Genomic DNA, 53,985 nt, shown 5'->3' on the forward strand with positions numbered 1-53,985 from the left:
TCCATGCATTTAAAAAAAAAAAGGAAGTTGACTTGAAAGGAATCACATCTAAATTGCCCATCTGACTGCTAAAAATTACTTTGTTGCCTGTTTTCCTGCTAAGTCTATTACATTTACACAAAACAGCACCAACTTTTAGGACCCACGGGCTCTCCCCAAGCCTGTGAAAAAAGATATATTGCAAAATAAGTTGATGTTCTTATGCTCCATTTACCAGAACAGAACTCATTAACTAGATTTCAGGGTAGAGAGGTTTATGCCATGAAATTATTTATTTTGAAACTGGAAAAATCAAATCAGTGCACAACAAAATCCAAGATGAGACTACAACAGATCAAGTGATGCCCAAATTCAACTTTCTATCTTTGTGATATATATATATTTTTTTTTTTTGCTGTCCAGTGTATTTTTACTACAGTAGTGAATACTTATTTCCTAATTAAAAGGTTAAAAAAGACATTCAAGTAGATCTCTATCATTAAGTCAATTGTTTTGTAGGCAAGAGAGCCAACAAGGCTTGAACTCCTATTGTTTTATGTCATATATCCCTACCTGTTTCTCATTTCAACAATCACCCAACTCAGAAATTTGTCACGACCCTCCTGTGCAAAATTCCACTGTCATCTCAACATCCACATTTTGTTTCTGTACTCAAAGTCTAACAAAATCTCCTGAATACTTCTCATACTCTAAAAGTATTCCCCCAAGTTACCAGAGCCCTACCACGTCTCCTGCATGACCTAAGAAAGACTGACAGTAAGCACAGAGTTACTGTCAGGACACCTAGTGGCTGAGGTTGCTCAACAGCAGGTGACTCAAGATAATCCCTTTTTACTACTGACAGTTTTCACTAAGTTTAGAGAAGCTAACTAGCTTACTAGGTAAACAATCTAGAAAAAACATAATTTGCATATAGCAATACACAAACTGAAATTACCAGAGGAAAAAACAGGTATAACAAAATTACTGTTTTAGAAATGTAGTAACATGTCCATGTTCAGATGTAATATATTTACTTTACACATAGAGGAATGAAAACAACCCAAGCATACACACCTCTGTAAGTGATAGAGGCACTATTCAAAAATGTTTTAAATTAAGGGAGGAACATCTTCATTATTTTCAAAATCAACATAAGTATGCTTAGTCTCAAGAATCTTCTCTGGCTGTAGCTTAATAGGCCCCTGTCCACTTTGTTCCTTTTCTCGGATTATCTTTGTCACATCAGGGAATGAATATTTACTAGGATCCACTTCTAATTTCTCAACTTGTCCACTCCTGAAACAAGAGAGAAACAAATGGAACAAACTTAATTTCAGTGTATAACAGAATTATTTTGGGTGCCCGTTTATAAACCTATTGACATCAATGTGAGAGTTGCTACTGAGTCTGATTAAACCAAGATTAAAAGCTTTTACAACCTGAAAACCAATTGTTATAAAAACTCTCAAGGTAAATACAGAGAAGTACTACAAAATCTCTAAGGTTTTGTACAAAAGAATCCTTAGCCTACAAACCTCACACTTCAATTTTTTACATCTATAATTTTCTTTATATCAGAATAAGGTGATCACTGGTATCACATTGCAAATGGTTGGCTTTTGATTCAAGACAGGGTTCTCTTTATCTGATTGGTCTTTTGTTCTTCTTTCTTTCTGTTTGTTTTTATCACAGTTCCTTCATGCTACATGTCTACTAATTTCTATGTGACAGACTCATCTTTATAAAGCAGAAATGATTTTATTTAGAGAGAAAATGTAATTGTATGCATTTATTTGCTCCTGTCAGCTAGTTTTATGTTTTGTATTCTAAAATAAAAATTGAAATGAAAGTATATGACAGGTCAGAGTTAAAACAGATTTTCTATCACTAGTAAGGTCATTCTTTTAGATTACACTTAGAAATGATACAGGCCACTCACTAAGACAATATCATGATAATCACATGATGATCAAAGATTTGAAATATTCTTATCTTTTCTTCTTGGGGCATTTAAAGCCACTTTTTTTTCCTAATAAAAGAGTTCAATGATTAAATGAAAAAAAAAAAATCTAGCCTGTTTTTCAAGTAATTTGTAACTGTTTATATGAAAAATGGCAATGTGGACATTTAACTGCACAATGACGTTTTAATTTCTGAAAATTCCAACATAATTTTACATCTTCATACTAATTTTCATATTATACTGGGTGTTACTTTGAGTCAAAGTTCCAAGCTTAGCAATACAAAAGATAGTGCATCACTCTTAATGGATGTGAGAAAACTCCCTGTTAACCCAGAAGATTGGAAGAGCTCATTAGAACTGGAACCAGTCAATAAGCAGGAGTCACTAGATGAAAGAATGTATTTCACTGATGACAAAGGTCATGCAAATATGCAAATAAAGTAGATTAAAAGATTTTTAACTGAAAATGTATCATCTTTAGTTGTTAAAACAGGGCGTTCTGCAAAGCAGCTTCCAAATTCTGCCAGTGATTCCCCATCAAGTCTGCATGAGATCTGACAGGACATCCAGCCCACACCTGTGTGTGAGATCTCTGTCCCAGTGAAAGAGAAATGCTGAAAGATTTATGAGCAATTTTCTCCTCTCCTCCCAAGCTATGCTGAGGAAAGCATGACTAACACAAGTCATCAGCTAGCCACCTCTTTCAGCTTTATGCCACTAGATGTTTCTTGTGATAGAGGAATTATTTGAAGAGTTTGCTAAGCAGAAAATGCCCAGAGAAGCAACCCATTTTAATAATGTGGATAATCATTTCCAAGAAGTGTCACAAACAGATACTGCTCAGACGAGAAATTTCATGGGTAATAAAGACAGATACATGAAAACTCTTATTTCTTGTTTTTCAGTTTCAAAAGCCAGATTTTTTTTCATGTACTATGAAGTTTAATAAAATAAATGTGGATTCACTTGGTGGTAACGTCCCCAAAAGGTAAGAGGAATTTTTGTTTGCAGTGTAAATTATGGAATGTGTTGTGACCCACACAGCAAGTGTTATGAAGATCCCAAAGACAGAACACTCTTCAGAATCTTCATCTAATCACTAACCTGAATCACCTGAGAAAAAGATAAAAAAGCATAACTATGAAAATGAATTAGCCTCAATCTGCCATACCAACACACAAAAAAATATTTTCCTTGATTTGAAGTATGCAATTATTAGTAGACTCTGTGGAGTTGGAATAGCTTATTAGTAGCAGAATAAACTCCAGTACACCAAAATGAATTAACAGCGAGCGATGTAAAATTCACATAACAATCTATGACAGGATTATACACATTAATCATTCTCAAAACATAATTAGCACACACTATCTTGAAGCATCTATTAGCAATAGACAGTAGAAAAGACTAAGAGTCAAGCACAAGTGATTTTTTTTTTCCAGAAAATAAGTGAATTTTAGGTACATGATCAAGAATTTTGTACTTCTTTAGTAAAGCTTCATAGTGCTGTTCCCACTACCAAGATGCAAATATTTGTTTGACAAGACAACTTGGTTATGCTGAATTCAGCGCAGCTATGATGCATTCATCTGCTGAGAATCTGCTCCTCTCATTGCATAATCTACACAAAAAGAGGTATAACCTAACTACCTGAAAATGTTTGGAAGAATGAGGTTTAGGTCACCTACACATTTTTTCCATTAATTCTACCTAGCAGAAGATCTTATTGCTGAAGCTCATCCACAAACAACAATGACAGTGAGGAAAAGAATAATAGCAGTTGGCAGCCAGTCACTAGGGGTGTCCCCCAAGGATCAGTGCTGGGCCCAGTCCTGTTCAATATTTTTATCAATGATCTGGACCAGGGGATTGAGTCCAGCATCAGTAAGTTTGTGGCTGACACCATGATAGGAGCGGTGTCAATCTGTTGGAGGGTAGGAGAGCCCTTGACAGGCTGGATGGGTGGGCAGAGGCCAATGGGATGAGATTTAACAAGGCCAAGTGCAGGGTTCTACACTTTGGCCACAACAGCCCCAAGCAGCGCTGCAGGCTGGGGACAGAGGGGCTGGAGAGCAGCCAGGAAGAAAGGGACCTGGGGGTACTGGTAAATAGTAGACTGGAGATGAGCCAGCAGTGTGCCCAGATGGCCAGAAGAGCAAATGGCATCCTGGCCTGGATCAGGAACAGTGTGGCCAGTAGGACAGGGGAGTTTATGCTTCCCCTGTACTCAGCACTGGTCAGGCCACACCTTGAGTACAGTATCCAGTTCTGGGCTCCTCAGTTCAAGAGAAATGTTGAGGTACTGGAACATGTCCAGAGAAGGGCAATGAATCTGGTGAGGGGCCTGGAACACAGCCCTGTGAGGAGAGGCTGAGGGAGCTGGGGGTGTTTAGCCTGGAAAAGAGGAGGCTCAGGGGTGACCTCATTGCTGTCTACAACTACCTGAAGGGAGGTTGTAGCCAGGTGGGGGTTGGCCTCTTCTCCCAGACAACCAGCAACAGAACAAGGGGACACAGTAGTCTGAAGTTGTGCCATGGGAGGTATAGGCTGGATGTTAGGAGGAAGTTCTTCTCAGAGAGAGTGATTTGCCATTGGAATGGGCTGCCCAGGGAGGTGGAGGAGTCGCCATCCCTGGAGGTGTTCAAGAAAAGACTAGATAAGGCACTTAGTGCCATGGTCTAGTTGACTGGATAGGGCTGGGTGATAGGCTGGACCAGATGACCTTGGATGTCTCTTCCAACCTGGTTGATTCTATGATGATCCAATACATATGAAGACTACTTAGATTGTAGTGAACAAGAGTTCACTGAACAGTACTCTTGAGAAAGTTTTCTCCAGAAGGACACATTTCTCAAGTCTTCTTGTCCTTATTACAGTTATGGCTTACTAGATGCCTGTGTGTACAAATTAATTTTCAAATCACTTCTGAGGCATCCCACCTTTTGTTCTCATTAGTCAAATGATACCCTCTGCTTTGATTAGCTCCAGAGCTCAATGAGAATGCAAATGAACCTGTACTTTAAGATTAACTTAAGTAAAAGGCTTTTTGATATGTGGCTTAGTCATACCAGTCTCCACTTTGTGGTTAAGTGAATTGAATGACAATTTCTATGATTCTTCTTTCCCAGTCAGGGCAACTTGCACTGTAAAAATTCTCAGTGTCTTCATGACAGCTAACAAGCTATGTAGCCTGAAAATATTATTTTTGTGATCCACTCACAGGCACTTACAGAAGGCAAATAGTGCATCTCAATAGAATTGATAACTGATTTGCCATTTTAATTTTTCCACACATTTATTCATCTTTTGTGCTGACCACACTTTGGATGCACTTGCTTCCTTCAGCTCATGCTTGGTTTAGACAGAAATGAATACAAGTTTTGAAAGATCACATAAATTTTCTTTCAGCTCTTTCAGGCTTAGTCTGCCTACAGCTCAGTTCAATTTCTGACCTCATTTTAGCTCTCATTTCCAGTAATGAGAAAATTGCTGATTTTGTTCTACTGTATTTCTCTTTACAACATGAAGTTCTCTGCTTTCCAGCTTGTCACATCTCTATATGCCTATGTGTAAACTCGGGGGGGGGGGGGGGGGGGGGGAGTCAGAGAACATTCTCATCACTAACTTTGTGAAATGGGTACATTCCCATGTCACAAGGATTCATTTTTTGAAAGGTCCAAATTAAAACTCCTCACTACCTCCCCCCCACCAAAAAAAAAAGCTCTTTGTATCTTCTCCACCAAAATGAACCAAGCTAAATGAAGAACATCACTTAGATCAGAGCTTTGCAGTATGTCTCAGATTCAGCAACTGTTACATCTCAAGTGAGACAACTATAAAGAGGTTTTGAAATAATCATCTTTCATTATTTGCTTCTTAATAAATAAATTTTAAAAAACCAACTACAAATAAAAAGTTCTAAAGAAAGCAAATTAGTGCCTGTTCACCACTGTGAAACTGTGAACTAAAAAAGGAGTTCTGTTAATGAGTCTGGTGGTGACACATTTGCTAGAAAAAGGTTGGGATTAAAATCCAGTACAGAGATAAAAAACACTCAGCCCTCACATTCAATATAACTTACAAGCAATTTTACATATAGATTTTAATATATCTGTCTGAAACTGGATAACCTGTTAAAAAGTATTCATGGCTATAACAGCAGACAGTGATGGACATTCTAGCAGCATATATTTTTCTTTTGTGTTCCCATTTAGAATCCAGACGAAATAAGCAAAACGAACAATCCCTACAGAAAAAAAAACACCCTCCCCAGAAAACATCTCCAGAAATTACATTCTGTCACTAAGAACTGATTCCAGTAGACTTTTAACCAGATTTCTAACCTAATACTTTATACTATTTTCTACAGCACCTGATGGCTTAGGTTACCACTCCAATCTCACTTAGACAAGAGGAGAAAGACACTTCTTGCAGTCAGATTTGCAGTGCTCAAACTACTCAAATAGAAACCACCTCCACATTACATTCCTTAGTTCACTATAAAAGATGTGTAAAAAGCAGAAATTGCTGATTTATTCTTAATGCTGCTTTGTGAAGTACTATAGAAGGTGCTAATCCAGTCCTATGCCTCTTCAAATTAATTATTTCTCTGTATCTCTCAACTTCTCTACATAAAAATCTACAGTAAGAAGTCACTCTCATATATTGCTGTGTTGCTCTTTACTGGAGTTATTCCAGTTTCATCTAATTATTTTGTTTTAATTTTCCAACATGTTAAAGGAAGATTAGTCTGCAACTGAGGGTGAGATAAAGATTATTGAATTTATGTAAATGTAACTCTTAAAAATTCCAGTATGACTTCAGAAAAGTCAGTTCCTACCTACATAATTTCACCTATGCAAAGGTGGTGAACTCAGATTCTATACCTCACTGATTAGGCTAGTAAAGAATACCATACTCAGCTACTACATTAATGGAGGGTTTGTAAGTATAATCAGTCTGTCAAATTCCTCCCATAGAAACTTGTCTCTTTGAAAATTTGAAATAGAGATTTGTAGACAGCCACAGAAGAAATCTTTCTTACTTAGTAAAAGTAAAGATAGTATCATCATGTAATCTAGCTAACAAGCATTAAAGACATTTAAAGCACTACATTTTATTTTAGCAGATTATACGTCTGACAGCATTTAGCCAAGACATCTGTAGCTGTCAAGTGTAATCACTGTGATGAATATTCTTCTGTAATCTAAGAGACATCTTTTCAGCAAATTTTTAACATCTGGCAAGTCAGCAACTTCTCAACTAAGGAGGTCAAAGCTTACTATTTTTACCAAGAACTGCAATTCAAAAGCCTTTTCCTACTCCTTTTGTGATGCATATTCATGTAATATTTTAACAGTGCATTTTGTGGTTTTCCTTCAAAATTTGAAGTATATTCATAATTCCTTTAAACTGCTTCGAAATCTGACACAGCCTTGGGATTTCTCTATGCCATGGGCTATCTTTAGTTCATTAGCCAGCAGGAAAGGCTATCACTTCATGTTACTGGTTCCATTAATTCCATGTTCCCATTATCACTCCTATTTAGACATCCCAAAATGAAAGGCATACCAAGAAAAAAGCCAAGACATCTATTTAAATAAATTCATCTTACCAATTCTAAATTTTCAGCTGTACTTCTGTGGTAAAGAACTACTCCTTTTGCAGAGAGTCATAGAATAGTTTGAGTTGGAATGGTTCTTTTAAGGTCATCTAATCCAATCCCCCTGCAGTAAGCAGGCACACCTTCAATTAGATCAGATTGCTCAAAGCTGCATCTAACCTGGCCTTGAACCACCAGCAATAAAAAATTTCTTTTACCTAGTCTAAAACTACCCTGTTTTAGTTTAAAACTATTACTTCTTCTCCTGTCACAACAGGCCCTGGTGGGCATTATCTGCAAATCTGCTGAGGGTGCAGACAGTCCTACTGTCTATCTCACTGATGAAAGTACTAAGTAGTACTGGTCCCAGTAAGGACCTCTGAGGGACACCACTTGTCACTAATCTCAGGACACGGAGTCATTGACCACTACCCTCTGGATGTGACCATGAATGCAGTTCCTCATTCAATGGACAATCCATCAATCAAATCTGTATCTTTCCAGTTTAGAGAGAAGGATGTTGTATGGGGCTCTGTCAAAAATTGTGTCCAGACAGATGATATCTATAGTTTTTCCCTTGTCTACTGATGTAGTCACTCCATCAGAGAAGGCCACTAGGTTGATCATTGATCAGGCAGGACTTGCCCTTAGTGAAGCCATGCTGGCTGCCTTGAATCACCACCTTATCCTCCACGTGCCTTAGCATACCTTCTAGGAGAATCAGTTCCATGATCTTCCAAAGCACAGAAGTGAGGCTGACAGTTTCTCTTTTTAAAGTTCCTTTTTTTTTCCCTTTCCAGCCACCAGGGATTTCACATGACTGCCATGACTTTTCAAATATCATGGGGAGGAAGTATGCACCATTTGGCTTGGACCTTCTAAAAATCTCTGCAGTAATCACTACTGCCTAAGGAAAGGGTGCAGTCCATGTGGAATATCAACACATCCTTTCAGTTGCCCTACCATCTCACCAAGTAGATCATTCAAGAAAAGAAGTCATGACTCATTTTTATTAAATCCAGGAAATAAAAAGCATCATGAATGATACTGAACTCTTGCAGTGGTATTTTGCCAGTGTCCTATATACTGAAATGAAGAAGAGTGCCCATGATCCTTAATGCTATTTTCTTGCTAACTGCTTGACTCTTCCATCAACATTCACCACAACAAAATTAAACAGGGAAACAAATGCAAACCTCCAAATATAAACAGATAGATGGCTTAAACTTTGTTGTTATTGTCTCTTATTCTGCTATGGATACTACTGCCTATTGAAAAAATAAAAGATTAACATTTATATAACAGTATTTGTACTTAAACTAAGTGTCCAGCAACCCCAGTGTCCATCCAAAGCAATGGCTAAAAAAGATAGAAGACAGTGCATCACTGATATTTGCTTGCTTCTGATGGTCATTAAGTTCAAGGCTTCCAGAGCTGGAGTCTATACCACACTGAATAGGATTAATCTATATTATAAACTTTCAGAAACATTTTTAAAAACCATTTATTCATTCAGCATCTAAACCTCTATACCAGCAAGCACATATATTCATGAGAGACATTCAAAATCATCGCATTTCAAATGGCTTTCAGAATTGGGTTACCTAGCAAGGAGCTCTGCAGAGGCAATTCTTAGTAGATTATTTAATTTTGGAATATACCATTTTAGTAATCTGAATGATCTGACAGAACAAAAGTGATCAGCAGAAATAAGTGCTCTTCTGGCTTTCCTATTGGAACAGATTATTTTGTAAATAACACCAAAGAGGCTACTAGTCTAAAGCTTTTAGATATAGTTTTACTCTATACAAATCAGTATTTTCATAGTTTTGACAATAATCTAAGAATCATATATTCTGGCATGTGATGAACACATGGATAAACAATAAAACTAATGCAGAAAAAAAAACAGATTACCTTCTTGCAATTTTTTGTAATGTATTGCAGTCAGAACGTTTAACTGAAGTTGATACTTTTTGCTTAGCCAGGATTATTTCTTTAACCTAAAATAAAAATAGAAACAGAAATAATTCTCCTAGCAACTGAAGCATTTAAATAATATCTCAAAAGTAGAAAAAATTAAAAGCTTCTTAATATTTTTTCTCAGGACATCTTTCTGTTAGATTTTAATAGGTTTTGCACAGTATGAAATACATATATAAGGCAATTTTAACCAAATTATTGCTAAATATTTGCATTAATATTAATTAAAAAAATAAACAAAAAACTAAAGCCCAGAAAGGAAAGACCTCTTAAAGGTGTTATCAGAGAATTCTAGAAATGGATGTCCTAAATCTAAAACATATTTAAGAAAACAGAGGCAAAAACTGAAAACAATATTTGTAACTTGAGCCATCTTTTCAGTCCACATTTTTCCCTACAATGGGATTTCCACTAGCTAACAGTTTAACTGAAATACTTCTGAACAATGAAAGGATTTATAGGGTTCCACAGCTATATACCTCCACAAGCCTTTGACAGTGATCAAATATTACTGCATTTACCATACCTAGATAAGTGAGAACTATATAATGAAATGCAATCAAATAACCTTTACACTGACATCCATCATATACATCACTCCTATTTTTAAATTAATTACGGAATCTATCTCCTTTGATCTTTAAATGTCTGTTTTTGAAGGCTGAGGCAATAAAAAGCTGTCAGAATTTATCAGGGAATGTTTATATAATTAAGAATTAATCAGAAAGTCCAGATTTTAGTCTCTGATTCACTAAGGAAAGTGAGGTTTTAAAACATGAGACAGAATGTCTCAAAATTATCAGTAAAACTGCTAATAACACTGGGGTCTGGTGCTTTCTCTCAGACATTAATTAAAATGCTATTGGTGTAATTAACTGATGACATCTTGCAAAAATCACTGATTTAATATGCCAGTTTGGGTCAAATTCTATTAAAGAAGCTCTCCGTTCCTGTATGATTGGCAAAGATGACTCAGCTAGATCATAGGTGTTCAAAGTCTGAAAAGCTTCATGTCACAAATATTTCTTGTAGGAAAATGAAGCATGTACAATGCAGTCACTATCATCTCCTCAGTCTTGCAAAATCTCTGTGCAGATGATGGTTACTTTATGAACACCACACTTTAAAAGTGTCACTGTATCATTTCATGGAATGTTGTGTCCCTTCAGTTTGTTTTGATGACCTTCCAAAACAATGTTGGTGGACGCTGTCACACCCTTTCTGCAGTGATTGCTGTGCAGTAAATAGCACGTTTAAGAAAATAGTTTGATTTCTTTCACTTCATATGGATACACTATCTCCAACATCTCCAACATCTGTAATATGACAAGGAAAAAGTTTGGGTTTTCATTTTAAAGGCTAGGAAACTATGAATAGGTCAGAAGATGAATGGTGGAAGGTTTAGTAACTGGATTAGAATATCACGAAAGCAAATGGGAAACAGTGGGTTCAATTATCATTCTATTCTGTTACTGAGAAGAAAGAGATCTTTTAAGGACACTGTTGCAAGAAGCATGTCACAGTACACCATTTTTACGTTAATAGCATTTTAAACAATCCAGTTACCAAAGGAATGTGCTAGATCATTTACCTAATTGCAAGTATTTTTATTTCTATATTAATTGTTTATCATGAACAAAAGTGCAATAGAGTTATTAGGCTTATTAGGCTTATCACTGATATAATCTGAATAAAAATGCATTAACTCTCTTCTTTCCATTATCTCATTAAAAGAAATACATGTTGAGTTGATCTCAAATCAGTGTTCTCAGTCATAATGATCTGAAAGAAAATTATGTTTTGGCCTTGCTGATCTTCATTCATTATACTTTGCTTCCTAGATTACATCACATTAATACCAATAAATTTTGTAAGGAAACTTGTTTAGGAAACTGTAAATTCTCACAAGCGAATTTTGAACATTAACAAAATATGGAGCTTAAGAAAATGTGTACAATTTTCAGCCTTCTTCAGCAGTTCCTGGTGAAATTGGACGCTTGATGCTAGAGTGACAGTCTGTGATTTAATGAGAGGCTGTCCATGTAGGAAAAAACACTATTTCTGAAAGCAAAAAACACATGATGTAGTCTTAAAATCTGTCCAACTTTTGAAAGGCATAATGGCAAAAGAGCAAGATGCTGAAGTTGATTACTGTCTCCTGCAGCTCTCAGAACCCCACCATATAATCCATTCTCACCTCCAGAACTCTACCTTCTTAAAACTTCCACTCCCAAATCAAAATACCACTTATATATCCAAGGTACAAGCTAGATTTACTGAAGACATACAGTGGAGATGAAATGGAGATACCTATTGGTTTGCTCTTATTTATACTGCAAGAACTGGGCTAGGCAGGGAAGAGAGTACAAAAACACTTCACGACAATCAGCTTTTATTTGCCAGCAGAATTCTCAATTGACTTGAATCTTGATCAGCATGATCATATGGTGATACAGGCAAACATCAGAGCACAGGTGAGATAGGAGAGCACAGTTAGCAATATTAGGGGAATATGACTTTGACACAGGCTTCTTATGTCCTAGGGGCTACTGTGCAGCATTTTGCAGCTGAAACACCATGTTGACACAATCATTTTGATTACATATACTCTGTACAGCTGCTCAGTGGATCCTTTCCAGACAGAGAGAGCAGGAACTGAAAATTAGTTAAGCAACTCTTCTTCTGATGACTTGAGACATGAGAGTTGTACATCATCCCTGCCTGAAGTTGGGCTTTAAGATTGAGTTCTTTTTCTGAAATGTTCTGCCTTTGATAAGTGTGTCCTGATAGAAAGAGCTAGATTGAATAACTTTAGCTAGCCAGATATTACCTGTATCTGAGAAACATTCCCAAAGTACTTAAAACAATTAAGTATCTTCATATGTTTAGAATTTATGTATATATTTGTACTTTAATTTACATACCTTCGGCATACTGACAACTAAATGACCAGTTGTTTGTGATCTTTTAGCAGAGCTGCTGTCTGGCTTCACTTCCTCAGGGAGTACAATCTGAAATGGCTGTAAGAAAATCAGGAATTAAAGTACATCATGACAAAACATCTCTTCTTTGGTCTTTTTTTTGAGCTAGACAGAACACATGCAAAAATCTCACTATCACATGCTTTGATCTTAAGGATAGTATAGGTCTAAATCCTCCCACTTTATATGTAGTACTACTAATCCTAACAAATCACTAACATGCTAAACAGCTTTTACTTATAAGTATAGTCATATGTATATTCCTGAACTGCTGTCATTCCTGAAGTGACATTTCTAAAGAAGGTTAGAAAATGATGCTTGACTTACATTAGCAATTAAATGAGAAAGATTAGATGTGAAGTAATTCTGAAGTTTTATTTAGGCAGTTGGTATAGTCAAAAATAGGGATTTTGCTTGGTCTTTAAGTACTTGGATTTTTTTAAAATTCTAATAGAATTAAAATCTCTGAGAAGAAAGAAAACTGTAACAACATTTTAAATGCCCTTTAAAAATAATATATATCCATTTGTTTTTGTCAGCTACAAATTTCCAGATTGTGAAATTGCTAAGTTCTAGCCTAGGGCAACTAGCAAGCTCCCTTCTTAAGTGAAATGTGCGGGGGGAATATGAAGAGAGGAGTGAAAAAGAGTGAAATTTCATTTCAGGCTTACACGTCTTCTGGTTAGCACTTCTACAGTTCATGTGCGCTCCAAAATAATGCAAGTATGAAAGAAGATTTGTTCTGCACAGGTGCATGCAGTTGGTAACTCATAAAAGTCAAGTAAATATAGTAAAAACCCACTAACCTTTCCCTTCACCAGTACACGTATATAAGTTGGCTGGACATCAACCTCAAGCAGAGAAGTATCCAAATGTCTTCAGAATGAAATATACATAAGTGAATTAATTGAAAGTCCAGTCCAGTAAATAAGCAGTGCAGATCATATCACTCTTTAATGACGATTTCTCAGTTTATAAATTACAAACTCAATTTCTGTCATATGAAATATTACTAGTATTTCATGTCATTGGAAGAAAAATATGATCTTCCTACCACAGAATGTCTAAATTCTGTCAAATCCATCACCATGACTGTTGTATAACTGCAAGAATTCAAAATCTTTGTGGAAAATAAGAAGGTCTTTCTTCTATTAGTTCAGTGCTTTACATTAACATGAAAATGAATCTACTTGCTATCTAAAATTGCCAAATTATTCTGCTACTTTTCTTTCTAAAAGCTTGGCTAGTAAATAGGTAATAAAAGTTCCTTTTTTTTCAAGGATTTTGCTGGAAAACAATGAACAGAAATACTTCATAGTCCTGGAAAACACCATACTTCTAAATTTCAAACTTGTTAAACAACTTCTGTGACCCATAAAAGCTCCACTATGTGCAGAAGTAAGTATTCTCTATTTTCTTCCTCTTATGACATTATTTCTCAGTTGAATTTTCCAGGATAGTCTTCATTTCTTACAAGAGAGCACAAAATACTGAAACATATCCAACACCTTATTGCATCTGGACAGGCTTTCTGAGGCTTCAAATAAATGCATTTCTTATAATTCAGAAACATAGACCAGGTCTCTTTTGAGGCAAATTAATGAGCTTTAGTTGAAAAAATACCTGGCATTAATAGTGTTTCTGTGTTGTAAAACTAGTTCAAGCTTTATTCTAACAAGTTTCTGTTATGGATAAATAAGTCTGTGCATATCAAATCCCTTCCTGAAGCATAGTTAAGGCCACTCTACTCCTTAGTAGCATATACTATCAAATAGTTATAAAGTTTCCTTGTCATATTTTGGCCTGGTTCAACCAAATTTCTTCCAGGCAATGCCTTGGCACAATTCAGAAAATGGGTCATGGGCTCTTTCCAGTAAGTAAGGGAAGTAGGACAAGGCTATGCTATTTTGTCTGGCAGAGAAGAAGAATTAAACTAGAAGAACATGAACTGTACTGGAGCACTTTTAGGGCCAGAGAATGAGAGAAAATTCCATTCCCTGGAGCCTTAATTTGCATAGGAAAACCTTCTGTGTAGGTATAAAAGGACAGATACGGAGGCAACCTGCCTGTGGACTGCACAAAATAGCAATTAAAGAAATAGACTATTAGACACGGTCTCATACAGGAGTAACAGGCAGTCTAAAGGGTCTCTGTTTTAAAGACCTTCACTGCTTTGGCACAGGCTTACAGACTGAGTCTATTACTTGCTGTTATTTGTTTCCCTCTTGAAAAATCCCCATTAGAGAGAGAAGTATAATTGAAGCACTGTGTAGTAGAACTTAGGAACACCAAAAATTAAAAGAAAAATAATCTCCAACCTGTAAACAGCAAGATCCAAGACAATCTGGTTGTTTTCTTCATCATCTTTCAAAGTGAAATGAAGCCTAATAATAATGACAAGAAACACCTCCAGGATAAGTACAGTTGGAGTGAATAAGAGAACATTGCAATGTATTTCAAATTTAACTGCTAGCAATTTTAGGTGAATGCAAATACCATTTAGACAATGTCACGTGAGCATTCAGAAGAAATCTGCCATTTGAGCCAAAGTCATTCTAACATTTATTTTCAATTCTCCCCACCCAATCCACAAGAAAAAAAAAAAAAAGTCCTGCTGAAGGTCAACTAAAATTAGTTTGTCCATGTCCATGAAGAGAGAGAGAGAGAGAGAGAGAGAGAGAGAGAGAGAGAGAGAGAGAGAGAGAGAGAGAGAGAGAGAGAGAGACATCTGCTGGTGAAACCTGCCTGCTCTAGTAACAGCTTTAGAGGAAAAACAGCTCATGAAACGCATGAAAAGCTTGGAACTTGAGTCCTAACCTTATCATATGGATTTGTTGTATTTGGGTTTGGTTTTTTTTAATTGCATCGTTGTTCATAGCACTTCATTTGCTTGAAGTACAAAATATCTGCCTATGCATTTCCAAAACGAAACATGACTTGCATAAGGTCCTTGATTCCACAGGCTTTGTAATACTTGTTGAAAACGAGACTGTAGCATTAGTTGTATTAGCTGCCTTTTTGTGATCTAATGCCTGAGTTCTTGAAATTGTGAAAGAATCTTATCAGTTATAAATGGAAAACAACATTTATTACTACAACTGTAAGGAGACCTATTCTAGATTTGCAAGTTCTGCTTATATACTCTGACATTTCTCAAGTATTTAAGTAGATTAACAAAAAAAAAGAAACAAAACCCAAAAGCAGAATAAAACCCATCAATAAAAGAGAAAATTTTTATAAATTAGTTAGTAGCATAAAATTAGAGAAGTTTGCTTAATGTAATTTACCTGGAATATTTTAGTGACATTAAAATATTTAGATACTTTGAGCTCAGATAACAAAAAGAAGCTCAAGTCTTAATGCTGATATATATTTTCCAGCAAGAAAAATGTACTTCTTACTCTTTGCTCTCCTGTATTATGATACAGTCAGTTTGTATGAAAGCTTGCAGAGGTTTCAGTTCATGTTTTGTAAAGGAAAACTGGAAAGAATACAAACCAGCTTTGCTCCACATTTGTGCTTTTTCCTCTTACTGCATCACAGATTTTGAGAATTCACTAAAACATGCAGGGTGAAAGAAATAAAAGAACTGTAACATTTTCTAGAAGGAAGCCTGATCAGAACTGAGGAAATAGTTTGCTGTCAGCAGCATGCAGCCATTCCTTTTGCTAACCTTCCAAAAGAACATCAGAGAAGCTTAGGCATTGCAATGGACATGAAATTTCTGCACTGAAGTAAAAACTTTAGAGAACACCATCTGTCTAATTGTATCTCTTTATTTATGTCTATCCAATGCACTGCCAGATTGCACTGAAAAGCTTGTGATATTCTTGTTGAAGCCGTGACAAAAACTGCTCGCTGCTCTGGCCTTACGTGGGCACATCCAGACTAAATTCAAATCCAGAAAATGTGGGTGACACAAACAGGACTGCTACTAACAGGGAACCCCAGGAGACTGCATTTCTTCTGAGAAGATAGCTAGAGCTTTATTTTAAATCTATCTGCTTTTTAGAGGCATAACCAAATTCCATTAATACAAACTATTCAGAATTATTTCCTTGAATTAATTTTTTTGAGTCGACAGATCTCTATGAACAAAGTACATCAATACATCACTACTTTCTAATATGGACAGAACAAATGTGAGCTCTTCTGCCACTACCTTTAATTTTCCCTTGCCACTGAAAATTATGCGCTGGCACTATAATGCAGGCTTTCAAGTACCTGGAATTTGCATGGATTAATGAATTTCCAATATTTAGAAGGCATTCTTCATGCTTACAGCAGCATGATCTTAGCTTTGATTTTGCAGCTAAACCAGTCTCAACATGGAAAAACTTGTTCAGAGGACAGCAGACAGGTGGGTAGCCCATTGTGTGCCACTTTTTTATCAGTCTCCTGTAGGAGGCTCTTTGGGAAGCCATTTCTGAGGAAACAATGCTTGCACTGTCTCCTGTTCCCTTAGAAAACGAAGGCTTGGTTCAAGTGAAATCAATGGCAATGCATTGTTGATATCCCTTGAAACTGATTCCACAACACTGGAATGCCTTCGTCAATGATAAAATACAAGACACTTCCCTGTATTACCAGCCTCTGTTGCTGGAGACTTCACCTCACTCAGTACCAGAGGACCGCACGCCATAGAATTTAATAACATATCTTTCCCAATTCTGCAAATTTTACATCTGCCATCAGAGGACAGAATGATTTAGTCCAGAAATATTACTTGAACATATTTTTCCACATTTACACTGGCTACTCACAGATATCTATCTTTAACAGTCAAAATGGCTAACACTTTTTTCCAGTATTACCAAGGTGCTCCAAGAAAGACAGCCTTATAATAGATGAGAAGAGAGTAAAACATACAATATCTTTTACAGAAACACAAGTTGTTTGAAGATCAAGATGCTAAACTAAACAACCTTCAACACTTTATTTACTAAAAAAATAATTATTTTTACAGCATTGGAATTTAGAAGCTTGCCCACCAGGAATACAACACTGCAAAGAGAATTGGTCAGCCCTCTTATTTTTATATTTTTACATATCTTGAATTATTTGCCCAAATCAATTGTAAAGAATTCACTCTGTCTAACCTCTCACCCTTACGTACTTTGGCACATTCACATTCAGAACTTTTCCTTCTGCTGTGACCAATTGTCGGAGAGGTTTCTCTCTCCTTTTGGATTCCCTTAGCAAAACAGAAAGAAAAGTGGTTTAGAATGTCACATTCTGGTATTTTATGTTTAATACCAAAAAGGAAAGAAGACAATGGCAAGAGACATGGTACCTCATGTAAAGGCTACATCTTATTTCAAGAGCAAAGGAGGTTAAATCAGAAGTCCTGTTGCACATTAAAGGCATCATCTACAGGTGAAAAAATGCTTTGTAACATCATGTCTCACATTGATAATAGCTTCTTCTGTGTATTACAATATCCATTATCAAACAGTAATATATTAAGGAGTGACAGGACTAGGGGGAATGGAGCAGAGCTGGATATGGGTAGGTTCAGGATGGACGTGAGGAAGAAGTTGTTCAGCATGAGAGTGGTGAGAGCCTGGAATGGGCTGCCCAGGGAGGTGGTTGAGGCCCCGTCCCTAGAGATGTTTAAGGCCAGGTTGGATGGGGCTCTGGCCAGCCTGATCTAGGGTAGGGTGTCCCTGCCCATGGCAGGGGGGTTGGAACTAGATGATCTTTGTGGTCCCTTCCAACTCTGGCTGATTCTATGGTTCTAGATTTACCAGGTAAATCTTAATAAATCACAAATGAAACATCATAAAAGGGTTTGAATTTAGCATTGGTCTGTTTGAGTTCATGTCAATCCTAAACTAAAACATCCTTATTTGCTGAGTAACTTACACTGATATTAGATTCAGCTTCTTTTTACCAGCAAAGATGATGTGAAGCTGTGAGGAGCACTTTTCTGTTCTTGTCTTTCTCATGCTAACTAAGGAAAATCTCATCACCAAAACTAAACCATGAAAGAATTTTTAACTTCTTTAAATGCTTTCAGAAAGCCCAGAAATTAATTATTCTATTTTTATTATGGAAACATTTGGAACACATTTTTCTCTTGACTAGTGCAAGGCATCTCCAAACATACCAAAATTCTATCTAGCTGGAACCCAGTGTATCTTCTGGGAAAATGCCAGACTTTGAATTAATGATAGCAGCAAGTTATGCAAATTCCCATACCTAGTAGACTTCTTTAGGACTGACTTTTCAATACTTAGTTAGGCCTGCTAAATCTCTTTAAAAGCATGCCCTTAAAAAGAACAGCTGAAAAAAATCTCTGTCACAAGTGCTGTTACATAAGGAAGGAAAAAAAAACAAACAAACAAACAAACATACATAAAAAGGGGAATAAAAAAGGAAAATAAAAGACATTGTTTACAGTGTTTGTGAAGCTGATCAGCCAGAAGCAATGAAGTAATTCTTTTTGCTAGTGTCTGCATTATTTCTGCATGTTCAGCAAAAACAGTGACAATTTTAGAAAGTTTTAAAGGCTTTTCAAGTGCCAGACATCTTCAGACTCACCATGCCAAACAGCATAGATAACAAGAAGAATTTTATTACTTGGGATAAGTATCTTTGATAAACTATGTGAAAAAAAAATCTAAGTCACATAGGCAAAGCCCTTGAAATGTCACTTGTGCAGAAATGTTGTATCATGGCCTGTAGGGCACTTATATAATTCAATTTGCACTCTGGCTAAACGGTTTAGGCAAGAATATTACATAAAATGTATTAGTTAGATGACAGAAATGTGAAACTCTCAAAGTCCATAAAATGGAATTGAAAAGAAAAATTGTATTTAAAACTCTCTTTGGAAAGAAAAACAAAATTGTAAATATAGTGGAGTAAATGAGATCAAACAAAAGGAACAATTTGATTTTATAAGCAGATTTTGATTTTATAAGCATATTTGCACATGCAACAGACATTTAAGCTTCTAGCTCTTAATAATATTTAATGTAAGGCAGTCAGTTACCTCACCTATGTACCTTTGAAAATTTCCAATGTACAGAATCTATTAAACCAAAATCATACCTTACATTCTCTTTAGCTCTCCGCTTTTCTTCAATGTATCTGTGAGTTTCTAATCTAGATTCTGGAGTATATGGTGTGGGCTCCTCCCAAAATCTTCGGTCTTCTTCATTATCTTCAACTGTTCTAAACATTTCTTGTTTTTCACCTCCTGCTTCGTGACTTTTTTTCTCCTGTAGGGAGTGTGGGCTACACAAGATCACATGGAACATTATCCCAGTGAAATGAAGAAAGAGTGTCAGCACTTGCTAATGAATTCTTGCAAGGGTATTTTTTTAACCCAATACTAATATTTCTATAATTCCTATGAAGAACAGTATCTTATACATTTGGATAACATTCTCTGCTCTCTTTCCCTCATCAATCAACAAAACTTATTTCAACATAACTGTTTTCATTAACTAAGATACTGTGGTTTTGCCCAATCATCTGAAAATCCTAAGAGATAGTGCAAGACATTAAATTTCAGAAGCAGAATTTTCAGGTACCCTCACAACTTCCAGGTGCTGTAATGATGTAATGGTGTAATATTCACATATTCCAAATATCAGGCTGAAGCAAAACAGAAATGTATAGGGCAGTGATATTTTACTTAGCCATTTCCTCAAGTGCCATCTTAGACCTCGAATCATTCTCTCCCCCTTGCCCTAAGCCTCCGTAATGTCCAGAAACTCAGTTTGTGATAGAGCTGTGACCTGTAAGGACAAAGTTCTATAGCTAGTTCCATGGAACTTAGTATTTATTAGAAATAAAGTAAAATGGATGGCAAGTGCAGTGGAAGATGACCACAGACAAAAAATTCTTCTGTGTCCAGGCAACCTCAATGGTATTGGAGGGAGGAAGCATAAAAATTAATATTTCATAGCCTTTCACATCTCAAAAGATCTGAAATATTCAGTTTTGGTCTTCATAAGTAGTAACTCTACAGCAAAATAAATGATACGTGAACAGCTGCTTTCTTTGGAACCCCTGCATTGTCTTAAATAACAATTTCCACCTGCTCTCCTGGAAGAAATTATCAATTACACTATTTTGGCACCCATACAATTTAACCTGGAGTTTTGGGACAAAAATTACATTGCACTGTCAGTGATTAATTATGCTTGTAAATAACTACACTTTTCATTAGAGATAACACTCATGAAAAGAAATCATTTGATAGAATCAACGATAATAAAAAAAATACTTGGAGTTACATGAAGGATTCCACAAAGAAAGACAAAACTCTTAATGAGGAAGGAATGACATTTACTCACAAACTATTGCTGCTTACTGTTACCTGTCAAATCCAAGCTTAGATTCCTTTCGGTTTTCTTCCTTGACCTTTCTTTCTTGCATCCTAATTTGAGCCTCTTCTTTTTCTCTGTCCCTTTGGAGAAGGTAAGCTTTTTCTTGTTCCCTGATTTTCTGTTTAACTTCTGGGTAGCTCTGAAGTGCTTGAATCCTCTCTGACCGTTCTATTTCTTTACCATCCAGACACTTCCCAAAGGGGAAAAAAATCAGTATCAATATGTGAGAAATTTAAAACATATTCAAATCAATAAACCAATTAAACTGTAGGCTAATTTTTACAGATTGCCTTCTGTAAAAAATCAAAACCCTACCTTAAAAACCTCCACAAAACTAAGTTATACTATATCAAAAAGAATTAACAATAAGTTGCTATTCAGGTCTGAAAGTGGGTTTGCATGTCTGAGAGCTACTTCTGCATTTTCCAGGAATTGCAATTGAGTTTATTAGACTATGCAGTAGAGTCCTTTCAGATATTTCTGGTATTTATCTGACCTTAATTCAACTAATGAAGCTACTGTAAAATTACATCTTTTGATGTGTTAGCTCACTGCCAACTAAGTTAGTTGAGTCTATCCTTAATTAGTTAAGCAAGTGCCTGTGTTTCTCCAAGGGAAACGGTGGGAGCATATTTCAGGACTCTGCCTGTTTCAATGACAGAAAATCATTACATCAGTTCAGTCACTGCACAAACCCACAATCTCAAAGTATTTATTTACAGCCAATGCAACACAGTGTATTTTTACATCAATTCTATAATTATACTGCCATAAACTACTGATTTAGTACATATGGTTGGTATGGTAGCAATAACCTGGTAAATTCTTGCAATCATGAAAATAATCTTAAAATGTGTTTTGTATGTAAAAAACAGATGAGAAAAAAAAGACAGAGCTGTAATTTTTTTTTCTTTGAAATTTTAAGGATCTCCAATAAAGATTACAGAAAAGGTAACAAATACAAGTGGGTTAGTCAAAACTGAACCAACTTATTATCACATTATTTAATGTAGTCACTTATATGCTTCAGAATAGAATTCAATTTCCTGTGTACAGTAATAAAAATGCTACTGCTTTCCTATCAGAGATGATTATTTTGTTTGGGATTAGTATGTTCTCTCAACAATGTTCATTACTTATTTGGATATAAATGATTTTTCTTAATCTTACTTTTAATTGTTGAAGAGTTGCCACTACAAATTGTCTATAACTTTCAAATTGAGTACATGGGTTACCAACTAGAAACAGTTCCTTCAGGTGTACATTGTATTTTAGGGCTTCAATGCTGGAGAGTTCACCAATGAAATTTGCTGTCAGGTCAAGCTTCCTCAGTTCTTCACAGCCTGTTTGAAAAAAAATGTTAATTCAATCTGACCACAGCATAAATGTACACATGGCACACACAGATGTACACACACTTGAGTATAAAACTGCCTCCGTTTGCTCTCTATATACTAATTTCTTCCTATTAGAAGACATCTTTTCCAAGCAACAAGATGAAGAGTAACTCATAGCCTAAGTTTATGAGGTCACAATACTTACAGAAAAGAAAAAAAAAAAGTCAAAATTAATGGTTTCATTGTTAGCAAAACTTGTGTTCAGCGCTAGTATACTAGATGATAGTTTCATTTTTGGATAAGCTGGACTTTTAATGGTCTGATTTCCCTGGTACTTCTCCTCAACTGAGTCTTCACCATACAGCTACAAGTGTGTCCAATTGCTTCATGAAAACAAGGTAAGTTCTGAGTTTAATCTCTGTGTACTGTTAATCTTAGCTAACATTAGTCAAGTATAAAGATAAAAGTTTTCTAAAAGTTCATTCCAAGTCAAGGTTTTCCATTCTGTGGCCTCAGCTGTAATGAATTCTTTATCACTGATTAAATTGCAAATATCAGTGAGAAAATGTTGCTTGTTAACCCAAACAAATACTTAGAAACACTAAATTATCTAACAAAATGGAAATCTATGCCCAAAATTTATCAGTCTTTGTCCATGAATTGTAACTTTGACACTAGGAGTAAAAAAAGTTTAGCTCAGAGCAAGCTCCACTTCGATGTTCATCATTGCAACCATTTATTTCCCTTTGCAGGTCTATTTGGTATTTTATGCATAGTAAAGCTGAAAGAAAATAAACAACTCAAAATGATTTATTAAGGGATTTAAATAACCCAAATTTTTGCAAGGCTCATTCCCAAAGGTTCTGATTCCTCAGTAAATGACAAGTCACAGTAATAAATAATGCAGCCCGATAGAGGAACCTAAAATTTACTGGCATGAGAACAGATGCAAGTTTCCCAACAAACTGCCAGATTACATAACCTACTACCTATTTCTTCAAGTTGTACAAAGTTGTGTTTAGCCTATTTGCTTTTTATTTTAATTTAAGCCATCCTCTTGAATCTCCCTGTAAACTTAAAGGATGAACCAAATCAAACCAAAACAACTAAACCCCACTAAAATAAACAAATAACCAAACCCAACTTTTTTTTGTTTTCTTATCAAGGTGGACCTTTTAAAGATTTAGCAAGTGGCCTAATCTCAATCAAGAAAGAGAAAACGAATTAAAAAATATACAGTTACTATGTAATATGTTTATGAGTATCTCCAAGTCTTTGCTTTGGATCTTGGAAAATGATAGATCTTTGTGCATGCAATTATAATGACAGAATAAAGAATTACACACAAACAGGACCTCATGCAATGAAAAGTCATCTGAAAAACTCTTAAAAATACCCTAGACTGCTAATGCCACCTGTGTACAGAGTAGAACTATCTTGCTGATATTGCTGAATTGAAGATGACTGCTGAAACATTAAACAAAAGAGTCTGCACATGCTGCAATGTATTTCAATTTAAAAGAACCAAATCCAACCAAATAAAAACAACAAAAAACCAAAACAACAAAAAAAAATCCCAACCAAGAGAAACCCACCAAAAAAACCCCCCATAGTTCCAAGCTGTACGACAAATTATCTTTTCTTTATCCAATGGGGAAATACTAATTTCATGCAAAATTTGAATTCTCACATTGTAGAGTATTAAATAGAGCTGTCACAGCTGGCAATGCTGATAAGAGTATGCAAAAAGCAAGTTAAGACACATGTAAAAAAGCTGACTGAGAAAACTCCAGCTGTCAGAAGCAGCTCTTTCTGAGTACCTTTACTGGTGGACATACTTAATGGCTTCCACCCTCTTTTACAGTAAGTCACAGCTTCAGTGTTTCAATATGAGAAGGCAAAATGGTTTACTTATAATCTTACCTTCCAGATTTTCAATTCTTTCAATGTTGTTCAAAGCTACGTTTAAATATTCCAGCTTCTTTAGTTTGCCTACATTTTCTGTAACAAAACATAGACCTATTATTTCAGTTTTCTTCATCAGAATAGGCATTGTCATTTTACTTGTTCACTTCAGATAAACAATAAAGCAGAAATAAAAGAAGGACAGATCAGAATAGATGTCAGATTACTGGGCACTAATATTTTAATATTAAGAAAAAGCCATAACTCAAGACATTCTCTGAAAACAAAAAATAACATTAAAAAAGCCCACATTTTTAATCAGAAATCTGTAAAAAATGCAAGAAGACTGATCAAAAGATGTGAAACATTTGTCATGAAATTAAGAAAGGATCAGTATCTACTTTGACAAACTTTATAAACTTAAAGAGTTTTACAGTCACTTATATAGAAAAGATTGACTTCCTTAGTGTGCATTTAGTTTTTAAAGACTTTTTATCTACAAGGTTGATACATAAAAAAAAATCCTTTCCTCTTGTTTTTATTAGTAAAGATCTTTCTGGTTTCAGTATGAACAAAATAAAGCCACACATACTCCCACACCCCCTTCATAGTCTGGAATGTAATCTTTATTGTTTTCACCATTAACTACTAAAATTAGCAGGTACACAATATGTGGAATTTTGTCAGAATGGTTAGCATCACCTCCTTTGAATACAAAAAGGGGGTGAAGAGGGAATAGGGTAGCAAAAACTTTCATCAGTCACAAACATGCCTGAAAAATGCAAATATCAGTTGCAATATATGATATGATTCTGTGATTCTAATATATGACACAAAGGTCAGAGGCATAAATCTGAGACAAGATACATAGTATAATTTGTGGTACAGTTCACCAGTCTCTCCCAGTTACCACATGGTTTAGTCCATTGGGCTTGGGCTAGAGGTCCCTTGCAACTCAGTGCATTCTGTTTCCAGGATCTGACTGGAAATATTTCCAGCCCGAGGCCTGATGGGCTATCTTTCTGAGGAGAGTCTAGCAAATGTGTGAGCCTACACCACAAAACACAGAGCGTGTGAAATTATACCTTCTCATGCAGTGCAGAAATATCATCAAGACTTTGCTGTAAAAAGTTATCTTTATGCACAAATGCAAATATTTTATTTGAATGAAGATTACTCCAATATTAACAAAAAATACCATTTGCATAAAACCTGTATTTCAAAATTACCATGAGTGAATCCTATGGTAGGAACAGTCCAAGGTATATGCTAAACTGCCTCTATTTTCCCCAAGACAGGATATTTAAGTTCTATCTTGATTTTCAAAGGATTTTAATCCATAAAAGGTGTTTCATACTCAAATTCTAATGACTCAGATCTCAGTACTACCTTTTTTTCATTTAAACTTTCTCTTGCAAATTTCTGGCTGTGCTAGTTTGAAGCAAGCTGGGATGTTTTGGTAAAAGAACTAGATAACAGGCAGTGAAATGAAAAACAATTGTGTCTACTTCTCTCACAGTCACGCTGAGAACTCTGGGAAGAAGAAAGACTTTTTTCTCCATTTTGTTTCTCACTCTTGCTTTTGCCTTAGACCTGGTCACATCTCATTAACCCTGCTCCTACTAACCTTGCTCCCTAACCTCTTGGCTGCACCTCTCTTCTTCCTGAGAACTGGGGTAAGGTTGAGAGGGCCGGGGGGAGGTGTTGGGGTGGTTTGAGAGCCCCTCCTGGGGACTCAGGTTTCTGGGAGGGGAGTTGTGCTTTTGTATTGTTTATCCTTTGTATATTTCTGTATATAATTGTATATAACTGTATATATTGTAAATAGCTGCTTGTAAATTCTGCTAGCTGTAAATAAATTGCTTCATCTATATTCCCAGGGTCCGTCTGAGTTAGCTGGGGCAAAGACAAAAGTGTGGGGGGGCGGGGTAACCCCCAAACCATCACACTGGCCACCTTAGAAATTGACTAAAGAGACAAGGATGGAAAGTCATATAGCTGCAGATCCACAAAGAATTCTTCTGTAGTTACTCACTTTACACTCTCTTAAATTATAACACCACTGCTATTTTTTTTCTGATTTCAAAATTATGCAGGTATATCGATTTAAAAATAAACATAACCAGAGAACACTTACCAAGTTTTGGAATTAGATTATTCTGGAGATAGAGAATTTTTAAGTCTCTACACCATTTGTCAAGATACTCTAGTTTTTCTATTTCCTGTTGATGTAAAGAGATTTCTTCCAATGAAAAAATTTCACAGTTGTTATGTTCTGCACGTCTTCTAATAAGATCTTCAGTGACTGAAAGAAACATTAGATGTTATATTTCCCTTTTAGTCATTTTCTGCCCTCTGACTTATGAACAACATAAAATCATTAAAAACTTCTGTTCTACCATACCAAATAGGTATTTGGTAGGAACACCAACAAAAATAAAACCTGCTAGAAAAGACATCAAGTAGCAGGTGGCTTCAGCCCACTCTGACACAATACACATCATTTGTGACACTCATGTCACCTGTAAAGTTTAGAAAAATCCTTATGAAAACTGCTGAGTCTTCCATTAAGTGTGATAGAGTCCTTGCAGAAATTAATCCATCATCCACTATTTTCAGTAGATTGATTCATATAGACATGCATTGGAGTGTTCTATACTCTTTCATTTCCTGATGCCAGGTGCTCACATCACAGCAATAGGGGAGAAAGTAAACTAGCTAGTGTGTCATCATAGGCTTCCACCAGCACAGCGTGCACAGAAACAAGCAGCATTAATTGTTGGAAGTGGGCAGATATTTTTTACTTTTTTCATACTTGAGGCAAAGTCATAACTAATTCATGCTGATAAATGTTTATGTTAGAATGAAATTTAATCCTGAGTATTTTTTAGGTGCTACAAATTTGTTAGCAGCCAGTAAAGGAGTTTTAGTGGTCTAAAAACACCAGAGACTTGGTTTCAGAGTTATCATGTAGTAATACTTAATGCCAAGCAACCTTTTCACACTGTGACAAGGCTCTGTATAATGAAGGTAAAGAAATTCTATGTAAATGAGTCCTCGCTCTTAAGCTACACGTTTTAACTTTGTTTCCAGCCCACTGAACCAAAATAGAACTAGAATTTTCTTCACTTGACAAGCAGTGATGTGTTAATTTTTTTTTTTATAAAGGGTTTACCATAGGGATTTTCATCATGGTTAATGCAAAACAAAAAAAGCAAACCCCCCCCCAAAAAAAACACAAACCAAAACCACCACACACACACGAAGCAAAACCAAAACCAACACAACTCAAAAAAACCCCAATCAACCAAAAATGCCCTGATCAGCCAACAACAAAAAAACAAACTCCCCCCCCTCAAAAAAACCTCACCCACTACCAAGCCTTTCAAACCAGCTCTTAAGTAAGTGAAATTGAAAAGTATACAGTCATCTGTGAAAATTAATTGTTCCCACTGTGCATTAATTAAAAGTTTTCTTTCTCTGCCTTTTTGTCTCAAGGAGATTTCATGAAATCATCCATTTTTATTAGTGGTCCTGGAATGGCTGCACACATTCACCAGCTACAAGCTGGGTAAACTACATGGCAATACAGCTCAAACGTGCATGTGTCAGTGCAGCTTCTCCATCTACAGCCTTTGGGAAAGGGGTGGAACTGGATTTGCAAATATTATGTTATTTAAGGTTAAATCTGTTTTATATCCAGCAGAGTCTCCTTTGATATGATTTACATAATTACATAATGGTGATACTGGTATTGACGTAAGAAGGGATCCCGTTGGCACATAAAACACATTGGGAAAGGTAGTATCTTTTTATTCATATTGGGCAAGATTGCTGACTCTGAACAACCACTGTCCCCTTTTACAGGCCACTAATTAAACCTCTTCCAATTAATAAAGAGGGAAAAAAATGGCAATAATAATGACCAAACACTTTATTCTCCACAGAAAATGTGAAAACCACTCATGTTTCCTAGTGTGATGGTTTGGGGGTTACCCCGCCCCCCACACTTTTGTATTTGCCCCAGCTAACTCAGACGGACCCTGGGAATATAGATGAAGCAATTTATTTACAGCTAGCAGAATTTACAAGCAGCTATTTACAATATATACAGTTATATACAATTATATACAGAAATATACAAAGGATAAACAATACAAAAGCACAACTCCCCTCCCAGAAACCTGAGTCCCCAGGAGGGGCTCTCAAACCACCCCAACACCTCCCCCCGGCCCTCTCAACCTTACCCCAGTTCTCAGGAAGAAGAGAGGTGCAGCCAAGAGGTTAGGGAGCAAGGTTAGTAGGAGCAGGGTTAATGAGATGTGTCTCGGTCTAAGGCCAAAGCAAGAGTGAGAAACAAAATGGAGAATAAGTCTTTCTTCTTCCCAGAGTTCTCAGCGAGACTGTGAGAGAAGTAGACACAATTGTTTTTCATTTCACTGCCCATTATCTAGTTCTTCTACCAAAACATTCCAGCTTGCTTCAAACTAGCACAATCCACCCCTTGTCTACTTCGCTCAGAGTATCGCTGAGAATTATCCAATCTAATCTAAACCAATATTTACACCAAAACTATATATACAAGTTCAGTTCACACTTCAATCAGATGTAGGTGATTCAAAAGCTCAGAACAGGGACTCCCAGGTGATGTTGGGTTTCGTGCTCACGTACTGTAGATTCTATCGTAGATTCTCTCAGTGTTGGGCGCCGATGTTACCTAGAACAGAAAACTCCTAACAACTTGAATTTAAACTCTCTCAGCTAAGGTTAAATTTCTCTGTGGAATACACTGGATTTCACCATTCTCCTGCATTACCCAATATGTATGACCAGGACCTTCAGCAGACACCACCCCTCGGACAGGTTTCCCTTCGCCCGAAGGAGAAAATACCCAAACAGTTTTCCCTAACAGATTCTTCTCACGTACAACAGGAACTTTATCACCGTCTACTGTTTGGACCAAATCTGATTGTGCAGGTCCTGCTCTGTTTACTGAGCCTCTACTATTTACCAACCAAGTAGCTTGTGCTAAATGTTTGTCCCAGTTTTTCAGAGTTCCACCCCCCATGGCTTTTAGGGTGGTTTTCAGCAAACCATTGTAGCGTTCAATCTTCCCTGAAGCTGGTGCATAGTAGGGTATGTGATAGATCCATTCAATACCATGCTCTTTGGCCCAGTTTTTCACAAGATTGTTCTTGAAATGAGTACCACTGTCTGACTCAATTCTCTCTGGAGTTCCATGTCTCCACAAGATCTGTCTCTCCAAACCAACAATGGTGTTACGTGCAGTAGCATGTGGAACTGGATAGGTTTCCAACCATCCAGTGCTGGCTTCTACCATCGTTAGCACATACTGCTTGCCAGAACGAGATCGAGGTAAAGTGATGTAGTCAATCTGCCAGGCTTCACCATACTTGTACTTTGACCATCTATCACCATACCATAAGGGCTTGATTCGCTTAGCCTGCTTAATAGCAGCACAAATGTCACAGTCATAGATGACTTGGGTGATAGCATCCATGGACAAGTCAATTGACCTATCACGAGCCCATCGGTATGTTCCATCTCTGCCTTGATGTCCAGATGAGTCATGGGCCCACCGAGCTAAGAACAGCTCACCTCGGTGTTTCCAATCAAGGTCAATGTCAAGTTCAGAGTTGGTATCAACTTGAGCAATCTTAGCAGCTTGGTCTGCCTTCTGGTTGTGTTGATGTTCCTCAGTTGCTCTGCTCTTAGGCATGTGTGCATCTACGTGCCGCACCTTCACTGGAGTTTTCTCCAGCCGTGCATCAATGTCCTGCCATAGATCAGCACACCAAATAGGCTTTCCTTTCCTCTGCCAACCATTCTTCTTCCAGTCCTTCAGCCAACCCCATAGAGCATTGGCTACCATCCACGAGTCGGTGTAGAGGTAAAGGATAGGCCAATTCTCACGTTCAGCCACATCAAGAGCAAGTTGAACAGCTTTTACCTCAGCGAACTGACTGGATTCTCCTTCGCCATCTTTCGTTTCGGTAACTCTCCTGGTTGGACTCCAAACTGCTGACTTCCATCTTCGCTTGTTCCCAACAAGACGACAGGAACCGTCTGTGAACAAAGCATAGTTCTTTTCCTGATCAGAGAGATCACCATAGGGAGGAGCTTCCTCAGCACGAGTTATTTTCTCCTCTGGAGGTTTGGGACAGTCTGTGCCTTCCGGCCAGTTGGTGATCACCTCCACCAGACCAGGTCGGTCAAGATTACCCATTCGTGCTCGTTGGGTTATCAAAGCCATCCATTTAGACCAGGTTGCATCTGTGGCATGATGTGGTGATGAACCTTTGCCCTTGAACATCCAGTTAAGAACTGGCAGTCTAGGAGCTAAAAGCAATTGTGACTCAGTTCCAATCACTTCAGAAGCTGCTTTCACTCCCTCATAGGCTGCTAGAATCTCTTTCTCAGTTGCAGTGTAATTTGTCTCTGAACCTCTGTAACAACGTCCCCAGAAACCAAGTGGACGACCACGTGTCTCATTTGGAGCTCTCTGCCAGAGACTCCAAGTTGGACCATTGTCACTGGCAGCCGTGTACAGAATGTTCTTAATGTCCGGACCAGATCTCACAGGTCCTAAGCCCACTGCATGGACTACTTCTCGCTTGATCTGATCAAAGGCTGCTTGTTGTTCAGGTCCCCACTCGAAATTGTTTCTCTTACGAGTCACATCATGCAGAGGTTTGACAATCTGACTGAAACCAGGAATGTGTAGTCTCCAAAATCCCACCACACCAAGGAAAGAAAGTGTGTCCTTCTTACTGGTGGGAACTGCCATAGTAGAGACTTTGTTGATCACATCCTGAGGAATGTAACGGCGACCATCCTGCCACCGCACTCCCAGAAACTGAATTTCTTTGGCAGGTCCTTTGACCTTGTCTCTCTTAATGGCAAAACCTGCTTGCAACAGAATGTCAATGATTTTGTTACCTTTCTCGAAGACTTCCTCAGCAGTTTGGCCCCACACAATGATGTCGTCGATGTACTGGATGTGCTCTGGAGCTTTACCTTTCTCCAGTGCATTGTGAATGACTGAGTGACAGATGGTTGAGCTGTGTTTCCACCCCTGAGGCAAACGATTGAACTGGTACTGGATTCCTCTCCAGGTGAATGCAAACTGAGGCCTGCACTCCTTTGCTATGGGAATAGAGAAGAAAGCATTAGCAATGTCTATGGTTGCATACCATTTAGCCTCCTTTGATTCCAGCTCGTACTGGAGTTCCAGCATGTCCGGCACAGCTGCACTCATGGGTGGCGTCACCTCGTTGAGGGCACGAAAGTCAACTATGAGTCTCCAGTCGCCCGTAGGTTTACGCACAGGCCAGATGGGACTGTTGAAAGGTGAATGAGCTTTCTCAATGACAGCCTGATCCTCCAATTGACGAATCAGCTGATGAATGGGCAACAAAGAGTCACGGTTAGTTCTGTACTGCCTATGATGAACAGTTTGAGTTGCAATTGGCACTTCCAGGTCCTCTATGTCATGATGTCCCACAACTGCAGCTTCATCAGAAAGTTCAGGTCTAATGGACAATTTCAATTTATCATCCTCAATCTCTACAGATGCTATACCAAAAGCCCATTTGTGACCCTTAGGATCTTTGAAACAACCTTGTCTCAAAAAGTCAATTCCCAAAATGCAAGGCGCATCAGGACCAGTTACAATAGTATGTGTCTTCCACTCTTTACCAGTTAAACTGATCTCAGCCTGTATCTTAGTTAACTCTTGAGATCCACCAGTGATTCCAAAGATAGAAATGGACTCTGTCCCCTTGCAATTAGATGGCAATAAAGTACACTGAGCACCTGTGTCAACTAAAGCCCTGTATTTCCGAACTCTTGAACTGCCAGGCCACCTAATGAATACATTCCAATAGATTCGGTTCTCTCCACTATCCCTTTCCTCCTCCTGGCTGGAGGCAGGGCACCCCTAATGCTGAACATGGCATGTGGGGTGTACACAGTGATTGGTGTTGTTGTGAGAGGAATTGCAACTGTTGGAACAATTGCAGTTGCTCTCGGGAGCTGAAGAAGTGACAGCTACTTTCCTGGCATTACTGCCTCTGTTTCTGCCACTCTGCAGATCCCTGACCCTCTTTGAAAGAGCTGAAGTGGGTTTACCATCCCATTTGTTCATGTTCTCACCGTATGTGTCACGCAGAAGTATCCACAGTGACGCACGTGATTGCTGCTGTCTGGGTGGAATTTGTCTCCTCCTAGGCTGGAATTGCCTTGCAGGAGGTGGGCGTCTGTTCCTGACTGCAGAAACATGCACCCATTCAGACGATGCAGGAATGGTATCCTTTACCAGATTGGTAATGTTTTTGAGATCCTCCTTCAGTTCTTTCATGGTATCTTTAATCTCTGTGGTCATAGTTTGTATGGCAGAGACTAGGCCAGAATGTGACAAGCTATCCTCTATCTGCCTGAGCTGATCAGTGAATTCACCAACAGTGAAAGATCTTCCATTATCACTCCTTGCTAGAAATTTACTGGCCAAGATGTTAGCATAGGATGAAGGAGCAAGCTTAATCAGCTTCTTCATGAGACCTGTTCCCAAAGGAATATCATCAGGCTCATGAGTGCCATGATCTCCATAAAGCACTTCCTTCACAGCAAACTCCTTCAGAAGCTTAATTCCCTGCTCAACGGTGTTCCACTTCTTGGCAGCCCATGGCAAATCATCTCGGGAAGGATATCTCATAGCCACAGCCAACAGAAGGCGTGTCCACAAGCTAACCCTACCAAGAGGACTTGCTAGGTGTTTGTCCACTCCACTCTCCTTGGTGAGTGGTCCCAGCTGCTTGGCAGACTTGTCTCCTACCTGCAGGGCATTAGCACCAATGCCACGGCATCTCACTAGCCAGCTTAGGATTGGCTCACCTGATTCCCTTGTGTATTCCTTCCTAACTTCCCTGACCTCTCTGAGTGGATCCTTTGAGCCTTGGATGTCATCTTCCTCCTCTTCTTCCTGTTGTTCTGGTGGTGCCGGGCCTAACACAATCTTCCTCATAGCATTCCTAAACTCATGGGAACCATCCTCTCTCTTGGCAGCTAACCTCACAGCACTCCTCTCACTTGAGTATTGTTGTCTCAGCACATCTACAAGGTCTCGTAGACTAACTGCCTCCTCATCCTCCTCTTGCTGCTGATCACCAGAGGTCCCATCTCTTACATCCTCCTGCGAACCACTCTTTGTCTTAGCTTTTGCCTTAGCAGGTGCCAGAAGGGCCTGAGCAGCAACAGACTTGGATGTGTCTGCTGGAGGATTTGAATCTTTAGGAGTCTGACCTGGAGGGTTTGAATCCTTAGGAGTCTGACCTGGAGCATTTGAGTTCAAATCTGCCTTGCTTTTAACAGGAGGATTTTGGTTCTGGTCTGCTGGCTGGGGGTTTGAATTGGCTGAGCTGGTGTCATTAGGATTTGGACTGACTGGGCTAGCGTTACCAGCACTAGTAGTATTATTAACATTAGTGGGATTATTTGCCTGTCCTCCTGGGATGCCTGCCAACCCTGACTTGTTTTCATTTTTGCTAGGAACATTCTGATTTTGGGTACCTATCTGTGCTCCTGAGGCTCCTGCTAAACTCTGACCATTATTTTTGTTTTTGCTATCATTGTTTACGTTAGTGGCGGGAACGCTGGCTGTGTTCCCAGAACCTATAGAGGAGGGTGGAGAGGCTGGCATGGGGGAAGCCGATAACTGTGTTCCCTTGTTTTGCTGTGAAAGAGACTGCTTCTGAGACACAGAATTTTTCCTAGCTCTTACAGAAACTGGTTTTGAATTTTTCACCAATAATGCCAAAATTAATATGAATATTAAAATCATGAGGCAAATATTAAAAACTGTGAGAAGAAAAACAGTTTTACACGAGCATGTGCCTAGACAAACAGTTGGAATTCCTGTCTTAGGCTGAATAACTCTCATTAGAGCCATATTTAAAGCAGAATTTCCATTGATTGTCACATTATTGACCAGAGCTCCTGTAATGTCCTTGGTAATATTCTCAGAGATATTAAAACCAGCATAACCAAGAATAAAATCACCCCAGCTCCAGAACATATCTGAAACCTTAGCTTTAGCCTTATTATAAGCCAGATCAATGAAATAAGCAACAATTTGAGCTTTTATCCAATTAAATGCCAAGTAAACAAAACCAGACCAAAGCAATGCCCCAACCAAATACAATAGCTGCTTGATTAGCTTCATCTTAATTCCCAGAGCTAATTTCCACTCACTGAAATATCTAGCCCCACGTTGGGCGCCAATTAAAAAATGTGATGGTTTGGGGGTTACCCCGCCCCCCACACTTTTGTATTTGCCCCAGCTAACTCAGACGGACCCTGGGAATATAGATGAAGCAATTTATTTACAGCTAGCAGAATTTACAAGCAGCTATTTACAATATATACAGTTATATACAATTATATACAGAAATATACAAAGGATAAACAATACAAAAGCACAACTCCCCTCCCAGAAACCTGAGTCCCCAGGAGGGGCTCTCAAACCACCCCAACACCTCCCCCCGGCCCTCTCAACCTTACCCCAGTTCTCAGGAAGAAGAGAGGTGCAGCCAAGAGGTTAGGGAGCAAGGTTAGTAGGAGCAGGGTTAATGAGATGTGTCTCGGTCTAAGGCCAAAGCAAGAGTGAGAAACAAAATGGAGAATAAGTCTTTCTTCTTCCCAGAGTTCTCAGCGAGACTGTGAGAGAAGTAGACACAATTGTTTTTCATTTCACTGCCCATTATCTAGTTCTTCTACCAAAACATTCCAGCTTGCTTCAAACTAGCACACCTAGTAAGTTACTTGGCAAACCTGATGGAAAGTGAAAAAACAGCCAACCAAACCCCCAAAAAACCCACAAACAAACCAACCAACCAATCCCCACGAAAACAATGACAACAACAACAAAACACAAACCAACAAAATAGCCTGCTTACTAATGTGTTTGGTGGCAATATTTCCAGTGCACCCAAGTATTTCTGAGTAAGAAAACAATCTGCATGCATCCATATTGGAGACAACATTATGCTTTGTACTTTCATACGGAAAGAAGTCATATAAACTGTATCTGACAGAGTTTTATTACAGTCAAATTTCTCTTTGCTGACAAAAATTGAAGTGCTTGTTGCAGCAATTATGTGAAGATGCCCACTTTCACTACCAGCTGTTTTACAAGGCAGAGACAACCATTCCCAATGGAAGCAACAGTACAGCTTTAAGGACGTATTTTGGGGATCTGCTGTAGGGAAATGCATGAGTATTTGACATTTTGTATGCTATCTGGTTCATGTAAGAGGAATGAGGGAAACAAACTTGCAAGAGAAAACAACACATTTTAAGTAAAAGCTTTTCTAGGACATTGACAAAGCACGCTGTAATGCTACTTCTCACTGACAAGTTCATTGACCAGGTCGTCTCATGTGGTGTGCAGTAACAGGAGAATGGGCCAGAGACCTGAGAGATCACAAATACTCTCATGTTCCTATGAATACAGGAGGAAATAAGAGATGGCATCAATCAACTGGAGGCTCAGAGGTGACCTTATTGCTGTCTACAACTACCTGAGGGATGGTTGTGGCCAGGAGGAGGTTGCTCTCTTCTCTCAGGTGGCCAGCACCAGAACGAGAGGACACAGCCTCAGGCTGCGCCAGGGGAAATTTAGGCTGGAGGTGAGGAGAAAGTTCTTCACTGAGAGAGTCATTGGACACTGGAATGGGTTGCCCGGGGAGGTGGTGGAGTCGCCGTCCCTGGAGCTGTTCAAGGCAAGGTTGGACGTGGCACTTGGTGCCATGGTCTGGCCTTGAGCTCTGTGGTAAAGGGTTGGACTTGATGATCTGTGAGGTCTCTTCCAACCCTGATAATACTGTGATAACAGACCCTGAAGATTTAACAGCTGCACTTCCAAAAATTACATGTTTAACTCAAAAAGCAGCAGATAGGAGGGAAAGGATTAAAGGAATTGAAAGAATAAGCAGGTGGACAGACGCAGGTGTATCAAGAAACAGCTGGGGAGCCTGCATTTCAGAAAAGTGATTTTAAGACTCAAATTCACAGCACGCTGTTTAGGAGATGAAACCGTTCTCCTTCAGGCAGTGCCTGCTCAAAGTGGGCATCTGCCAGCTTCATGCAGAGAGAAGGAGTTCCTTTCCAAAGCACGATTTCAGCCCAGCAAGGGACTGGCAGTCCAGCGACAGCATGAAATCAAAATACATTGCAGGGAAAATCACAGACAAAGGGAACTCCTCAGCAGCTCGTCTGATTTGTGTGTGTGCTCAGTCTTTTAGGTCATACTGCTTTGCTTTTAAAATATAATGGATTCTTAAGTAACAGTATGGTGTATTATAACCTCATTCGGGTTTGATAAAGCACCTCTGTTGGCCACTTCTATTCTAAAAATAAACGTTAAAAACAGAGTGGTGTTGGAAATCTGTAGCTGCGGGGTAAGTACAGCACTGACAGCTCAAGGCCCTGACACAAGCCGCCCACGGGCACCTGCCTTTGCAGGGGGCTGCCCGCTGGGCCACCCTGCTGCTGTGTGGTGCCTTGTCCACCTCCGTGCTGCGCTTGCTGAAATACAATGGGTTGATAATACCAGGCAGGATGGGAAGCACATAAACGAGGCAAGTTAGGAGAGCAAAGGACGAAGAAGGGCAGAGAGGCTGCCAGGGGGTGTGAGGATTGTGGAATGGGGGTCAAGTGTGAGGAGAGGAGGGAGAGGCCCTGAGACAGGAGAGGAAAGCGTCTCGTTGGCACTCACTCCGCACCATGGCTGCTCCCAGCTCCCCGCCGCCGCCATTACAGGACGCCCCGCGCTGCTATGGCAACGGGCCGGCCGGGAAGCGGCGGGCGGAGCGGCTGCCGAGCGCCCGCTCCTCTCGCCTCGGGCCTTCTCCTCCAGCCTTTTCGTCGGTTTAGTGATCTCCTGTACGCGCTTTGTCGTGTCCCTGTGTGCCTGCCCGAGAAGCAGAACGGGTTTTGTGTAATCCAGAAGTGAGATGTCTAGTACTGTGGCTGCTGCTGACCCCTTTCTCTCGCTGGGCAACCATACGTGTACTGCCTCTTCCTCGGGCACAGATCTTTCGGCTGTCCTTTGCGTGATACTTTGGTGCCCCTCTTGTGTGTTCATCATCTAGTTTGCCTAGGGCGTTTTTGGGCTGAAAGCAGGTTCACCATTAGCTACGAGTGCAGCCTGTTCCCGTGATCCAGAGGTTGGAAAGGACCATTAGAGTCATCCAGCATGACCACTAATCAAGTCCACCACTAAATCATCTGCCTAAAAATCACATCTACATGTCTTTTAAATACCTCCAGGGATGGTCATTCCATCATGATATTCTCATGTCTCTCGTTCTCAATTTTACAATTAATATAATGATGTAACATTGCTTCATGTCCATGATTAAACAGGTTCCCAGCTGGCTGCATGATGGTTTTGTAATAGGTAATTGTTTAATAAAGAAACATTTTAATAGAGTGTTAAGTATGCCTAGCTGCAAATGGCAGTGTAGGTACAGCTGTTGCAAATCAGGAAAGATGCCTAACTGCAGAGGTCATGCTATATATGGTAACGTGCAAAGAATAAGCTAGCTAGTTGCTAAAAAAGGACTAAGCTTTAGGTACATCCTTAATTTTGAGATCCACATATGGGACTCGGGACATTAATCAGTCATATTCCAAGGACTAAGCTTTAGGTACATCCTTAACTTTGAGAAAACATGCCACATATGGGATTCGGGACCTTAACCAGCCAAAGGAAGCCCATATTTGGAGACGGGTTAACCAGAGGACACCTGAGGAGGACTGCTTACTTCATCCTCAGCGACCACCAGAAGGGAAGGAAGACCCTAACCCAAAAGAAGGAACATGCGCAGAAAGGATGGGTTTATGTAATTTGCAAGGCGGAACAACGCAGACAACATAGTATAAATATAGGCTAATTAAGTGTGCTAGTTAGAAGCAAGCTGGGATGTTTTGGTAAAAGAACTTGATAACAGGCAGTGGAATGAAAACATGGTGTCTCCTTCTCTCACAGTTACGCTGAGAACTCTGGGAAGAAGAAGTAAACTTTCTCCATTTTGTCTTTCACTTCTGCCTTTGTCTTCAGACCTGGTCACATCTCATTAACCTTGCTCCCACTAACCTTGCTCCCTAATCTCTTGGCCGCACCTCTCTTCTTCCTGAGAACTGGGGTAAGGTTGAGAGGGCCGGGGGAGGTGTTGGGGCGGTTTGAAAGCCCCTCCTGGGGACTCAGGTTTCTGGGAGGGGAGTTGTGCTTTTGTATTGTTTATCCTTTGTATATTTCTGTATATAATTGTATATAACTGTATATATTGTAAATAGCTGCTTGTAAATTCTGCTAGCTGTAAATAAATTGCTTCATCTGTATTCCCAGGGTCCGTCTGAGTTAGCTGGGGCAAAGACAAAGTGTGGGGGGGGGCGGGTAAGAGCCCAAACCATCACATTAAGAAACTTGACACGACAGTTGGTGGAGCGGTGACTCCCCTGTCGTCCAGCACTGCAACTTTGCTCATATTCTACTTGCCTAATTGAATAAATTTGTAATCTGGACACTTTGATTTTGAGTAATTCTCAATTTATAACAGTTTGCTAAACCTCACAGAAACTAGATGGGGCTACATATTCTGAGAGATCACCTGAGAGCTTTATATGTAGTCCTTCATCCAGTCCTGAGCTGCTGACCACCGCTTTGAGTTCAGTCCAATTTATCAGTGCAGAGGTGTACGTTTGATCTCAAGATAATGAAATTATTTTGTGGTAATTGTGGTTTGGTTTTTTTTTTTTCTTGTTCATACTTAAATTTTAATGTTCTTCTTTGTAAATTCATATATTCTGTTAATTGCCTTGACCACAACCTTGTAACTGTGACTCCAAAACATGAATGTGAACTGGCAGAACTGACACTGGATCAAAGTGGAAAGAAACCTCAGGGAAGTCAGTATGCATTTTGTACCTCTTTACTAACACAGGTCTTCATTAACCTAAAGTTCTAAGCAAACCTAAATCTCATACTAACGGGAAATTCATATGTAAGTTTGAATAAGACTGTAGTTTTGGGGGTTTAATTATCAAACTAACTTATGAAGTCATTACCTCTGATGTAATACATGGAACTCTTTGAAGCCACTCTGCAACCTTCTAATTGCATTGCTATTTCGAGTATAGGAGCAAGGCAGTGCCATTCACAGTTGAAGCTACTAAGATTTGTGGGGAGCAGAAAAGAGCAGAAGTAGCTAATGTGCTTTAACTCCCCCATACTTTTCCTGGTCTGTGTGAGTAACAAATCCATGCTGAGGACAGGAATGTTTACACAGCTGTTTGGATGACATCACCCTGTGGCCCACAGCCACTCTACACAGTGACAGAGTTTAAGGAAGGGACACTGGTGAGGCCTTCCACTACTTACCCATTTATTTCATATCAAATTGTAGGCTTCTTCAAATAACAACTTTTATACATGTGCCTTTCCTAGAACTATTAATTGTTTACCTCATCACATAGCCCACAGTCAAGGTAATCAAGAAAAACAACAAAAAATACCTTGCTGTGTCCATTTTTTTAAAATGCATTGCACAGAAATACTTACATTATTTCATTGTGCTAAAAATGTGGAGGTTTTCAACCTTTTTGCAGAGATTCTAGATGATGGTTCTGAAGAAAGAAAAGTAAACTTTGGAACGAGTTAAATAGCTATGCACTAGGGTGCAGCGAGTTTGCCTTGACTAGCTGCCACCTGCCCTCTTCTCTGCTCCCTCACTCCCTCTCCTTGACATGACAGGGTAAGAAAACAGGACAAAAAGCTGTCGGGTTGAGGTAGGGACAAGGAGGTCAATAATGACTATCATGGGCAAAACAGATTCCACATGGGTAAATTAGTTTAATTTATTTCCAAACAAGCAGAGCAGGATAATGAGAAATAAGATCAGATCTAAACCCACTTTCTGGTCTTGTACCACAGTTTGCTCTAATGAGTATCTATGTAGGTTCTGATTTGCCAAATTTAGTTGGGCTGTAGGGACACTTGTTTGAGCAGGTAACTTCTCTCTTGGGACAAGCATAAAAGAGGTACTCTATGTGTACCAGTGACTGAAAAGCTCCCAGAGTGTGTTTTCCTCTTGTGATGAACACCTTTGTTTATGACTCCGGGCTAAACTATTCAGAAAGCCAGAAAGCAGTACTTTGAAGCAGGCATTTGAAACACACTAGCACCTAACCTTGTGGCCTAGCACACATAGGTCAATACTACATACTACAGCAGAATAATCACAAAGGAAACTTGTCCTTAAACCTGCAGGCTTTTCAGAATGAGGCTTACAATCCTTGATTATGATTTTATTTGGTATAGTGACATAATAACAAGACATAACATAACATCCTTGAATATCCAAGGTCTAGTGCTAAGCCTCTAGTGCAAGCTCAAATCTCAGACTGTCATTGCAGTATGGCTCTCCAGCTTGTGCCTTCTTGCTTCTTCCACTATACTCAATTCAAAGGCTAAGAGATCTGCCAGATTGTCTTATTGCCCTTGGGTATATTGAATTCCTGAATCCTGATGCAGTTCCAGACAAATAATATCCTTTTGAGCATCACTTTTAAAACACTTTTAAAACTGCCAAAGCCAACCAGTCTAGTAACTGTATAGAACTTTTTAATTCAGCAGCAATGAGTATCACAGAGGGCTGATCTGACATGTCCTGAGTATCTTCTTTTTTTATCCCTTGAACTCCAGTTGCCCGAATTTCCCAGAACTTCCCTCTGTCCAGATCAGAATAATTAACTTATTCGGAGACAGATTCTAGCAATTCATTTTTGGCCAGATGAATTAGTTTTTTCTTCAGTAGTTTACAGAGAACTAACTAGTTCAGCATGAACTCAGGATTTCTAGTTTTCAGCACAGTAACTTTGATGACTGCAAGGTAATTACAGTCTTGGGTTTTTCTCTCAGCATTGGATTCAATTTTCTAGATTATTCCTCCAAGGAGAGTATTTAAATCTAAAACATATGTACTCTTAGTTGTCTCCATAGTTAAATAAAGAAGCAGAATTATTTAGTACTGATAAAATTATTCAGGTGTATTAACTACAAGAAAATGTGAGGATAAGTATTGTAACTACTCTTATATTTACATAATACTAAGTTTTATGAAGAAGAAAATTCTGTTGTCACCTTTTATTGAAGCTATAAAACCTGTCCTTATCCCATCAAATGGTCTGTCTTCATATAAAGCCAATTTAATGCACTGGAAAAAGGTAAATGACTATGTGAAAATTGATAGTTTGGATGGCATTTCCTGCTTTGAGTTCTTGATGCTGAGCTCTTGCTGCTTATCTTCAAAGTATAACCAGTGTATATTTACCTTCTGAAAAAGAAAATGATTTTAACTTAATTTCAAGCACCTTTTTCCTCATTGAATCATTTGTTTGGATTTTCAGTGCTAGAGTTACAGCATTAGCCTACTTAAGTTTGGCTTAGACACAGAGTTGAAGAGACAGTGGTGTCTCAGTTTCGTTGACTCTTTCTTATGCCAGAACCTTTTGCCTGCCAGCCTGATGGCACTCGGTGTGTAGACCCAGCCCTTCCATAGGCAGCATTTCATGTCTGATTGACTGTCTGGGGCTGTGCTAGCATTGCATTTAACACAGTAGGGGACAAGGAGGCCAGAAGCAGCACTAGTTACAGAATGATTTAGTGGGCAATAGCATAGTTGCACATCAGTATTGTTTTGTTGCACAGGAAGATGAAATCGACGCTGTCCTAGATAAAATGGCATACAGGCAGATATTTTAAGAAGCAGAGTATTAAAAGCTTGGAGCCACAGATAACAAGTTTTAGTTACCCACAGCTTCCATGTCTAATATAGTCTCTGTTGCAGCAAAAATCCAAGATGAAAAACAGCATTCAGTTTTTCTAAAGTTATTACCTGCAGGTTTTGTGTTTTTCACCTGAATCCAGGTAATTCAGATTCATTATTACTTCTCCACATTCTGACTCCTGGTTTTCTGAAGAGTGCTCTTCTTTCAGTAATATTTATTTCTTCCCTCCTTTTCTTAATACTCAGCATAGCTAAGGCAAAAAGGCAGTATACACACACAATACAACATAGCCTCTGAAATATGGTACCACATGTGCTCAGGCACTATCCAACAGCAGCATGTTGTTACAAGAAATGAACATCTAAATTATCAGAATAAATCAGGTTTTCATTAAAAAAAAAGAAAAAGATTCAGTGAAGATTACAAAACACTGTTTACCATTCATTTATTATCAATTTTCATGTAGGACTCTATTCCTATGTAGAACTTACTGATATCAAAGACAACAGGAACAGTAGTTGCTTCACATGACTACTTACAGATAGTCATCAAGTACAGCCTCACTCACAATTTGACAATAAAGTCAACATGAGTTGGGTTTTAATAGAATGCTAACAATTCTGTTATCTTTTTCTTGACAGGAACATGCGTGACAATGACCAAAAGGAGGTATTGAGTAGCTTGATGATGAAGAGCTGAGGAAAATAAATTTGAGAAGGAGAAATGAAAATTTTTAGTGAACTGATTTTGAAATACACAGCTGTAAATACTCTACTTTTTAAGTTTTTAGGAAAGGCAAATATTAGGTTGTTTTGAAATGCTGGATTTTCTATCTTGCAGTAATTTGTGACAGTCTGTATTTAGTTTATTCCTACTGGGCAACAAGTCTGAAGTTTCCCACTTCATCTTGTGGTGCTTCTTTGGTTAATATTGATACTGGCTTTCAAAAGCAAAGTTTGCTTTAAAGCCCTCAGCTAAACAGTCCCACTGGCTTTACGAAGTGCCAGATCTAGCATCCAGTGCTTGGCAGACTGGATCAGTAGTCTGTACTTTACCTCACAGGCTTTAGTAAGTGTGCAGTGTGATCAAATGCCTACATATCATTCTGAAATGCTCAGGGTGAATATCCTCTTTTTGAGGACTGATTGAAAGGTTTTCTAGGGTGTATCTGCAGCTATGCAGCTGCTTTTAGATCTCAGAAGTTGAACTGCAATCATCCAGTTAACTGATCAGCGAGGCTGTGTTATCAGTGCTCTAAGGAACATAAACCTAAGTACAGTTCCACCCACTTCCTTCTTTTAATTTTTATCATTTCAAAGTAAACAGGTAAAGGCTATAACAGAGCCAGGATTGTGATGGCCAAGTACAAGTAAATCAATGCTCTTGTTTTAAGAGTCCTGACCGCCTCTAAAATAGAATTGCTTGATAAACTAAAACTGGAAAGCGAAGATGAGGGTTGACCAAAAAAAGAAAAGTGAACAAAGATCCTCTTGTTTTTTTCCTGATATTTTGGACTGATATATGTTGCTGCTGCATTACTCCTGCTGTACAGCACCTGGCCTACTGTTCAGCTGACCCATTACAAAAAAACATGTTTTCTCTGTGCTGAGACACAGTAGTTGTTTAACAACTTAAACGTTCTTTAGAAACTGCAGTCAAACAATAAAAGAAATATTTCGTCAATCAAAGAAGAATTTTAGATAGCAAAGTGGAGTAATCACAGTGGAAACTGGCAAAAGGCCTGCAGCTAAACTGTTTACTGAGAAGTTCTGGGAAACCTTCTGGCATGCTTGAACCTTGCTTTGTTATACAGCTCATCCCAAAATGTAAGGAATTCTTTCTAAACTTAAACATATACTCACCAATTATTCTTTCTTTCCAATTATTTTCTGAAGGGAAAAAAAAAAGCATACATTTTTGTTTGTCTTGATTTAAACCACAGATTGTTATAATTAAGCATATGTGTAAGTTCTGATTTGCCAAATTTAGGTAAGCTGTAGGAATACTTGTTTGAGCAGGTAACTTCTCTCTTGAGGCAGGCATAAAAGAGGCATTTGTACCAGTGACTGAAAAGCTTTCAGAGAGTATTTGTTTTCCTCTTGTGATGCACAGCTTTGTTTATGACTCAGGGCTAAGCTATTCAGGAAGTCAGAAAACAGTACTTTGAGGCAAACATTTGAAACACACTAGTACCTAACCTTGTGACCTTCATTTTACTGTGACTAAGGACACAATAACAAGGTGTAACATACCATCCTTGAATATCCAAGCCCCTTGGATGCTCAAAATGTCAGACTGTCATTGCAATATGACTGTCCAGGTTGTGCCTTCTTGTTTCTAACTTCCACTATACTAAATTCAAAAGCTAAGAGGTCTGACAGACTTTGTTGTTGCCCTTGGGATACATTGAACTCCTGAACCCTGACACAGTTTGAGAACCCAACAATATCCTTTTGAGCATCACTTTCATCACATAAAAATCCAGGTAAGCCTGAATTGTTTTAGTTTTATCAGATTTTTAGATTTTATACATTTTGAAGAATGTCCTGGTGTATAAAAATTAAAAACATGGTAATTGCGAGATCTAGCACATTCTTAGATGCTTTCAACATGGAGACATATGAATAAGCTTGCCCTTCTATATATGTAAGTCTTTTTCTCCAGAAGGATTTAGAAGCTACAGTTTTGTGCAAAACTTTGAAATAAAGCAATCTGAAACAGCAACATCAGCATCGTAAATTACTTCCTCAGGCTGATTTCATATTTCTAAGACATATCAAACTACAGTATAAATCAAGGCTTTAAAGGCTTTTCTGTCCTGAACCTTACAGGTACATTGTGGTAGTGGAGTCATTTCATACCAATTCTGTAGAGCCTGGAAGGTAGTCATGTGGATAGCAGCAAAGTTAGCTGGTTTTAATTTTTCCAGACAAAAATAAATGCGTAGTTTGGTGTCCTGGGACTAGACTTCAGTGCAAAGCTTGAAAGCACACCTTTGGATTCATAGTAAGTTACTACCCTTGCTCTGTCTCTTCATGTTATGGCATATTAGGTTTATCTTCCTTTTCTGCTAGCAAATGGGTGTACAACAATTATTGCAGAGGTTTTGCAAATAAACAGAAACTTTTCATGACTACAGATCGGTAATGCAAATCATCAATTACTTCAGATGCGCTTCTGTCTTTTGACATGAAAACTACAGGAATCTCTCATTCCTTAATATAAAATTTCTAAATTTTATATTCATCACTTAGAAATTTGTCACGACACTGGAGGCACTTAGAATCATAGAATCAACCAGGTTGGAAGTGACCTCCAAGATCATCCACTCCAACCTAGCATCCAGCCCTGTCCAGTCAACTAGACCATGGCACTAAGTGCCTCATCCAGTCTTTTCTTGAAGACCTCCAGGGACAGTGCCTCCACCACCTCCCTGGGCAGCCCATTCCAATGCCAATCACTCTCTCTGTGAAGAACTTCATCCTAACATCCAGCCTAGACTTTCCCCGGCATAATCTGAGACTGTGTCCCGTTGTTCTATTGCTGGTTGCCTGGGAGAAGAGGCCACCCCCCACCTGGCTACAATGTCCCTTCAGGCAGGTGTAGACAGCAATGAGGTCACCCCTGAGCCTCCTCTTCTCCAGGCTAAACAACCCCAGCTCTTACCAAAATGTAGTTGTTTTGAAAGATGTGTCAAGACTGAAGAAAGATGACACAGCGGCATCTTGGGACAGTAAATCTGTGAAATTTAAATACAAAATCCTGTAACTGACTGAAGGTTATATTCTGTCCACATATGCCCACATATTACTCTTATTTGCATCATTAAGAGCCATGGAAGTACATCCAAGGATGGATTTTGTTCCTCAGATGTGACTTAGTCAAATATTGTGTGTTCGGTATAAAGAAAATCTGTACTTACAAACTAAAATTATCAGCACCAAAGTGGCAGGAAATCCTCCCAGAAAATATCTGAGAACATAACAATACCCATAAAAATTAGAAAAAGGCAAGGGGTGCATTTTGGGTTAATAGCAGTGAAACACAGGTGGGAGGATGAGAGAAGGTTCTTGCAGATGAACCCTCTGAAATCTGGTAGGTGAGCTGCAATTTGAAACTTTAAATTACTTCAGCCATTGGGGATAACCTGCTAGAAATAAAGACCTCAGCATTTACAGGTTGAGGAAAACACTCATTTCGGTCACTTAGAAAGACATTGACCCTATATGATTCTTCTCAGCCTTTTAGAGCCTCTGTCCAAAGTGCTACTTTACAACGTTTTTTTTATTTCCCTACGAATTTTTTTAATTTGGTTCCTATCTGTATAGCTCAGATAATTGCCTGCATCAACTACCACATGAAAGCTTCCTTTCACAGTGAGAAACATCTCACTTAGAAAATGTGACCCTTAATTTACGTTTTGTGTTGAAATGGAGTAAGCATTAGTATCACAAACAACAAAGGAGATAAAAATTACCTTGTACCTATTGAAATGGTTAAACACATGATCAGTACAACCATCCGAGAAAGAATACTTCGCCCTGTCCTGGATTCTAAAACAAAAATTAGGAAAATCATTTTCAGGAGTTTGCAAGAAACTAAACATATGACAGGAGGTGTTAGCGAAGACTACATTCAGCCTCAGTTTCAGCTTCTCCTTAAGAGAGTTGGCTTAGAGTGATTTAAAGCAGAAACCTAAATCCCATTCTCTGGGTGTCTCTCAGGAGTCTTTCGCCCTCCACAAACACTGAGACACTGTGATTTCCATGCTCTATGAAAATGAGGCTTTCTGAATCACTGCCTAGTTGAGGCTTTGTTCTCAGGCCCTTTCCTTCATCTTCCTCTTCACTACACATTTTTTCCTTTCCATTTATCACTTGAAAACAATAGAGGAAAAGATATGAGCAGGGTGGAGTGAAGAAGCAAATACAATTTTTAAGATTTTATTCTTTCTAATCAGCTATATAAAAGGTATGTTTCAGGAAATAAATTCTATTCTGCAAAGGGCAATATCAACACTTTTAATGTCTTTTCAGTTATCTCTAAAAATGAGGCATATCAGAGTAAGAATGTAACATACTTGCACTGTTCAAAGTCTTTTCATTTGCATTTATCTTAAATGGAGAGGTGGATTTTGAAGCACAAAATGGTTTCCCAGGCTGAAGAAATTCCTCAACTTTGGTGAGAGAGGCTCCATTAGACACTGGACTTTGCCTTTGTGGCACAAAGCCATTATATTCAGAATAAAAGTCTGAATCACCTGAAAAAAAGTGCATTATGTAACTGAGACTACACAAAAGAAGAGCTTTGAGACTTTGTGTTAGTGATTTTTGTGAGGTCTAGATTGTTAGGGGTAGGGAAGTATATGGTTCAATGTGTGCAGGAGAAAATATGCAGAGCAAAGACAAAATTGAAGCTATTAAAACAACCAGGTAAAAGCAAACTGTACTAGATATTAATGACACCAGCATAAACACCACTGGTGATTACTCTGGATTCAAATTCAGTCTAAAAATGCTATTTTGTCAGAAAGGTCTTTGTGGACTCATACTCTTCTTTTAATGCCAGGAGCTCAACTCACCATTTACAGTTTAATGTGCATCTATTCTTTACCTGCATATCTTGGCAGAGAATCCATGCAAAATCTATAGGAAATGATACTTAAGTCCTACTAAATATAGACTGTAATGCTGTGGTTCAGTTACTTGGTACCTGGTCAGGGCTTACCAGAATCGCTCTGACTGGCCTCTAGCTTACTGCATCCATAAAGCCAAGGATCATCTCCATGGGAGGAATCCATATTGCTGAGGACAGTGCTGCTTAGCCATGAACTGGAGGCACCAAGACTGAATAAACTGTCAATAGAGCGACGGATTTTCTTCCTTCGCCTGAATACACTGAAAAGAAAAGACACATTGTCAGGGAAGAAAGCAGGAGTGCAGCTTTACAGCTTGCACAACTGAAATGAAAGAGCAGGTTTTGGATGCTGTCTCTAGAGCTGTTCTTGACTCTGGGCATGTCACCAACAGTGTCTGCTGCACACTGCAATAATATGAGGGAATGTATTAGCAGCATGGCAATATCTAATGCTGTTGTGATACCCAACTACAGTTATTGGGCTCTGATACTGCTCTGAGTGGTCTCATGTTACCCATGAGTTTCACCCTACCATATATCATCTGATGCAGCTTGAATCCACTGTATTTCTATTTTTTTAAATTACATTTTATACATCTTCCTAAACCAGTATTCTTCTGAAATCATGAGAGATTTTTGCCTGAATAAAAATTCCATGACCAGACCTTTTTTTTATTTTTAGATATATATATTTCCACACTTTTTTTCTTATTCCTTGTGGTAATGCTTCAATGGTGAAATGATCTGTAACTCTCTATTTCCTTTATTGCACAGAACTCCAATTACAGCAACAACAGTGTATTGAAGTTTTAGGTAGTAAGAGTAGACATGACTGAAAGTCAAGTTATTTCAATCACTGCACTCTCTAAACTAAATCTGAAAAAGTTCAGATTTCCCATTAAGAAGCAATACTGATCTCATGCCAAGCAAAACATAGCCACAGAGGTACCTCTAGATGAGTCCAGAGATGTGGAGGCACTAGTCAACATTCAGTAAAATCTGCAACTAGTTCTCTTACCGAACTAAATTCTCTTTGTATGTAACACTTGTCTGGGTTGGTGTCAGTGTTACATTACCCTCTTCATCGGACAGAAAACTGTCTTCAGTCAAAACATAATAACCATTAGAAAGCAGTCGAGGGCTATGGCGACATGTGGAAAGGAAGCCTGTCAGAGGAGCTGCGGAACAACACTCATAGGCAGGGTCATCATCCAAAAAGGCACAAGCATAACTGAAAAGGAGAAGTGAAACCCTCTGATTTAGTGACTGTCTAGACAGCGCAAACCCATGCTTTAATAAAAATGAATTTACATTGGGGTCTGGTAATGACAGATTTCAAGTATTTGGATATAATGATATTACTTTTGGACTCGGGGAGTTTCAGTCTGCTAGAGTGTGCTTGCATCACAGTTTCCAGAGCTTCAGATTACAGGACAGTTTCATGCTGGATAAAGCATTCTGTGACTGTGCAGAGCTTGCTTGAATTGAGAAGTGTGTGTGGTGTAATTCTGTGGCAGAGCTTTCGGACAAGGAGTACTACCACATCTACACCTAGCTGGAGACATCAGAAGTTATCCTGTATTTTCTTTCTCTTAGTCTGCATGGCGCACACCCATGTGTTTCTGAACTAAGCAAGATTTATTTGCTTTTTATAACCTAGCCATACTTCATGAAGATTTAAGGATATATGACTTTTTAATTCTTACAAATCCATGCTGCTAGATCAACATGGAATAAACTCTACACATGTTGATAACTTCACCTAGCACTGAAACACAGCACAGAAAATGATATAAGTGAAGAGAAAAGTGAGTAGTGAGAGAGTTGAATCTAAATGTCATAGACTGGATTTTTGGTCATTTCTCCTTAACACCTTTGAGTTCCAAGTGTCCATCCATGGAAAGAAAGGAAGACACTGTATTGATTCCGTGGCTGACATGGGTTTCAGTAGCTGGTTTAACTGTGCCGTATGGCATGTCACAGAGGGATACCATAATTTCAGTGGTGGGAAAAACAGGTGGAACAGACATAGTCCACAACCTTTTAAGTGCAAAGCTTATGCTTCCAATTTCTACATCAATACTTATGAACTCAAGCAGTAATTACATTAATAGAAGTGTTACAATTCTAAGAGGGCCCAAAGAGATTTTACAAAGTCTCATAACAAAAAATAAATTTAGGTTTTGTGGTTAGTGCTGTTATAAGGAAGTGTTGACATACACTGATCAAAGTGGCAGAGCAAACCACAGTCCTTCCATTTCTGATTTGCATAATTTCATAACTTTGCAAGATACAACTCTGCATGTTTATCTGCCACCCTTTACAGAAAATTTAAAGTAAACTATAGTATGGACATATATTTATAACAGAAAGTGAGTGATATACATAGGCAAATACACCACTGGGGAGGCAAAGACTTTCTTCAGAAGGAGTTAATGAGCAGTTGCAATTAGCTTTCAAACTCTCTCAAACAAAAAATAAATAAAACAAATTAAAAGTGCACTTTTCCCCAATACCTTGGAAAAACACCTTGTAAGAGGTTGCATCTGTGCTCTCCATTAAACGCTGTTGAACCTGCAAAGGCAAGAGCCAAATAAGTAATTATTAGACCCACTTACAGCTCAGAGAGTTGACAACTCTTCACTGACAGGTATTCTGTGCATATCAAAAAGCAGCTAAAAGAAGCTAAAAAGACAAGGCACTTAAGGGAGAGATTAAAAGAGATAAAACAGAAGAACGGAGGAAAGATGTAATAGGACAACACAGGACAATACAGAATGAGAGGCACTCAATCAAGTACTTGTACTCTGCAGAGTTTACAGCTTTCAGAAAAAAATAATTATGGGTGAAAATGCAGTAGCTGCAGTAATTTTGATGTTTTGTTGGGTTTTGTTTGCTTGTTTGGTGGTTGGTCTTTTTTCGTGTGTGTTTGGTTGTTTTCTTTCCCCCTAGAAATCTGCTTCATGCCAAAAACAGTATATGTACTGGCAATGGATACAGTGTAGGATGGGTGAGCCACCACTACATTGCAGATGAAAACAACAGAACAGGCACTGAGCTATCAACAGTGACAAACATTTGACAATATTGTGTTAAGAGACTAAGGAAATAAGATTTGTCTGGATTACCATGGCTCAAGTCTGGCAAGTGTTGCAGGTGTTCAGCATCTGACAGAATTAATGTTATGAAATATGAGCAATGCCTATCCATTGGGCAAATTTATAGCTGCTACTACATGGAAAGATTAAAAATATGATATTTCCCTACATTACCTTGTCTCTTGTGTATCTTTAGAGCATTATACTTACAACAGTATTAGTAAATGCCCATCACTCACCTATGAGAGGTCTGAAAGATTTTTTTTTATATTCTGTTATGAGCTGAGGCAAAGAAAGGACATGAAGGTCATTTTTTCCACTTTGGTAATCTTGTTTATCCTCATTTGGAGCTCAGTTGTCAGTCACAAACAGGATGTGAAGGCTAAACGAGCTTTGGCAAAAGGCAGGGTCACCAAAGAAGGGAAGTAAAACCTCCCACGGTATTTTTTACCATACTCCCATGCATACTGCTTCTCCTAGACTTTGACAAACATGCAAACCAACCCATATCACTTTACTGCAAGAAAATTATGCTCTAACCCTTGCAAAAACAACTTGAGGTGAGAGAAGACAACTGAAGAAAAATTTGGTGGAAGTACAAATAGATCAAGTAGCATTGTTCAGAATGCCACACAGCAAGTTGTACAGAAAGTGAGAGCAGTGGTGGATTTCATAGACTGATGTACTGTAGACCTATATTTTCATACACAATTAGCTTGTGAAGTAATTCCTTTTAGACAAAATCATTAGTTTTCATCTTGCAAAAACATACTCAAAACCAAGAAATTAATCCAAACTCTAAATGAAAATACAGGAAGAACTCAATAGGTCATTTGTACATCTGGATGTAAATTAAAATCTGCAAAATCCCCAATCTTATCAGTCAAGCAAGATCCCCTCCACAACAGACTTTTTATTTCAAAGCTCAGACAAATGTGCACAAATTTACTTCTTCTTGATGTCGATGTAACATGTGATATTCCATACATCTTGGAAAGGATTGATTCATACTCCTTGGGATAACATGCAATATAGATTATCTGTAAAAGAGTTTTAAAAGAAACAGAAGTATGTTTTATCTTGACTTGTTTGAAAATCAGAATGTGTAAGATATTATCAATATATATCATACTGTTAGCTGTTGTGTATCCTGGCTAAGACAAAAGTGATTGATTCTAGGGCAAATTTGTTTGAAAAGGGCTGCAGATGCATGCCTCAGCACCAGTTTACACATATTACAACTCTTTAATAATCTGAAGATGAAACTTTCTAGCAACTGAAACCCGTAAGACAGTTGTATGAATGTGATTTTCTCACTTGTGGTATTACAAAGTAGCAAGACTAAGTTTTAAGACTAGTAGCTTAAATACATGGTTAGTGCTGTTAAAAGGAAGTGTTGACATACACTGATCGAAGTGGCAGAGCAAACCACAATCCTTCCATTTCCGATTTGCATAATTTCATAAGTTTGCAAGATACAACTCTGCATGTTTATCTGCCACCCTTTACAGAAAATTTAAAGTAAACTATAGTATGGACATATATTTATAACAGAAAGTGAGTGATATACATAGGCAAATACACCACTGGGGAGGCAATGACTTTCTTCAGAAGGAGTTAATGAGCAGTTGCAATTAGCTTTCAAACTCTCTCAAGTAATGGTAACATCGAGCTTCTGCAAACAGTCAAGAACAGGCAGGCCAAAAGATTTTCTTGCTACCCTTGATCAAGAAAATTTTTGTCTCATGCATTAATGAAGAGGGTTCTGAAAATGATAATTCAATCAATGAGAAAGCATAGAAACATGTTGCGGACAATGCTGCACTGTGTTCTGCTTTCATTTAATATTCAGGCCCATTTCTGGGCACTTAGTAGCATAAGAAGCTATAGTAACAATATAAGCGAGCCAAAACAAAGCATCTCAAGCACCACCATGCAGTGAAGCAGTAGTATTTTATCTGTAATCAACAAAATGAGCATAAATACAGGACCTTTAAACTATGACATGAGAAAAGGACAGTAGCTTTAAGAAATCTCACTAGAAGTGATTCTGAGGTAAATGGGGCAATATTTTCTGCCAAGGATTTGAACAGAAGTTTAAGGCAACAACCCCCTCTTGAGTTTCATACACACAAAAGCCCATGTCATGATGTAAAAATGAAAGTCACTGTCCAAAACAGTCAGTTTTCACCACCACCTCCACCAAAATCAAATTTATCTTTAAGCCAGTGATGTCCTTAGTTGGTAGCCAGCAATCCCCTACCCATGTTTACATTCTAAATCTGTACATTTACACATACCAAAATATAGAGCTAGTTATTAAAACAGCTGAAGCCCAGGCAGACAGTTTTAGTCTACTCTTCCTACCAAACAAATGCCCACAAAGATAAGTTTTATTTGTTCATGCATCAGTCATTTTTTGAAGAGCAGACTAGTCTTTTCTCCCTGCAGGTAATGATAACAGCATTCACAAACCCACAAAAGTTCCTGAAGTATAGAAATTAATCCAAAGCTTAGTTATTCCTTAGCTGACAAATAAATTAAGAGATAAATAAGCATAAAATCTCCCAAACCTGGAAAAATCCATTTCACTATAAACACATGTATGCAAAATAATTTCTCATCAGCAGCAGGAGATCCTCTGAGATGTGTAGCTTCCTGGACGAGATCAGCTCTGAGTCTTTGGAAGGAAAGGTCTATCAAGTCCCCTGTTTCCTTTTGAAAACAGCCTGTGCAATCAGCGGCACAGAGGCAGAATGAGGTCATGCTTCCTGTAAAGTAGCCTCACATCAGAAGCACTCATTCTGAAGAGCAAACTGAAGATTAAGTTTAGTCCAGTGAACGCTCTTGCAGGCTGTTGCCACAACGATACACTGTAAATAATGTTTTTCTCCAACGGTGACACGAAGAACAAAGATCCTTCTCATTAAGTGAAAAAGACATTTCAGATTCACTTTTCTACTTCACTCAGAAAACTTTAAAGTGGTATATCCAAATCACTGCATTTGTTGAAATACTTGTGAGCCTGAAGAGTTTTGATCTGGGAAAATGATCCAGCTACCAAAAAAAAATCCATGTACACTAATAGGACATTGTGCAAAAGCATTATTAAGTGGAAGTTGCATTTGGTGAGGGTTCAGAGTTCTTTAAATTTCATGGTCAAAAAGATCATTGTAAATATATATCATGCAATGTGAAGACAAATCTCTAAGAAAGGAGAAAGGAATAAAGCCATTTGTAATGGAATATTCATTGTTCCACTCTATACATTTCATGTTATTCAAATT

At 38.4% G+C, this 53,985-nt stretch overlaps 1 protein-coding gene across 2 annotated transcripts; it reads right to left on the reverse strand.

Annotated features, from left to right (window-relative positions):
• Positions 1–247: 247 nt before the first annotated feature.
• On the reverse strand, positions 248–53,626 carry LOC135181276 (dynein axonemal assembly factor 11-like). Of its 2 annotated transcripts, XM_064154306.1 has the most exons (16): positions 53,272–53,626; positions 51,648–51,738; positions 50,117–50,174; positions 48,619–48,831; positions 47,691–47,860; positions 26,233–26,400; positions 24,114–24,191; positions 22,024–22,196; positions 20,844–21,043; positions 19,568–19,753; positions 17,628–17,705; positions 14,830–14,895; positions 13,318–13,387; positions 12,455–12,550; positions 9,465–9,550; positions 248–1,278 (listed from the first exon to the last, which is right to left on the reverse strand). In XM_064154306.1, exons 2-16 carry the CDS (start codon positions 51,685–51,687, stop codon positions 1,092–1,094), a joined length of 1,869 nt encoding a protein of 622 aa, XP_064010376.1. In that variant the 5' UTR covers positions 51,688–51,738; positions 53,272–53,626; the 3' UTR covers positions 248–1,091. The 2 variants fall into 2 exon arrangements, with proteins under 2 accessions (XP_064010376.1, XP_064010375.1); XM_064154305.1 differs by lacking the exons at positions 47,691–47,860; positions 48,619–48,831; positions 50,117–50,174; positions 51,648–51,738; positions 53,272–53,626 and adding an exon at positions 36,889–36,933.
• Positions 53,627–53,985: the final 359 nt, after the last annotated feature.

The sequence above is a fragment of the Pogoniulus pusillus genome, chromosome 14 (genome assembly GCF_015220805.1).
Source record: "Pogoniulus pusillus isolate bPogPus1 chromosome 14, bPogPus1.pri, whole genome shotgun sequence".
In the NCBI taxonomy this organism is placed as follows: Eukaryota; Metazoa; Chordata; class Aves; order Piciformes; family Lybiidae; genus Pogoniulus; species Pogoniulus pusillus.

Bases quoted from the DNA above. Each gene is read 5' to 3' on its own strand.
- LOC135181276 (XM_064154306.1), bottom strand. From the start codon at position 51,687: ATGTATGGAATATCACATGTTACATCGACATCAAGAAGAA. The intron at 24,192-26,232 runs GTAAGTGTTCTC...GTTTTGTTACAG, and splicing joins TAATCTAATTCCAAAACTTG to AAAATGTAGGCAAACTAAAG. The intron at 1,279-9,464 runs GTAATCTGTTTT...CTCTTGTTTCAG, and splicing joins TTACAAAAAATTGCAAGAAG to GAGTGGACAAGTTGAGAAAT.